At 45.3% G+C, this 72,089-nt stretch overlaps 1 protein-coding gene and 1 pseudogene across 4 annotated transcripts; both read right to left on the reverse strand.

Moving 5' to 3' along the window:
• Window positions 1–36,411: 36,411 nt before the first annotated feature.
• Window positions 36,412–39,153, reverse strand: LOC123114063 (calmodulin-binding receptor-like cytoplasmic kinase 2). Of its 4 annotated transcripts, none has more exons than XM_044535429.1 (5): window positions 38,284–39,150; window positions 37,977–38,140; window positions 37,733–37,898; window positions 37,338–37,427; window positions 36,412–37,193 (listed from the first exon to the last, which is right to left on the reverse strand). In XM_044535429.1, the coding sequence occupies exons 1-5, from the start codon at window positions 38,678–38,680 to the stop codon at window positions 36,616–36,618; spliced, it is 1,395 nt and encodes a 464-aa protein (XP_044391364.1). In that variant the 5' UTR covers window positions 38,681–39,150; the 3' UTR covers window positions 36,412–36,615. The 4 variants fall into 4 exon arrangements, with proteins under 4 accessions (XP_044391364.1, XP_044391363.1, XP_044391361.1 ...); XM_044535428.1 differs by having other exon boundaries at window positions 37,977–38,143; window positions 38,284–39,149; XM_044535426.1 differs by having other exon boundaries at window positions 37,733–38,140; window positions 38,284–39,153.
• Window positions 39,154–39,639: 486 nt separating this feature from the next.
• Window positions 39,640–52,847, reverse strand: LOC123115222 (protein NLP4-like; annotated as a pseudogene).
• Between the last annotated feature and the right edge of the window lie 19,242 nt (window positions 52,848–72,089).

A 72,089-nucleotide genomic window follows, 5' to 3' on the forward strand; every position in this document is an offset into this window, starting at 1 on the left:
TGGAGAAAAGTAGCCATGGATAGCGGGGAGGAAGAGGAGGAGAGAGACTAGTGTAGACAGGAGTATGAATACATGCCAGATTTCTGCTACACATGTGAGCTATCGGCCATGGGGAGAAGGACTGCGCCATCAAGCTGAAAAAGGGCGATCACTCGCAGTTTGGGAGGTGGCTGCGGGCTGACGTAGGTCAACGCAAAGGGTGGATGCAGGATCGACCATGGAGGAGTGGGAGAGGCTCGAGCGGCCCCCGTAACTATGGCTTTAGCCGGTCGAGCGGGAGGTCTAGTGGTGGAAGCGATAGTCTGTCGTGGAGGAAGAGCGACTCCCGATCTAGTGGAGGAGGGGTTGGGAAGACGGGGGGAGAGGAGAAAGTCACTAGTCCGATCAAAAAGGACTCCGTTCAGAGAGCTAAAGGGAACGCTAGAAAGTCGGAGCTCGGGGAGGGGCAACTGGTGCTACAGGCGAGCTCATCTGAACAGAAGAAGGCGCCCCCCGTCAAGGTTCTAAAGCAACTAGAGGGAGGGATGGGGCCCGTGATCAATAGCAAGTTGCCGGTGGTGGTTAGCAATCCAGGGGAGAAAGACAAAACTTCTGGGGGGGGAGATACAAAAAGAAGGGCATGGATAAAGCATTGGGAGTAGGCGGACAAGAGGTGGTGACAAGTCTAGGAGGAAAGAGGGAGAGGACAAAGGAGGATGTAGAGAAGGAAGGAAAGAGGGGGAAGGCTGATGCAGTGCCTCAGGACGTGGGGCGAGTGATCGAGGCCACGCCTATGGCGACAAAGGACAATACATCGGCTGGAATGCAGGAGCAGCCCCACCGGGAGCAATGAAACTCATCGGTTGGAACTGCCGGGGGCTCGGGAATGGCCCGGCAGTTCGTAGCCTTCTCGATTTGGGGAAGGCGGAGGAGCCTGATGTTCTGTTCTTGGCAGAGACAAAACTGACTGAGAAGGAGTTGGATAGGTTTAGATGGTCATTGGGCCTGGCCAATATGATTGCTTGGAATCCAGTCGGTCGAAGCCGAGGCATGGCGCTGTTCTGGAGGAGGGGGGGTGAATGTATCCCTGAGGTCGTATGGCCGAAGACATGTGGATGTGGATGTGATGGAGGAAGACAGTCGTGTCTGGAGAGTTACAGTGATCTATGGCGAGTCTTAAGTGGATCGGAAAGTGGAGAGACTTGGAAACTATTGCGCATTCTTGGCCAGCAACATCAGAACGGACGCCCGTGGCTATGCTTGTGAGACTTCAACGAGATACTAACTTATGATGAGAAGATTGGTGGTGCAGTCTGACACCAGAGGTACATGGACAATTTCAGGAGTGCCCTGGAGGCGTGTGACTTGTGTGACTTAGGTTTTCAAGGGGACAAGTTCACTTGGAGAAAACACAGCAAGCTAATTGACACATATATTTGTGAGTGTCTTGACAGAGCAACTACGAATGCCAAATGGTGTGAGTGGTTACCTGAATTCACTATTACTAACGGTGCCCCACGACACTCCGACCACCGGCCTATCATTGTCAACACCCAGGGTGTCAGCAGAAGGAAGAGTGGAGGCGATCGAGGTTTTAGGTTCGAGGCATGGTGGCTTAAGGAGGAAGGGTGCAGTGAGGAGGTGCAAGGAGCGTGGGAGGAAGGGTGTATGAAGGATAGTGGAGATGTTGGAGCTGCTTTGAAGTGTGCAGCGGGAAGGATGAGGAGATGGGGTAAAGAGGTGGCGGGAGAGTTGGAGGAAAGATTGAAGTTCACACGGAGGAAGTTGGAGAACTGTATGAGGGCGCCGGTTTCGGAAGAGAAAGTAAGGGAAGAAGCGATGCTAAGGTGTTTGCTTGAAGAGTTGGAGGACAAAAAGAACACCAAAGCGAAACAATACTCACATGTTACTTGGTTGCGAGATGGGAACAGAAGCACGAAATACTTTATGGCTGTAGCTTCATCAAGGAGGAAGGTGAATAGGATAAAAAAGTTGAAGAAGGAGGACGGAACGGAGGTGGAAGAAAGAGAGGAGCTTAATAACTATGTCTGTTCTTTTTTTCAGGATCTCTTCACCACCACCGGTGTCAACCGCCTACCTGAGCTATTCAACAAAGTCCAACCTCGGGTCACTAGTGCTATGAGGGCCATCCTGGAAGCGGAGGTCACCCGGGAGGAGGTCAAGGTGGCGCTCGGTCACATTGGGGATCTAAAGGCTCCTGACCCAGATGGCATGCCCTCGATTGTCTACAAGAGGCACTGATATTTCATGGGAGATAAAGTGATCGATGTGGTCCTTACGGTACTAAATGGAGGAGCCATGCCGGAAGGGTGGAATGACACCACTGTTGTCCTCATCCATAAAGTAAAAAACCCTCAAAGGATCAAGAATCTGTGGCCGATAAGTCTTTGCAACGTGATTTACAAACTGGTCTCCAAAGTTATTGCTAACCACTTGAAGCTAGTGCTCCCAGACATCATTTCTTCGAATCAGAGCACCTTTGTTCCTGGTAGGATGATCACTGATAACGTTCTTGTGGCGTATGAGGTGTCACATTACCTTCAGAATAAGGAGAGAGGGAAGGAAGGGATTGCAACAGTCAAAGCAGATATGAGTAAAGCTTACGATAGGGTCGAATGGGACTTCCTAAGAGCTATGTTGAGCAAGCTGGGCTTCGGGACAAGATGGATCGATTTGGTCATGACCTGTGTGTCCTCAGTACGGTACTAGATCAAGGTGAACGGCGAGCTGACGCAACAGTTTTCCCCATTCCGCGGTCTCTGGCAGGGTGATCCGGCCTCACCTTATCTTTTCGTCATCTGCGTGAAGGGTTTATCGGCCCTACTGCATGACGTGGAAGCGATGGGCAAGATTACAGGCGTCAGGATTTGCCAAAGGGCACCGGTGCTGTCACATTTTCTTTTTGCGGATGACTCAATGCTGTTACTGAAAGCGAAGCAGGAGGAAGCCCTAGAGCACCGGCTTGTCCTGGATCTGTATGAGGATTGTTCGGGTCAGTGCATCAACTTAGAGAAGTCTTCTCTTATGTTTAGCCCTAACACAGAGACCACGGCCAAAACTGCTGTCAAGGACGCTTTGCAAATTCACAGCGAGAATTGGAATGAAAGGTACTTGGGCCTCGTAGTTCATGTTGGAAAATCAAGAAGGAAAGCATTTGGGTTTGTCAAGGGAGCCATGGCGGGCTAGGTATACGGCTGGAAAGAGAGATCGATTGCCAAAGCCGGGAAGGAGACCTTGGTCACGACCGTAGCCCAAGCCATCCCCACTTTCGCCATGTCTTGTTTCGATCTGACCAAAACCTTCTGTGAGGAGCTTAGTTCACTGGTTGGTAATTACTGGTGGAGCCAACAAGACAAGGAGAACACCATCCATTGGATTGGTTGGAAAACTCTTATAAAGCCAAAAGTTGAGGGAGGGCTCGGGTTTAGTGATATGCATGGTTTCAATATAGCGATGCTGTCAAGACAAATTTGGAGACTCATCCACTACCTGGACTCGTTATGTGCTCAAATCTTATGAGCCCATTATTTTCCTAATGGGCAGATCCTGGAGGCGGTACCTAGAGACGACATCTCTTATTCCTGGCACAACTTACTGCATGGGTTACAACTGTTCCGCGAAGGATATATCTGGAGAATCGGTGATGGCACACAAGTTAAGATTTGGACTGATCCGTGGATTCCGAGGCCATGGTCACATCAAGTCCTAACTGCCCAAGGGTAGAGCCTACTGGAACATGTTAGCGATCTCATTGATCCTTTCACAGGCAAGTGGGATGAGCTGCTGGTGAGAGACGTTCTGGGCGGACGATGTCAAGTATATCCTCCAAATTCCATTGAGAGAGGGGGTCCAGGATTTCATAGCATGGCAGTATGATAGCAAGGGGGTTCATTCTATCAAGTCTGCTTACAAGCTCTTCGAACAACTCGAAAAAACCAAGAGTGACGGTGATGTGGGCGGTAGCGGCTCCAACCCGAGGATCCTGGACAAGGCCAAGGACGACTCATGGAAGCGTATCTGGAAGTTGCCCTGCCCAAAAACCATCCAGATGTTTACGTGGAGGATCAAGCATGAATCCCTTGCGCTCCACACCAACCTGGCCCGGCGAGGCATCCCCATTGATGATACCAAATGTCTGTTTTGTGGCAAGGCCGATGAGGATGGGGCGCATCTATTCATCAAGTGCAAATCCGCTAAGGAGGTTTGGAGAGAGAACTTGCTATGGAGAAAGAGAGGACTGCCTTAGAGCGCATCACGTCCATGCATGCAATGCTTGATTTAAAAAGCGACTGCTAGTGCTGACCTTTTGGTGGATGTGGTGATCCAACAGAAACAGAATGAGAGAAGGGGAGCTGCCTACTACGGCCGAAGAAGTGGCTCGACGAGCAAGAAGCAGTGTCCTCGAGTTCATGCAGATTTTCGGGAAGCCAGAAGCCAAGCTATTGCCAGACAAATGGCGCCCGCCCAAAGATTCGGTCTACAAAGTAAACATCGACGGATCGTTCGTTCCTGGTCAGCAACATGCAGGATGGGGCGTCGCTATCAGATCAAAGGATGGTCATCTGCTCTGTGCACGGGCGGGTTGAGGCGAGAATATAAGCGATGCTTTCGTGGCGGAAGCCATAGCTATGTCACAAGCGATCAACACTGCTGCAGACCTGGGCATGACCCGCGTGGAGTTCAAAACTGACTCACAACTCCTGGCTGAGGCTCTTGACCTGGGGAAGGTGGATTCCTCGGTGTACGTTGCAACTAATGAGTTAGTTTCAGGATGATGTATTACGGAACGAGTAAAGAGACTTGTCGGTAACGAGATTGAACTAGGTATTGAGATACCGACGATCGAATCTCGGGCAAGTGATATACCGATGACAAAGGGAACAACGTATGTTGTTATGCGGTTTGACCTATAAAGATCACCGTAGAATATGTGGGAGCCAATATGAGAATCCAGGTTCCGCTATTGGTTATTGACCGGAGACGTGTCTCGGTCATGTCTACATAGTTCTCGAACTCGTAGGGTCCACACGCTTAAAGTTCGATGACGGTTATATTATGAGTTTATGAGTTTGATGTACCGAAGGTAGTTCAGAGTCCTGGATGAGATCGGGGATATGACGAGGAGTCTCGAAATGGTCAAGACGTAAAGATCGATATATTGGACGACTATATTTGGACATCGGAAAGGTTCCGAGTGATTCGGGTATTTTTTGGGGTACCGGGGAGTTACGGGAATACGAGGAAGAAGTAATGGGCCTCATGGGCCAAGTGGTGGAAGAGAGGAGGCAGGGCGCGCGGCCCCCCTAGCCCAAACCGAATTGGACTAGGGGCCAGCCCCCTTTCCTCCTTTTCCTCCCTCCCCTTCCTTCCCCTCTCCTACTTGGACTAGGAAAGGAGGGAGTCCTACTCCCGGTGGGAGTAGGACTCCTCCCTGCTGCGCCTCCTCCTGGTCGGTCGCCCCCTCCCCCTTGATCCTTTATATACGGAGGAGGGGGGCACCCCATAGACACAACAATTGATCCCTTGGATCTCTTAGCCATGTGCGGTGCCCCCCTCCATCATAGTCCACCTCGATAATATCATAGCAGTGCTTAGACGAAGCCCTGCGTCGGTATAACATCATCAGCGTCACCACGTCGTCGTGCTGACAGAACTCTCCCTCAAAGCTCGACTGGATCTTAGTTTGAAGGACGTCATCGAGTTGAACGTGTGCCGAACTCGGAGGTACCGTACGTTCGGTACTTGATCGGTCGGATCGTGAAGACGTACGACTACATCAACCACGTTGTGCTAACGCTTCCGCTTTCGGTCTACGAGGGTATGTGGACACACTCTCCCTTCTCATTGCTATGCATGACCATGATCCTGTGTGTGTGTAGATTTTTTTTGAAATTACTACATTCCCCAACAGTGGTATCAGAGCCTGGTTTTATGCGTAGATGTTATATGCACGAGTAGAACACAAGTGAGTTGTGGGCGATACAAGTCATACTGCTTACCAGCATGTCATACTTTGGTTCAGGGGTATTGTTGGATGAAGCGGCCGGGACCGACATTACACGTATGCTTACGCGAGACTGGTTCTACCGACGTGCTTTGCACATAGGTGGCTGGCGGGTGTCAGTTTCTCCAAGTTTAGTTGAACTGAGTGTGGCTATGCCCGGTCCTTGAGAAGGTTAAAACAACACTAACTTGACAAACTATCGTTGTGGTTTTGATGCGTAGGTAAGAACAGTTCTTGCTCAGCCCGTAGCAGCCACGTAAAACTTGCAACAACAAAGTAGAGGACGTCTAACTTGTTTTTGCAGGGCATGTTGTGATGTGATATGGTCAAGACGTGATGCAATATTTTATTGTATGAGATGATCATGTTTTGTAACCAAGTTATCGGCAACTGGCAGGAGCCATATGGTTGTCGCTTTATTGTATGCAATGCAATCGCCCTGTAATTGCTTTATTTATCACTAAGCGGTAGCGATAGTCGTAGAAGCAATAGTTGGCGAGACGACAACGATGCTACGATGGATATCAAGGTGTCGCGCCGGTGACTATGGTGATCATGACGGTGCTTCGGAGATAGAGATCACAAGCACAAGATGATGATGGCCATATCATATCACTTATATTGATTGCATGTGATGTTTATCCTTTATGCATCTTATCTTGCTTTGATTGACGGTAGCATTATAAGATGATCTCTCACTAAATTTCAAGATAAAAGTGTTCTCCCTGAGTATGCACCGTTGCCAAAGTTCGTCGTGCCCAGAAACCACGTGATGATCGGGTGTGATAAGCTCTACGTCCATCTACAATGGGTGCAAGCCAGTTTTGCACATGCAGAATACTCAGGTTAAACTTGACGAGCCTAGCATATGCAGATATGGCCTCGGAACACTGAGACCGAAAGGTCGAGCGTGAATCATATATTAGATATGATCAACATAGTGATATTCACCATTGAAAACTACTCCATTTCACGTGATGATCGGTTATGGTTTAGTTGATTTGGATCACGTGATCGCTTAGATGATTAGAGGGATGTCTATCTAAGTGGGAGTTCTTAAGTAATATGATTAATTGAACTTAGTCCTGGTAGTATTTTGCAAATTATGTTGTAGATCAATAGCTCGCGTTATAGCTTCCCTATGTTTTTATATGTTCCTAGAGAAAAACTATGTTGAAAGATGTTAGTAGCAATGATGCGGACTTGGTCCGTGATCTGAGGTTTATCCTCATTGCTGCACCGAAGAATTATGTCCTTGATGCACCGCTAGGTGACAGACCTATTACAGGAGCAGGTGTAGACGTTATGATCGTTTGGCTAGCTCAATATGATGATTACTTGATAGTTTTGTGCACCATGCTTTATGGCTTAGAACCGGGACTACAAAAACGTTTTTGAAACGTCACTGAACATATGAGATGTTCCATGAGATGAAATTGGTATTTCAGACTCATGCCCGTGTCAAGAGGTATGAGACCTCTGACAAATACTTCGCCTAAAAGATGGAGGAGAATTGCTCAACTAGTGAGCAAGTGCTTAGATTGTCTGAGTACTACAGTTGCTTGAATCAAGTGGGAGTTAATCTTCCAGATAAGATACTGATTGATAGAGTTCTCTAGTCACCATCACCAAGTTACTGGAACTTCGTGATGAACTATAGTATGCAAGGGATGACGAAAACGATTCCCGAGCTCTTCGTGATGCTGAAATCGACGAAGGTAGAAATCAAGAAAGAGCATCAAGTGTTAATGGTTGACAAGACCACTACTTTCAAGAAAAGGGCAAAGGGAAAGAAAGGGAACTTCAAGCAGAATGGCAAGCAAGTTGTCACTCCCGTGAAGGAGCCCAAAGCTGGACCAAAACCTGAAACTGAGTGCTTCTACTGCACAGGAAATTGTCACTGGAAGCGAAAATGCCTTGAATATTTGGTGGATAAGAAGAATGGCAAAGTGAACAAGGGTATATTTGATATACAGGTTATTGATGTGTACCTTACTAGTGTTTATAGTAGCCCCTGGGTATTTGATACTTGTTCGGTTGCTAATATTAGTAACTCGAAACAGGAGTTACAGTATAAATAGAGACTAGTTGAGGGTGAAGTAACGATGTGTGTTGGAAGTGATTCTGAGGGAGTCCTGGATAAGGGGGTATCCGGACAGCCGGACTATATACTTTGGCCGGACTGTTGGACTATGAAGATCCAAGATAGAAGACTTCGTCCCGTGTCTGGATGGGACTCTCCTTGATGTGGAAGGCAAGCTTGGCGATTCGGATGTAGATCTCCTCCTCTGTAAACCGACTCTGTGTAACCCTATCCCCCTCCGGTGTCTATATAAACCAGAGGGTTTAGTCCGTAGGACACAACAACAACAATCATACCATAGGCTAGCTTCTAGGGTTTAGCCTCTCTGATCTCGTGGTAGATCAACTCTTTTAATACTCATATCATCAAGATCAATCAAGCAGGAAGTAGGGTATTACCTCCATCAAGAGGGCCCGAACCTGGGTAAACATCGTGTCCCCACCCTCCTGTTACCATTAGCCTTAGACGCATAGTTCGAGACTCCCTACCCGAGATCCGCCGGTTTTGACACCGACATTGGTGCTTTCATTGAGAGTTCCTATGCGTCATCGCTGCAAGGCTAGATGGTTTCTCCAACCTTCAACCACGCTGTCCTGGGTGGGATTTTTCTCCCCGGACAGATCTTCGTGTTCGGCGGCTTCGCACTGCGGGCCAACTCGCTTGGCCATCTAGAGCAGATCAATAGCTATGACCCTGGCCATCAGGTCAGGTTTGGAAACCTAAACTACACCGCCGACATCTGCGAAGACTTGACCTTCGAAGGATTTGGGCCCGTGTCGGGAGCGCCGAACAATCACGACGTGCATGACCTAGATCGGCAGTCGGATAGTATTCGGAACATCGCACCTGCTACAGCTCCGGACTTCATTCCAGAGCAGGTCGTGCCTTCCAAGGATGGGTGGATGGACCACGCCCCGAAGGCCGCACACTCCTCGGCGTTGGAGCTGAACACAGACTCCTATCCTAAAGGGATCTATGTCTCTGGACCCCCAGACTCATCTCCGGCTGTGTATTCCAGACCGCGCGCATCCTTGCCCATTGAATCTAACTGGGCTCCAGTCATGGAGTTCACCGCCATGGATATCTTTCAGCATTCGCCCTTCGGAGACGTGCTGGATTCTTTAAGGTCTCTCTCTTTGTCAGGAGACTCCTGGCCAAACTATGTCCGGCTCGAGTGGGAAGCTGGCGACGAAGAAATTCGTTTCCCACCCACCACCCACTTAATAGCCACGGTCGATGACTTGACCGACGTGCTTAACTTTGACTCCGACCACAGGAACCACCGCCCACAGGGTGCTGGACTGCCACCTCTTTATATGATATATATATATATATATATATATGGTGGATACTCCCAAAGAAACAAATGGCGATGAAGCAACGGAAGATAACCCCTTGGGGAAGAAAGCAAAACACGGGCGTCATCGGCGCCGCTCCAAGCCTTGCCACAACAATACCGGCACTGGAGAAGAAAATACATATGGTGCCTAAGAGGAAAACAATCCTGACCAACCCACCTTCGAGCAAGTCAAACAGGAACACGGGCAGGCTAGCCAAGACAAACAGGCGACAGATGGATACTTGGAGGATGATAACTATATGCCTCCCTCTGAAGACGAGGTGAGCCTCGGTAACGACAATTTCGGCGTACCAGAGGATCCAATAAAGCAGGAGCGCTTCAAGCACCGACTTATAGCCACTGCAAGAAGCCTGGAAAAGAAACATCAGCAGCCTTAAGCTGATAAAAATCTGCCCACAGACAGACGGACTAAGGCCCGGGCAGCCGTAGAATATGTTATTTGGTGTTTGCGTTGAGCATAAATATGATTAGATCATGTTTATTGCGATACGATTATTCATCTAAGACAGAGAATAAATTGTTATTCTGTTTAGATGAATAAAACCTTCTATGGTCATACACCCAATATTGATGGTTTATTGAATCTTGATCGTAGTGATACACATATGCATAATATTGATGCCAAAAGATGCAAAGTTGATAATGATAGTGCAACATATTTGTGGCACTGCCGTTTGAGTCATATCCGTGTAAAGCGCATGAAGAAACTCCATGCTGATGGACTTTTGGAATCACTTGATTATGAATCATTTTATGCTTGCGAACCATGCCTTATGGGCAAGATGACTAAAACTCCGTTCTCCGGAACAATGGAACGAGCTAGTGACTTATTGGAAATAATACATACCGATGTATGCGGTCCAATGAGTGTTGATGCTCGTGGCGGGTATTGTTATTTTCTAACCTCACAAGATGATTTGAGCAGATATGAGTATATCTACTTAATGAAACACAAGTCTAAAACATTTGAAAAGTTCAAAGAATTTCAGAGTAGTGGAAAATCATCGTAACAAGAAAATAAAGTTTCTACGATCTGATCGTAGAAGAGAATATTTGAGTTACGAGTTTGGCCTTCATATAAAACAATGTGGAATAGTTTCACAGTTCACACCACCTGGAACATCACAACGTTATGGTGTGTCCGAACGTCGTAACCGCACTTTATTGGATATTGTGCAATCTATGATGTCTCTTATCGGTTTACCACTATCGTTTTGGGGTTATGCATTAGAGACAGTTGCATTCACTTTAAAAAGGGCACCATCAAAATCCGTTGAGACGATGCCTTATGAACTATGGTTTGGCAAGAAACCAAAGTTGTCATTTCTTAAAGTTTGGGGCTGCGATGCTTATGTGAAAAAGTTTCAACCTGATAAGCTCCAACCCAAATCAGAGAAATGCTTCATAGAATACCCAAAGGAAACTGTTGGGTACACCTTCTATCACAGATCGGAAAGGTAAGACATTCACTTGCTAAGAATGGATCCTTTCTAGAAAGGAGTTTCTCTCGAAAGAAGTGAGTGGGAGGAAAGTAGAGCTTGATAAGGTAATTATACCTTCTCTCGAATTGGAAAGTAGTTCATCACAGAAATCAGTTCCAGTGATTCCTACACCAATTAGTGAGGAAGCTAATGATGATGATCATGAAACTTCAGATTAAGTTACTATAGAACCTCGTAGGTCTTCCAAAGTACAGTCCGCACCAGAGTGGTACGGTAATCCTGTTCTGGAAGTCATGTTACTAGACCATGATGAACCTACAAACTATGAGGAAGCGATGATGAGCCCAGATTCCGCGAAATGGCTTGAGGCCATGAAATCTGAGATGGGATCCATGTATGAGAAGAAAGTGTGGACTTTGGTGGAGTTTCCCGATGATCAACAAGCCATATTGTATAAATGGATCTTCAAGAGGAAGACAAACGCTGATAGTAGTGTTACTATCTACAAAGCTTGACTTGTCGCAAAAAGGTTTTTCGACAAGTTCAAGGTGTTGAATACGATGAGATTTTCTCACTCGTATTGATGCTTAAGTCTGTCTGAATCATGTTAGCAATTGCCACATTTTATGAAATTTGGTAAATGGATGTCAAAACTACATTCCTTAATGGATTTTTTAAAGAAGAGTTGTATATGATGCAACCAGAAGGTTTTGCAAATCCGAAAGGTGCTAACAAAGTATGCAAGCTCCAGTGATCCATCTATGGACTGGTGCAAGCATCTCGGAGTTGGAATATACGCTTTGATGAGTTGATCAAAGCATATAGTTTTATACAGACTTGCGGTGAAGCCTGTATTTACAGAAAAGTGAGTGGGAGCACTACAGCCTTTCTAATAAGTATATGTGAAAGACATATTGTTGATCAGGAATAATGTAGAATTTTTTGGAAAGCATAAAAGAGTGTTTGAAAGGAGTTCTTCAAAAGAAAGACCTCAGCAAAGCTACTTACATATTGAGCATCAAGATCTATTGAGATAGATTAAGACGCTTGATAACATTTTTCAATGAGTACATACCTTGATAAGATTTTGAAGTAGTTCAAAATGGAACAGCCAAAGAAGGAGTTCTTGTGTGTGTTGCAAGGTGTGAAGTTGAGTAAGACTCAAAACCCGACCATGGCAGAAAATAGAAAGAGAATGAAAAGTCATTCCCTATGCCTCAGTCATAGGTTCTATAAAGTATGATATGCTATATACCAGACCTATTGTATGCCTTGCTCTGAGTTTGGCAAGGGAGTACAATTTTGATCTAGGAGTAGATCACTAGATAGCGGTCAAGAATAACTTTAGTGAGGACTAAGGAGATGTTTCTCGATTATGGAGGTGATAAAAGAGTTCGTCGTAGAGAATTACATCGATGCAAGCTTTTACAATAATCCAGATGACTCTAAGTCTCAATCTGGATACATATTGAAAGTGGGAGCAATTAGCTAGAGTAGCTCCGCGCAGAGCATTGTAGACATAGAATATTTGCAAGATACATACGGCTCTGAATGTGACAGACATGTTGACTAAACTTCTCTCACGAGCAAAACATGATCGTACCTTAGTACTCTTTGGATGTTAATCACATAGCGATGTGAACTAGATTATTGACTCTAGTAAACCCTTCAGATGTTGGTCACATGATGATGTGAACTATGTGTGTTAACCACATACAGATGTGGATATTGATGTTAAATCACATGGTGACGTGAACTAGATTATTGACTCTAGTGCAAGTGGGAGACTGAAGGAAATATGCCCTAGAGGCAATACTAAAGTTATTATTTATTTCCTTATATCAAGATAAATGTTTATTATTCATGCTAGAATTGTATTAACCGGAAACATGATACATGTGTGAATACATAGACAAACTGAGTGTCACTAGTATGCCTCTATTTGACTAGCTCGTTAATCAAAGATGGTTATGTTTCCTAGCCATGGACAAAGAGTTGTCATTTGATTAACGGGATCACATCATTAGGAGAATGATGTGATTGACTTGACGCATTCCGTTAGCTTAGCACTTGATCGTTTAGTATGTTGCTATTGCTTTCTTCATGACTTATACATGTTCCTATGACTATGAGATTATGCAACTCCCATTTACCGGAGGAACACTTTGTGTGCTACCAAACGTCACAAGTAACTGGGTGATTATAAAGGTGCTCTACAGGTGTCTCCAAAGGTACTTGTTGGGTTGGCGTATTTCGAGATTAGGATTTGTCACTCCGATTGTCAGAGAGGTATCTCTGGGCCCACTCGGTAATGCACACTATAAGCCTTGCAAGCATTGAAACTAATGAGTTAGTTGCAGATGATGTATTACAGAATGAGTAAAGAGACTTGTCGGTAACGATATTGAACTAGGTATTGAGATACCGACGATCGAATCTTGGGCAAGTAACATACCGATGACAAAGGGAACAACGTATGTTGTTATGCGGTTTGACCGATAAAGATCATCGTAGAATATGTGGGAGCCAATATGAGCATCCAGGTTCCGCTATTGGTTATTGACCGGAGACGTGTCTCAGTCATGTCTACATAGTTCTCGAACCCGTAGGGTCCGCACGCTTAAAGTTCGATGACGGTTATATTATGAGTTTATGAGTTTTGATGTACCGAAGGTAGTTCAGAGTCCCGGATGAGACCGGGGATATGACGAGGAGTCTCGAAATAGTCGAGACGTAAAGATCGATATATTGGACGACTATATTCGGACATCGGAAAGGTTCCGAGTGATTTGGGTATTTTTTGGGGTACCGGGGAGTTACGGGAATACGAGGAAGAAGTAATGGGCCTCATGGGCCAAGTGGTGGAAGAGAGGAGGCAGGGCGCGCACCCCCTAGCCCAAACCGAATTGGACTAGGGGGGCGGCCCCCCTTTCCTCCTTTTCCTCCCTCTCCTTCCTTCTCCTTATCCTCCCCTTCCTTCCCCTCTCCTACTTGGACTAGGAAAGGAGGGAGTCCTACTCCCGGTGGGAGTAGGACTCCTCCCTGCCGCGCCTCCTCCTGGCCGGCCGCCCCCTCCCCCTTGATCCTTTATATACGGAGGAGGGGATTACCCCATAGACACAACAATTGATCCCCTGGATCTCTTAGCCGTGTGCAGTGCCCCCTCCACCATAGTCCACCTCGATAATATCGTAGAGGTGCTTAGGCGAAGCCCTGCGTCGGTATAACATCATCAGCGTCACCACGCCGTCGTGCTGACGGAACTCTCCCTCAAAGCTCGGCTGGATCGGAGTTCGAGGGACGTCATCAAGTTGAACGTATGCTGAACTCGGAGGTGCCGTACGTTCGGTACTTGATCGGTCTGATCGTGAAGACGTACGACTACATCAACCACGTTGTGCTAACGCTTCCGCTTTCAGTCTACGAGGGTACGTGGACACACTCTCCCCTCTCGTTGCTATGCATGACCATGATCCTATGTGTGCGTAGAATTTTTTTGAAATTACTACGTTCCCCTATAATTCGGTAGCTCATGAATTTGCCAACCTAGGCCGTATGTATGATCCAAACCACTGTATGCAGTCGGAATTTGATGTACCTGCCCCTGTGGGTGATCGTGTTTTGGGAGATATGCCCAACCACAGTTAAGTAATAAAGCTAAGTTTCTTTAAAAAATGCACCTCTTGTTTCATTGGAGAATATGGACTCATGTGCTATTTATAGGGACCATTTTATGCGAAGCAGGCCAATTGCATACCACCCTCAGAATTTCACTAGAGCCGTTGATAGGTCAAGTGGATATTTTTTCTTTTTTGAAAAGGGGGTTTGCCTCGGCCTCTGCATCAGGGCGATGCATACAGCCATATTATTGATAATCAAAAGTTCCAACATAAGTCTTGGGGTCTCAAACAAAAAAAAATGCTCACAAAGAGCATGAAGGCAAAAACAGGATAGCTACAACCGACTGGCAAAACATAAGATAGGAAACTAAACACCTATCCTATTACATGACCGCCATTCAAACCGGTTGGAGATAGCCTGTGCTACCATCTCCCATCGGATAGATCCAGTAACCAAATGCTCCCTGACCTTCGTCGAAGTGAGTAGTGACCACATACGGATGAGTTTAGTGGCCCGGAAAATAACCTGCAAGAAATGAATATTTGTTGTTCTATTAAAAACCAAGTCGTTTCTGCAGTTCCAAACTGCCCATAATAAAGCACATACTCCTACACGGATATGTCTCTCTATTTCTGCATCAATCCCATCTAGCCACGTCTCAAATAACGTGTTGATAGAATTCGGAGGAGTAGTATTAAAACTACATCTTTTAGATCCAATCCAGTTGCATTTCGACAAATTGTCTTTAGTTAGAATGACTTGTTTGTGGACAAACCACATAAACACTTTGATTTTTAAAGGTACTTTGACTTTCCAAACATGTTTCGAATGAGGAATAGCGCTAGTGTTGATAATATCCAAATACATGGATTTAACCGAAAACCCACCATTCTTAGCTAGTTTCCAGCGCAACTGATCGGGCTGTTGAGAATTGTGACATCCATCAATCTTCTCACAAGATGGAGCCATGCTTCCCAACGGTTTCTCGCTAGCGTCCTCCTGAATTGAATATTAAGAGGATTGGACTGTAATAGTGTTGCAACATAAGCGTCTCTTCACTGAACAATATTATAGAGAGAAGGATATTGGAGTTCAAGGGGCGTCTCCCCTAGCCATGTATCCTCCCAGAATCTTGTGGAAGTACCATTTCCAACTACAAATTTTGTCCTATTAAAAAAGACTGATTTCACTATCATCAGTCCCTGGCGAATCAGTCAGTCTTACCGTCACCTGGGACAAGGTTTTGGACTGAAGGTACTTATTGTGCAGAATCTGGGCCCATGTGGCATCTATATCTACAGATAACTTATACAACCACTTGCTGAGAAGACATCTGTTCTTCACCTCTAAATTTTCAATGCCTAGACTGTTGGGGAACGTTGCAGAAAATTAAAATTTTTCCTACGGTTTCACCAAGATCCATCTATGAGTTCATCTAAGCAACGAGTCAAGGGAGAGAGTTTGCATCTACATACCACTTGTAGATCACGAGCGGAAGCTTGCCAAGGGGATGGTGATGATGGAGTCGTACTCGAACGTGATTCGGATCACCGATGTCCTAGTGCTGAACGGACAGCACCTCTGCGTTCAACACACGTATGGGACGGGGACGTCTCCTCCTTCTTGATCCAGCAAGGGGGAAGGAGAGGTTGAGGAAGATTGCTCCAACGGCAGCACGACGGCGTGGTGTAGTTGGTGCAGCAGTACTCCGACAGGGCTTCGCCAAGCACGTACGGAGGAGGAGAGGTGTTGGGGAGGGGAGGGGCTGCGCCTTGGCTTGTGGTGTATTGCAGCCCTCCCCTCACCCCTCTATATATAGGGGAAAGGGCAAGGGGGGCCGGCCCTCTAGGGAAAACCCTAGGGGGGGCGGCGGCCAAGGGGTGGGGGCTTGCCCCCCAAGCAAGGGGGGTGCGCCCCCTTTAGGGTTTCCCCCCCAACCCTAGGCGCATGGGCCCAAGGGGGGGGGGGCGCCAAGCCCACTAGGGCTGGCTGCTATCCCCACGCAGCCCAAGTGGCCCCCCGGGAGGGGTGGCCCCTCCCGGTGGACCCCCGGAACCCTTCCGGTGGTCCCGGTACAATACCGGTATGACCCGAAACTTTCCGGTGCCCGTTTAACAACTTCCCATATATAAAACTTTACCTCCGGACCATTCCGGAACTCCTCGTGACGTCCGGGATCTCATCCGGGACTCCGAACAACATTCGGTAGTCACATACTAGTCTTCCTAACAACCCTAGCGTCACCGAACCTTAAGTGTGTAGACCCTACGGGCTCGGGAGACATGCAGACATGACCGAGACCACTCTCGGGCAATAACCAACAGCGGGGTCTGGATACCCATGTTGGCTCCCACATGCTCCTCGATGATTTCATCGGTTGAACCACGATGTCGAGGATTCGATCAAACCCTGTATACAATTCCCTTTGTCAATCGGTACGTTACTTGCCCGAGACTCGATCGTCGGTATCCCAATACCTTGTTCAGTCTCGTTACCGGCAAGTCACTTTACTCGTACCGTAATGCATGATCCCGTGGCCAACACCTTGGTCACCTTGAGCTCATTATGATGATGCATTACCGAGTGGGCCCAGAGATACCTCTCCGTCATACGGAGTGACAAATCCCAGTCTCGATCCGCATAAAACAATAGATACTTTCGGAGATACCTGTAGTGCACCTTTATAGTCACCCAGTTACGTTGTGACGTTTGATACACCCAAAGCACTCCTACGGTATCCAGGAGTTACACGCTCTCATGGTCGAAGGAAGAGATACTTGACATTGGCAAAGCTCTAGCAAACGAACTACACGATCTTTGTACTAGGCTTAGGATTGGGTCTTGTCCATCACATCATTCTCCTAATGATGTGATCCCGTTATCAACGACATCTAATGTCCATAGCCAGGAAACCATGACTATCTGTTGATCACAACGAGCTAGTCAACTAGAGGCTCACTAGGGACATATTGTGGTCTATGTATTCACACGTGTATTACGATTTCCGGATAATACAGTTATAGCATGAATAAAAGACTATTATCATGAACAAAGAAATATAATAATAACACTTTTATTATTGCCTCTAGGGCATATTTCCAACAGTCTCCCACTTGCACTAGAGTCACTAATCTAGTTACATTGTGATGAATCGAACACCCATAGAGTTCTGGTGTTGATCATGTTTTGCTCGCGAGAGAGGTTTAGTCAACGGATCTGCGACATTCAGATCCGTATGTACTTTGCAAATTTCTATGTCTCCATCTTGAACATTTTCACGGATGGAGTTGAAACGACGCTTGATGTGCCTGGTCTTCTTGTGAAACCTGGGCTCCTTGGCAAGGGCAATAGCTCCAGTGTTGTCACAGAAGAGTTTGATTGGCCCCGACGCATTGGGTATGACTCCTAGGTCGGTGATGAACTCCTTCACCCAAATCGCTTCATGCGCTGCCTCCGAGGCTGCCATGTACTCCGCTTCACATGTAGATCCCGCCACGACGCTCTGTTTGCAGCTGCACCAGCTTACTGCTCCACCATTCAACATATACACGTATCCGGTTTGTGACTTAGAGTCATCCGGATCTGAGTCGAAGCTAGCGTCGACGTAACCCTTTACGACGAGCTCTTCGTCTCCTCCATAAACGAGAAACATGTCCTTTGTCCTTTTCAGGTACTTCAGGATATTCTTGACCGCTGTCCAGTGTTCCTTGCCGGGATTACTCTGGTATCTTGCTACCAAACTTACGGCAAGGTTTACATCAGGTCTGGTACACAGCATGGCATACATAATAGATCCTATGGCTGAAGCATAGGGGATGACACTCATCTCTTCTTTATCTTTTGCCGTGGTCGGTGACTGAGCCGAGCTCAATCTCACACCTTGTAACATAGGCAAGAACCCTTTCTTGGACTCATCCATTTTGAACTTTTTCAAAATCTTATCAAGGTATGTGCTTTGTGAAAGACCTATGAGGCGTCTCGATCTATCTCTATAGATCTTGATGCCTAATATATAAGCAGCTTCTCCAAGGTCCTTCATTGAAAAACATTTGTTCAAGTAGGCCTTAATGCTGTCCAGAAATTCTATATTATTTCCCATCAAGAGTATGTCATCTACATATAATATGAGAAATGCTACAGAGCTCCCACTCACTTTCTTGTAAACGCAGGCTTCTCCATAAGTCTGCATAAACCCAAACGCTTTGATCATCTCATCAAAGCGAATATTCCAACTCCGAGATGCTTGCACCAGCCCATAAATGGATCGCTGGAGCTTGCATACTTTGTTAGCATTCTTAGGATCGACAAAACCTTCCGGCTGCATCATATACAGCTCTTCCTTAAGATGCCCGTTAAGGAATGCCGTTTTGACGTCCATCTGCCATATCTCATAATCATAGTATGCGGCAATTGCTAACATGATTCGGACGGACTTAAGCTTCGCTACGGGAGAGAATGTCTCGTCGTAGTCAATCCCTTGAACTTGTCGATAACCCTTAGCGACAAGTCGAGCTTTATAGATGGTGACATTCCATCCGCGTCCGTCTTCTTCTTAAAGATCCATTTGTTTTCTATCGCTCGCCGATCATCGGGCAAGTCAGTCAAAGTCCATACTTTGTTTTCATACATGGATTCTATCTCGGATTTCATGGCTTCTAGCCATTTGTTGGAATCTGGGCCCGCCATCGCTTCTTCATAGTTCGAAGGTTCACCGTTGTCTAACAACATGATTTCCAGGACAGGGTTGCCGTACCACTCTGGTGCGGAACGTGTCCTTGTGGACCTACGAAGTTCAGTAGCAACTTGATCCGAAGTACCTTGATCATCATCATTGGTTTCCTCTTCAGTTGGTGTGGGCATCACAGGAACATTTTCCTGAGCTGCACCACTTTCCCGTTCGAGAGGTAGTACTTCATCGAGTTCTACTTTCCTCCCACTTACTTCTTTCGAGAGAAACTCTTTTTCCAGAAAGCATCCGTTCTTGGCAACAAAGATCTTGCCCTCGGATCTTAAGTAGAAGGTATACCCTACAGTTTCCTTAGGGTATCCTATGAAGACGCATTTTTCCGACTTGGGTTCGAGCTTTTCAGGTTGAAGTTTCTTGACATAAGCATCGCATCCCCAAACTTTTAGAAACGACAGCTTAGGTTTCTTCCCAAACCATAATTCATACGGTGTCGTCTCAACGGATTTAGACGGTGCCCTATTTAAAGTGAATGTAGCTGTCTCTAGAGCGTATCCCCAAAATGATAGCGGTAAATCGGTAAGAGACATCATAGACCGCACCATATCCAATAGAGTGCGATTACGACGTTCGGACACACCGTTTCGCTGAGGTGTTCCAGGCGGCGTGAGTTGTGAAACGATTCCACATTTCCTTAAGTGTGTGCCAAATTCGTGACTTAAATATTCTCCTCCACGATCTGATCGTAGGAACTTTATCTTTCGGTCACGTTGATTCTCCACCTCATTCTGAAATTCCTTGAACTTTTCAAAGGTCTCAGACTTGTGTTTCATTAAGTAGACATACCCATATCTACTTAAGTCATCAGTGAGAGTGAGAACATAACGATATCCTCCGCGAGCCTCAACGCTCATTGGACCGCACACATCGGTATGTATGATTTCCAACAAGTTGGTTGCTCGCTCCATTGTTCCGGAGAACGGAGTCTTGGTCATTTTGCCCATGAGGCATGGTTCGCATGTGTCAAACGATTCATAATCAAGAGACTCCAAAAGTCCATCAGCATGGAGCTTCTTCATGCGCTTGACACCAATGTGACCAAGGCGGCAGTGCCACAAGTATGTGGGACTATCGTTATCAACTTTACATCTTTTGGCATCTACACTATGAACATGTGTAATATTACGCTCGAGATTCATTAAGAATAAACCATTGACCATCGGAGCATGACCATAAAACATATCTCTCATATAAATCGAACAACCATTATTCTCAGACTTAAATGAGTAGCCATCTCGTATTAAACGAGATCCAGATACAATGTTCATGCTCAAACTTGGCACTAAATAACAATTATTAAGGTTCAAAACTAATCCCGTAGGTAAATGTAGAGGCAGCGTGCCGACGGCGATCACATCGACTCTGGAACCATTCCCGACGCGCATCGTCACCTCGTCCTTCGCCAGTCTCCGTTTATTCCGCAGCTCCTGCTGTGAGTTACAAATATGAGCAACGGCACCGGTATCAAATACCCAGGAGTTACTACGAGTACTGGTAAGGTACACATCAATTACATGTATATCAAATATACCTTTGGTGTTGCCGGCCTTCTTATCCGCTAAGTATTTGGGGCAGTTCCGCTTCCAGTGACCCTTCCCCTTGCAATAAAAGCACTCAGTCTCAGGCTTGGGTCCATTCTTTGACTTCTTCCCGGCAACTGGCTTACCGGGCGCGGCAACCTCCTTGCCGTCCTTCTTGAAGTTCTTCTTACCCTTGCCCTTCTTGAACTTAGTGGTCTTATTGACCATCAACACTTGATGTTCTTTCTTGATTTCAGCCTCTGCTGACTTCAGCATTGAGAACACTTCAGGAATGGTCTTTTCCATCCCCTGCATGTTGTAGTTCATCACAAAGCTCTTGTAGCTTGGTGGGAGCGACTGGAGGATTCTGTCAATGACCGCCTCATCTGGGAGGTTAATGTTCAGCTGGGTCATACGGTTGTGCAACCCAGACATCTTCAGGATGTGCTCACTGACAGAACTGTTTTCCTCCATCTTACAACTGTAGAACTTGTCGGAGACATCATATCTCTCGACCCGGGCGTGAGCTTGGAAAACTAGTTTCAGCTCTTCGAACATCTCATATGCTCCGTGATGCTCAAAACGCTTTTGGAGCCCCGGTTCTAAGCTGTAAAGCATGCCGCACTGAACGAGGGAGTAATCATCAGCGCGAGTTTGCCAAGCATTCATAATGTCTTGGTTCTCTGGGACGGGAGCGTCACCTAGCGGTCCTTCTAGGACATATTGTTTCCTGGCAGCTATGAGGATGATCCTCAGGTTCCGGACCCAGTCCGTATAGTTGCTGCCATCATCTTTCAGCTTGGTTTTCTCTAGGAACGCGTTGAAGTTCATGTTGACATGAGCGTTGGCCATTTGATCTACAAGACATATTTGCAAAGGTTTTAGACTAAGTTCATGATAATTAAGTTCTAATCAAATTATGAACTCCCACTCAGATTAGACATCCCTTTGGTCATCTAAGTGTTACACGATCCGAGTCGACTAGCCCGTGTCCGATCATCACGTGAGACGGACTAGTCATCGTCGGTGAACATCTTCATGTTGATCGTATCTTCCATACGACTCGTGTTCGACCTTTCGGTCTCCGTGTTCCGAGGCCATGTCTGCACATGCTAGGCTCGTCAAGTTAACCCTAAGTGTTTTCGCTGTGTAAAACTGTCTTACACCCGTTGTATGTGAACGTAAGAATCCATCACACCCGATCATCACGTGGTGCTTAGAAGCGACGAACTGTAGCAACGGTGCACAGTTAGGGGAGAACACTTCTTGAAATTTTTGTAAGGGATCATCTTATTTACTACCGTCGTCCTAAGTAAACAAGATGCATAAACATAATAAACATCACATGCAATTATATAGTTGTGACATGATATGGCCAATATCATATAGCTCCATTGATCTCCATCTTCGGGGCTCCATGATCATCTTGTCACCGGCTTGACACCATGATCTCCATCATCATGATCTCCATCATCGTGTCTTCATGAAGTTGTCACGCCAACGACTACTTCTACTTCTATGACTAACGCGTTTAGCAATAAAGTAAAGTAAGTTACATGGCGTTCTTCAATGACACGCAGGTCATACAAAAATAAAGACAACTCCTATGGCTCCTGCCGGTTGTCATACTCATCGACATGCAAGTCGTGAATCCTATTACAAGAACATGATCTCATACATCACAATTCATCATTCATCACAACTTCTGGCCATATCACATCACATGATCAATCGCTGCAAAAACAAGTTAGACGTCCTCTAATTGTTGTTGCATCTTTTACGTGGCTGCAATTGGGTTCTAGCAAGAACGTTTTCTTACCTACGAATAACCACAACGTGATTTTGTCAACTTCTATTTACCCTTCATAAGGGCCCTTTTCATCGAATCCGCTCCAACTAAAGTGGGAGAGACAGACACCCGCCAGCCACCTTATGCAACTAGTGCATGTTAATCGGTGGAACCGGTCTCACGTAAGCGTACGTGTAAGGTTGGTCCGGGCCGCTTCATCCCACAATACCGCTGAAGCAAGAAAAGACTAGTAGAGGCAAGTAAGTTGACAAGATCCACGCCCACAACAAAATTGTGTTCTACTCGTGCAAAGAGAACTACGCATAGACCTAGCTCATGATGCCACTGTTGGGGAACGTTGCAGAAAATTAAAATTTTTCCTACGGTTTCACCAAGATCCATCTATGAGTTCATCTAAGCAACGAGTCAAGGGAGAGAGTTTGCATCTACATACCACTTGTAGATCACGAGCGGAAGCTTGCCAAGGGGATGGTGATGATGGAGTCGTACTCGAACGTGATTCGGATCACCGATGTCCTAGTGCTGAACGGACAGCACCTCCGCGTTCAACACACGTACGGGACGGGAGACGTCTCCTCCTTCTTGATCCAGCAAGGGGGAAGGAGAGGTTGAGGAAGATTGCTCCAACGGCAGCACGACGGCGTGGTGTAGTTGGTGCAGCAGTACTCCGACAGGGCTTCGCCGAGCACGTACGGAGGAGGAGAGGTGTTGGGGAGGGGAGGGGCTGCGCCTTGACTTGTGTTGTATTGCAGCCCTCCCCTCACCCCTCTATATATAGGGGAAAGGGCAAGGGGGGCCGGCCATCTAGGGAAAACCCTAGGGGGGCGGCGGCCAAGGGGTGGGGGCTTGCCCCCCAAGCAAGGGGGGTGCGCCCCCTTTAGGGTTTCCCCCCGAACCCTAGGCGCATGGGCCCAAGGGGGGGGGCGCCAAGCCCACTAGGGGCTGGCTGCTATCCCCACGCAGCCCAAGTGCCCCCCCGGGAGGGGTGGCCCCTCCCGGTGGACCCCCGGAACCCTTCCGGTGGTCCCGGTACAATACCGGTATGACTCCGAAACTTTCCGGTGCCCGTTTAACAACTTCCCATATATAAAACTTTACCTCCGGACCATTTCGAAACTCCTCGTGATGTCCGGGATCTCATCTGGGACTCCGAACAACATTCGGTAGTCACATACTAGTCTTCCTAACAACCCTAGCGTCACCGAACCTTAAGTGTGTAGACCCTACGGGCTCGGGAGACATGCAGACATGACCGAGACCACTCTCGGGCAATAACCAACAGCGGGGTCTGGATACCCATGTTGGCTCCCACATGCTCCTCGATGATTTCATCGGTTGAACCACGATGTCGAGGATTCGATCAAACCCTGTATACAATTCCCTTTGTCAATCGGTACGTTACTTGCCCGAGACTCGATCGTCGGTATCCCAATACCTTGTTCAGTCTCATTACCGGCAAGTCACTTTACTCGTACCATAATGCATGATCCCGTGGCCAACACCTTGGTCACCTTGAGCTCATTATGATGATGCATTACCGAGTGGGCCCAGAGATACCTCTCCGTCATACGGAGTGACAAATCCCAGTCTCGATCCGCATAAAACAATAGATACTTTCGGAGATACCTGTAGTGCACCTTTATAGTCACCCAGTTACGTTGTGACGTTTGATACACCCAAAGCATTCCTACGGTATCCAGGAGTTACACGCTCTCATGGTCGAAGGAAGAGATACTTGACATTGGCAAAGCTCTAGCAAACGAACTACACGATCTTTGTAGTAGGCTTAGGATTGGGTCTTGTCCATCACATCATTCTCCTAATGATGTGATCCCGTTATCAACGACATCTAATGTCCATAGCCAGGAAACCATGACTATCTGTTGATCACAACGAGCTAGTCAACTAGAGGCTCACTAGGGACATATGTGGTCTATGTATTCACACGTGTATTACGATTTCCGGATAATACAGTTATAGCATGAATAAAAGACTATTATCATGAACAAAGAAATATAATAATAACACTTTTATTATTGCCTCTAGGGCATATTTCCAACATAGACCCCCTTGATCTTTCGGCCTACAGATGATATCCCACTTAGTGAGTCTGTATTTTTGTTTTAATTCATCGCTCTGCTAGAAGAAGCGCGATCGATAGAAATCTAACCTTTTTCGTACTCCAACTGGTACTTCAAAAAAAGGACAAGAGAAACATAGGCATACTTGTGAGAACCAAATTAGTCAGAATTAGGCGTCCTCCATATGACATAAGCCTACCCTTCCAGTAGCTCAGTTTTTTTTCAAATCGATCTTCAATGCACTTCCATTCCTTGTTGGAAAGCTTGAGATGGTGGATTGGTATACCCAAATACATGAAGGGTAAAGACCCCAATTTGCACCCGAACAATTCCTTGTACGCTTCTTGTTCTTCTTTAGCTCTTCCAAAGCAGAACAATTAACTTTTATGGAAGTTAATCTTTAACCTCGATAATTGTTTGAACAAGCACAACACCAACTTCATGTTTCTAGCATTAGCCAAATCATGCTCCATGAAGATGATAGTATCATCAGCGTACTATAGGATAGACACTCCTCCGTCAACTAAATGCGGAACGAGGCCACCTACCTGGCCATCATCCTTAGCCCTTCCTATTAGGATTGTCAACATGTCAATGACTATGTTGAACAGAATCGGTGACATCAGATCTCCTTGTCTCAGACCCTTGTGTTTATGGAAGTAATGACCTATGTCATCATTCACCTTGATTCCAACATTCCCTTTTTGCGTGAAACAATCTACCTGGTCCCTCCAGGCCTAATCGAATCCTTTCAATGCAAGGCCTGCTAAAGAAATGGCCATTTTACTTTGTCGTATGCTTTCTCAAAATCCACTTTGAAAACCACCCCATCTAGTTATTTCGTGTGGATTTCATGGAGCATTTCATGTGGGACCACAACCCCTTCTAGGATGTTTCTGTCCGACATGAAAGCAGTTTGAGACAGCTGCACCACAAAATATGCAATCTGCGTAAGCCTATTAATCCCAACTTTGGTGAAAATTTTAAAGCTGACATTAAGAAGACAGGTCGGCATAAACTGCTCAATCCTCACGGCCTCTATTTTCTTAGGAAGCAAAGTAATTGTTCTGAAGTTCAAGTGAAACAACTCCAACTGTCTCGAGAATAGATCCTGGAACTTCAGGAGCAAGTCCCCCTTAATTATGTGCCAGCACTTTTTATAAAACTCCGCTAGAAAACCACCTGGTCCTAGAGCTTTATTATTCTTCATTTGTGAAATTGCTTCAAACACCTCTTTCTCCGAAAATGGGGCTGTTAAAATATCATTCTCATCCGCTGCTAGTTGAGGAACATCCTCAACCCTCGACTCATCCAAGGATACGAAATTATCCTTAGGAGGACCAAACAACTGCGAGGGAGTCCTGGATTAGGGGGTGTCCGGATGGCCGGACTATGACCTTTGGCCGGACTCTCGGACTATGAAGATACAAGATTGAAGACCCCGTCCCGTGTCTGGATGGGACTTTCCTTGGCGTGGAAGGAAAGCTTGGCGATACGATATGAAGATCTCCTCCCATTGTAACCGACTCTGTGTAACCCTAGCCCTCTCCGGTGTCTATATAAACCAGAGAGTTTTAGTCCGTAGGACGAACAACAATCATACCATAGGCTAGCTTCTAAGGTTTAGCCTCTCTAATCTCGTGGTAGATCCACTCTTGTACTACCCATATCATAAATATTAATCAAGCAGGAGTAGGGTTTTACCTCCATCGAGAGGGCCCGAACCTAGGTAAAAACATCGTGTCCCTTGTCTCCTGTTACCATCTGCCTAGATGCATAGTTCGAGACCCCCTACCCGAGATCTGCCGGTTTTGACATCGACATTGGTGCTTTCATTGAGAGCTCCCCTGTGTCGTCACCTTTAGGCCCGATGGCTTCTTCAATCATCAACCACGACGCGGTCCAGGGTGAGATCTTTCTCCCCGGACAAATCTTCGTATTCGGAGACTTCGCACTGTGGGCCAACTCTCTTGGCCATCTGGAGCAGATCGAAACTATGCCCTGGCCATCAAGTCAGGTTTGGAAGCTTAAATTACACGACCGACATCCGCGGGGACTTGATCTTCGATGGATTCGAGCCACGGCCGAGCGTGCCGCTCTGTCCCGATGGGCATGATCTAACTCTACCGCCGGACAGCGCCCAGAGTGCCGCTCAGGTGTCCGTTCCGATCATTAGCTCGGAGCCGGCTGCGCTAGTCGGGGATGGACGGTTGGACGCCACCCCAGGAGCCGCAATCTCTACGGCGATAGAGCCGAATACTAGCCTGGTCCTTTGCAGGGCCCGTGACTCCAAGGTGCCGGACTCCGCTCCGGACTCCGTATATTCCGCACCTCTTTCGATCGAACCCGATTGGGCTCCGATCATGAAGTTCACCGCCACGGACGTCTTTCAGCACTCGCCCTTTGGCGATATCCTGAATTCACTAAAGTCTCTCTCTTTGTCAGGAGAACCCTGGCCGGATTACGGTCAGCATGGTTGGGATGCGGACGACGAAGAAATTTGAAACCCACCCACCACCCACTTGGTAGCCACTGTCGACGATCTAACCGACATGCTCGACTCCGACTCTGAAGACATCGACAGAACGGACGTCGATAAAGGAGACGAAAAAGAACCAGCACCTATAGGGCACTGGAAAGCCACCTCATCATACGATGTATACATGGTGGACACACCTAACAGAAATAACAACGAGGATCAAAAGGGCGCGACCAGGGATTGCTCCCTCGAAAAACAATCAAAGCGGCGGCATAAGCGCAAGGCCAAGCCCCACCTCGACAAAGACCCAGCCATAGAGTAGGGCGAGTCAACGGAAGACGAACATGCCATCGAGCAACCGTCCAAACAGGGCGGACAATCCGAACAACCCATCCCCGGGAAAGATAATAGTCCAGACGACCTCACGCCAGACAAATTGCTGGAACATCAGAACCTCCACCAAAGGCTCGTTGCCACTGCACGTAGCCTAAAAAAGCAGAAGCGGAGGCTCAAAACAGCGGAGGATGCACTCAGGATCAGATGGGGCAAAGTACTCAATACCGCACACAAGTACGGCAACAGTCGTCACACAAAGAGCTATCCGAAGTGGAAACTACTACCGGAATTTGACGAAGAGGCCATAAAGCCCCCACAGTCAAAAAATAAGGAAGCCACAAGGTCGGATAGACGACCCCACGATCGATCTCAAGCAACAAAGGGCGCCGCACTCAATACGGCGCGCGATCCGCCCAAGAATTCGCATCAAAAAACTGGCCCAACCAGATCCATCTATGGGCCAAGAAAGCAAGCTCGTAATGCAATGCAAAAAATATCCGAACATCGCGGCATACCTCAATACAGGGGCGCCGCACATCCCCTATGTTTTACCGATGAGGTGCTGGATCACGAATTTCCAGCGGATTTCAAGCCCATGAACATAGAGGCATACGACGGAACAACAGACCCTGGAGTCTGGATCGAGGATTATATCCTCCACATACACATGGCCAGAGGAGATGACCTCCACACCATAAAATACTTACCCCTTAAGCTCAAAGGGCCAGCCCGGCATTGGCTTAAAAGCCTTCCCGAAAACACCATGGGAAGCTGGGAAGCGCTTGAGGACGCTTTCTGGGAAAATTTTCAAGGGACCTATGTCCGACCTCCGGATGTAGATGACCTGAGTCATATAACTCAGCAGCCCGGAGAGTCAGCCCGGAAACTCTGGAATATATTCCTTACTAAAAAGAATCAGATAGTCGACTGTCCGGACGCCGAGGCCCTAACAGCTTTCAAACATAGCGTCCGAGACGAATGGCTCGCCAGACACCTTGGCCAGGAAAAGCCAAGAATAATGGCCGCATTAACAAGCCTCATGACCCGCTTTTGTGCAGGAGAGGATAGCTGGTTGGCACGAAGCAGCACCAGCGACCCGAATACGTCTGAACCCAGAGATGGGAACGGGAAACCGCGCCGTAACAAAGAACCGCGCTGGATCAAGGATAACAGCCCGATGAGCACGACAGTAAATGCCGGATTCAAAAGCTCTCGGCAAAATCAGAAAAAGCAGCCCCCCAAAGATGACAGGGACGAGCTATCCAACCTCAACAAAATCTTGGACAAAATATGTCAAATCCACAGTACCCCCGGGAGACCTGCAAACCATACCCACAGAGATTGTTGGGTCTTCAAGCAGTCCGGCAAACTCAACGCCGAACACAAGGGGCTCGACACACCAAGCGAGGATGACGACGCACCCCACAAGCAGAACACTGGAGAACAAAAGAAGTTCCCACAAGAATTCAAGACAGTAAATTCACTTCAGATGACAAAAAGGAAAAACAGAACGGCGCTTACGAAGACACGCGCTATACGGCCAGCCCCAGAGGAGCACCGCCACTGGTTGTTACAACCAATCACCTTTGACCATCAGGATTACTCCAGAGGAGCCCGGAACGCAGGCTGGACTGCCTTGGTCTTGAATCCGATTATTGACGGACTCCAACTTACAAAAGTCCTTATGGATGGTGGCAGTGACTTGAACCTGTTATATCAGGACACAATCCGCAAACTAGGGGTAAACCCAGCTATAATCCACCATGGAAACACTTCCTTTCAAGGAGTCACGCCAGGTCCAGATACCCAGAGTATGGGTTCCCTTTCGTTAGAAGTCACGTTCGGCTCACCCGACAACTTCCGAAGCGAAAAGATAACATTCCACATCGCCCCATTCATAAGTCGCTATCAAGCGCTACTGGGACGTGAAGCTTTCGCCCGCTTTAACGCAATACCGCATTATGCATTCCTTACACTTAAAATGCCCGGCCCACGAGGCATCATTTCATTACAGGGGAATATAAATTGACCCCCAAAGTATGGGCAAAGGTGCGGCCGCCTGGACAGCCGCCCACTAATCCAGCCCTACTACCCCGGACACGGCTAGACGAGTCCGGCGTAAATGTACATATGCTTAATAGCCGCATAACCCTGTACAAGGGGCTTCGTGTGTTCATGCCAGGAGACAATACAGCTCAATTCTTGCTCCAACTATATTTTGTTTATTTTAATATAGATTTCTTGCACGCTTATTTTTTACTAAGTTCCTCTCTTTCGCAGACGAACATCGTGCTACGCCCGTCCAGGATACGACACAACGGAGACACAGGCGCAGACGTGCAGCAGGGACCCGTTTCAAGGATTCTTTTCAGATTAAGACCCTGCGTAAACCTTTTTTACTGTCTCTTGTTGACAACATCCCCCGATTTTCGCTATAACCGAGGAGGAGGCTGGAGTCTTGGCATGTGGCCACGCTAGAGTTTTTGCGCGTACCTGGACACCAGGGGCTTTTTTTTACCAAGGGATCTATTTCGGCCCGTCTTCATAAAGACCGAATGCCTTAGGGAGTGTTCGGTGTCGCGAGTTTGGCCTTATATGCATCAGCTCCGAATCATGTCTTTGGTCAAATGTTGGGTTTGCCCGGCTCCTGTGTTTTGCTGCCTTACATTCCGTTATATCGGCTAACGCGGCACCAGGAGAACTACTACGATTGTGCCCCGGTTCGGCCAGGCGAGCACCTCAGTAGAGAAAGCCGAAAACTGACTGTCATGATATAGCGAGAGACTGGTCAACCACTGGATGACTTACGGAATCTTTAGGATTCCTCCGCATTAACGAAGGACCGCTTCCCAGTCAGGCACACTCGCGCCCCGAATTCGGGTGAGCGCGGTGCCCCTAGGGGCTATTTAGTAGCCCCATTGTCAAACTCCTATGGCTAAGTGAAAGTGATAAAGCATTATAGTCCGGTTGCCTAGTTCGCCGCGCCACCACCTCCTTTATAGGACCAAGACGTTGGATTAAGTGTGAAAAAGCGCCTTTTTGCGAACACCCCCGCATTCTATGCGTGGGGCCTGAAGCCAACGACTGCCATCTTTCAGGTTATATACACATATATACATTAAACGGCCGCACAGGAGGCATCATAATTCTTGCAAGCACAAGTATAAAAAGCCTTTATATTCCATCAAAATATTCGTTTTACAATAGTGCACGCTATTCGAACATAACATCCTTTGAGCACCGCGACTCTATCAAACGAGCGCCATGAAGAACTTCCTCAAAGTAGTGCTTGGCAGGTACTCGGCTTTCGTCCAAATCCCGGGATGCAACAACACTGGCCTTCATATCCGCCCTGTATGTTTTGACACGGGCAAGAGCCATCTGTGCGCCCTCTATGCACGCCGACCTCTTCATTGCATCAGCATGCGGCACCAAACCAAGAAATTGCTGCACCAAGCCAAAATAACTCTTTGGCTCCGGCTTCTCCGGCCACAGACGACTCGCAACATACCTCATGGCGAGTCCGGATAACCTGTTCAGCTGCGCCCAGGCGGCCAAACGGTCGGATACCGAAAGTGGGCGTTCTGGATTCTGGAACTGTGACCAAAAAATCTCTTCCAATCCATGGTCACCTCGGCCCCGGAAGTGTTCGGTCGCGTCCACCACACTAGCTGCCAAATCCAGATAAGTGTTTTCCGCACTCCACTACCGGTCTAACGGAGCATACTTGGGGTCTCCGAACTTCATCCGCAGCATACATGGCTTTCCAGCCATGATATCGGCCTGACGCAACTCCTCCTTCATAGCTCTCATTGCAGAGCGAGTATCCTTGGCTTCGGCAGTGATCTTTTCAAGGTCCTTTTGAGCCGCCCCATCTTCTTGTTCAAGAAATTTACAGCGGTCGGTAGCATCCTTCAATTTTATGGCCATCTCGGCTATTACCTTCTTGCTCTGGCAGTGAGCAGCCTGTTCGGCTTTTAGTTCTTCAGCCGCTTTAACGGCAGCCGCATCACTTCTCCTTGCTTGCTCCTTGGCTCGGGCAAGTTCCGCCCGAAGGTGCTCCACGGCAGCAGCACCATCTATATTGAGCACATATATATAAGGCCCGAGCATCGAGCTCCTATTACCAGGAGTCTTTGGAATATACCTTGTGCCTCGTCTAGCCGCTTATTTACAAGCACGATGTCGGCATCTGCTACATCAAGTTGCCTCTTTAACTCGGCAGATTCATCAATCCGGCTAGCCACCGAACGCCTCGCCACATTCATAGAAAAGGCGACATATTATACCTGGGGTTATGATCCTCTATGCGCCGTCACTCTTGACGACACACAGAGTCTCAGGGGCTACTATTTATATAGGGCACATTTAATATGCGGCTCTACCAAAAGGTACACCTTTTTACGTACCTCAAAGCCTGTTAGTAAACTCCTGGCAGCCTCGTACAATCCGCTTTCCACGGATGAAATCCTTCCAATCACCGTATTCATCAACATACGGTGTTCTTCTGAGATGGACGCCCTCCCAAGCAGATCCTCCAGTCCCTCCGACTGCGCACCAGAGGGTGCCGGACTAGCCTGATGACCTTTTCCAGAGTCCGTACTTGGAAAAACCCTCCGAGATGACACTTCGGGGTCGCCTGCCTCACGAGACGGTGCAACAAGGGGAGGCGTTTCGCTCTCTATCATCTCCGGACGTAGATCCCCTGAAGATGAGCTCTGCTGAGAAGGGTTGAGATCCGAACTGCAAGGTAACGTTTCGGTTATCTTCCTCAGAAATAAAACAGGAGTGTCATTCATTATGGAACCCCTTCCTTCACTTACGTCTCGGGGGAGAGCGGGTCCCCTTTAGGGGGCGATTCGGCCAGGGCATTCTCCGGTGCCGAACCCTCTCACGAAGATTTCTTCCCCCGTTTTGAGGCCATCACCTCCGGGTCTTCAGAGGCAGTCCTTTTCTTTCCCTGGTCGGGAGAATTTTTGATTCTTCCCTTCCTAACAGCCTCCTTCGCGGAGGCGGTAGCTCCTTGGTTCCCCCCTTCGCCTTCCGCCAAAAGCACGACCTCCAGCATCCTGGTAAGCATGGGATTCGGCGCGGTCTCGGGCAGGGGGGCTGGACACCTGATAAGCTTCACCTTCACCATCCACTCCTGTTCAAAGGACAGCTCTGTTAAGGGTAATTTTGTGACGAGAAATACGGATGGTGTGTCCAAATACAGGGCTACTTACCTTAGCATCCGGGCGATTGCAGCTCAGACCTGCGTCCTCGGACAAATCTGGACACCTTGCTTGTGATCCGAAGAACAATTTGTACATCTCCACGGGTGTCACACCCATGAAATGTTGGAGGACTCACGGTCCCTCCGGATTAAATTCCCACAGGTGGAGAGGGCGACGTTTGCAGGGCAATGTGCGGTGAATCAGCATGACTTGCGCCACTACGGTCAAACTGATATCTCTTTCTAGAAGATCTCGAATGCGGTCCTGCAGCAAGGGCACGTCTTTGGGCGGCCCCCAGATAAGTCCTTCATTAACCCATGACGCTAGCCGTGGTGGGGGACTCGAGCGAAAAGTAGGTGGCGCCACCCTTGTGGTGCCCCTGGGGGCTGTGATGTAAAACCAGTCCCGTTGCCATAAGCCGAACTCCTCTTGAAAAGAGCCCTCGGGCCATGGAGCGTCAGCCATCTTGCTTATTATAGCTCCTCCGCACTCAATGTGCTGCCCCTCGATCATCTTCGGTTCCACCTTGAAGGTTCTTAACCACAATCCGAAGTGAGGAGTGATATGGAGGAAGGCCTCACACACGACAATGAACGATGAGATTTGGAGGATGGACTCCGGAGCTAAGTCGTGGAACTCCAGCCCGTAATAAAACATAAGCCCCCTCACGAAGGGATCAATCGGGAAGCCTAGCCCCCGAAGGAAGTGAGATGCGAACACCACGCTCTCACCAGGCTAGGGAGTGGGAATGGCCTGCCCTTGAGCAGGCAGCCTATGCAAGATTTCGCCGGTTAGATACCTGGCATCTCTCAGCTTTAGCACATCTTCTTTCGTAACGGAGGAAGGCATCCACCGGCCTTGAAGGTCGGAGCCGGACATCATCGAAGGTCCGAAGCGCCTAAAAACTAGAGCTTTGGGTGTTGGAACTCGAGGCGAGGGGTGGATTCGATTGGATTGAGAAGAAAGGAGTCGAGCCTTGGTCTCTTTATAAAGGAGTTGAATATCAAGAGCCCTCCCTGTAACCGTTTGGGACTCGCCTTCAATTAGGGAGTCATACCAAAGGCATGGTTGGGTTACCCACGCCCGTATTGATGAGAATCCCGGAATAAGGGGACACGATCTCTGCTTTGACAAGACGTGCCAAGGAAACCGCCTCGCTAAACGCACTAAGGTGGAACAGTAAAACGATTCGAATAAAGGCCTGGCCGTGTCGTGACGTCACGCTGTGGAATACGTCAGCAGATTAGGTTGGTGCAAATATTATTCTCTCTACGGTGGCATGTGGAACTTATTTTGCAGAGCCGAACACTATCCTTGTGTTCAATATCTTCTATGAAGTATTCGGAGGAAGAACCCGCCTTGCAATGCCGAAGGCAACTTGCGCGCCGGACTCGTCGTCATTGAAGCCTGGTTCACGGGCTACTGAGGGAGTCCTGGATTAGGGGGTGTCCGGATGGCCGGACTATGACCTTTGGCCGGACTCCCGGACTATGAAGATACAAGATTGAAGACCCCGTCCCGTGTCCGGATGGGACTTTCCTTGGCGTGGAAGGCAAGCTTGGCGATACGATATGAAGATCTCCTCCCATTGTAACCGACTCTGTGTAACCCTAGCCCTCTCCGGTGTCTATATAAACCGGAGAGTTTTAGTCCGTAGGACGAACAACAATCATACCATAGGCTACCTTCTGGGGTTTAGCCTCTCTGATCTCGTAGTAGATCCACTCTTGTACTACCCATATCATCAATATTAATCAAGCAGGAGTAGGGTTTTACCTCCATCGGGAGGGCCCGAACCTGGGTAAAAACATCGTGTCCCTTGTCTCCTGTTATCATCCGCCTAGACGCACAGTTCGGGACCCCCTACCCGAGATCCGCCGGTTTTGACACCGACAAACTGCTTATAGTAATTGGTGATATATACTTTTAGGTTCTCCTGTCCTAAAATCATCCCCTCATCTTGCTCAAGCTAAAAGATTCTCTTCTTTTGATGCTTGCCATTGGCAATCATATGGAAGAATTATGTGTTATCATCCCCTTGGAAGATTTTGCGAACTTTAGCTCGAAGTGCCCACTTCAATTCCTCCTCACGAAGCAGATCTTTCAATCTTATTTCCGCCCCCACTTTAGTTTTCAGCTCTCTGGTATCTAGAATGGAGGACTCGGCTTTTAAATCTAGGGATTGAACAAGTAAAAGGAGACTTTCCTTCTCAGCCTTATATATCCCACTCAGGTGTTTGGGCCAACCACGTAAGAACTGCCTTAAATGTCTAATCTTATTCTGCCATCTCTTAACATTCGATCTCCCTCCTGAATCTTTAGCCCATTCTATTGCTATTAGATTCAGGAACCCTTCTTTTTCAAACCACGCTAATTCGAAAGAAAACGTATTCTTGTTCCCCACATGCGTTGCCTCTCCCGAGTCAACCAATAATGGGGTATGGTCGGAGATCGCGCGAGAGAGCGCTTGGACCGTCACGAGGGGAAACTTCTGCTCCCATTCAGCGCTAGCTAGGACCCGGTCTAGCTTCTCAAACGCCGGGATTGGTAACATATTGGCCCAAGTGAATTTTCTACCAGAAAGCTCAACCTCTCGAAGATCCAAGCTTTCAATGATTGTATTAAACATAAACGACCATCTGCCGTCAAAGTTATCATTGTTTTTTTCCTCCCGTCTACGGGTAATGTTAAAATCACCCCAACCAGAATTGGGAGCTGCTCGCTACCGCAAATACGAACTAAATCCGCCAAAAAGTATGGTTTGAGTTCAGGCTGCGCGGTGCCATACACCGCCAACAATTCCCAATTAAACCCATTGACCTTCGACCGGACCTGAAACTTAACCGCAAAATCTTCCATGACAACATTCCGAACTTCCAACAAATCACATTTAACTCCAAATAAAATCCCACCGGAAGCATGAACTCGGTTGCTAGGCGAAATGGAGATTGCTAAATAATTGAATAAGCTTGTTGATATAATATCATCCTGTTGTCTTGCTTTAGATTTTCTTGTAAAAACTGTGTTATTTTCTGGCATAGCTGAAGTTGACATCTAAAATCCATTTATGAAATCTTTTACACTAAGAACAAGTAATGCCGCAATGAGTTATAAATTCTCGAGTTGGTCATGAGTTTTGTGCTTGGTATCTTTACAGATCGTGGCAGACTGTTGTCGCTGGCGAGGGCTAACTCATCTCCGGTGTGCCGCGCAGCAGTGGTACGTTGCATAATGGACAAATCCATCATCAAGCTGGTCTGTTTTTGTCAAGCAGTTTAAGCATGGCGGTTGCAAGTCAACTGTTGTTGTTCTTGTACAAGGGTCCAGATTCTGAAGTGCTTGGTTTCTGTTTTCTCTCTGAAAGCACAGGCTGGGGATTGAGAATGATAATCGAAAATATTTCCTGACCTTTGCAGTTTTATTAGTGAGATGACGAGCTGATCTCTGCTTGTACTAAAATCCCACCTAGGTTCGTAGAGTTTCCAACAAAGATTTAATCAGCAACACCTTCTTCAGTTAGGAGTGACTGTTTCATAGCTGTTGGATACATATCTTCTAGTCCATTTATACTTACATAAGTCTCAGTGTTTATTCAAATGGTTATTAGTTGCTTGAGAAATAGCAGAACCCAGTTTCAGTCGTATTTTAAAAGCAAATTCCTACTTTACCATGTGCTTGAGAAGTTGAGATGCTGCCGGAGGATATTTCGAGCAGATTTCTCCGGATCCTTTTGCTTTATTTGTTCAAAATTTAAAAGTATTTGCAAAACACGAGTTCATAAACTTGTTTCGCTTTACAAGTGTAGTAACCTTTTTTTTTCCTACTAAAAAGAACTGAAAATCTTCGTAGTACAAACATTGGTCGTGGCCGGAATTTTCCAAAGCACGGCAACTTTGGCTATACACGTGTGGAGTGGACATCATCGGCTAACCCACTCGGAGCCCCTGTCCCCGGCGGCGGCGGCGGCGGCGGCGCCGGCAGTCCCGTCCTGCCGCGGCTCCTGCCTCCGGTGGAAGTCCCTTCGAACGGTCCACAGCGCCTCGTTGCACCGGCGCATGGACGGCCGGTCCTGCCTCGCCGGCATGACGCACTGCTCGGCCAGCCGGAGCATCCCCTCCACCGCGGCCACCGAGGCCGGGCTCCGCCGCACCCTCGGGTCCATGGCCACCACCGCGTCGCCTCCCCGGAACTTCTGCAGCGCCCACTTGGTGGTGGCGCGGGGCTCGAGGCCGCGGCGGCGCTCGATGGGCGGGCGGCCGGTGACGAGCTCCACGAGGAGCACGCCGAAGGAGTAGACGTCGCTCTTGTCCGTGAGCTGGAGCGTGCCCAGGTACTCCGGGTCCACGTACCCGGCCGTGCCCACCACCTGCGTCGTCACGTGCGTCGCCTCGCCGTCGCCCGCCACCCGAGCCAGCCCGAACCCGGCCACCTTCGCCGCCAGCGCGCCCGTCAGCAGCACGTTCGACGACCGGATGTCCCGGTGGATCACCGCCCGTTCTGCCATGCCATGCCATGCGTTTCCAAGTTCAGATAAACACCATCATGCACACGCTGCTAGCTATTAATACTACTGATACTGCCTTTCATCGTTCACTTCCTCTGTTTCTTACTACTATGAACAATGAGTTTTGATTGGGTTACCTGCGTATTCGTGCAGGTAGGTGACGGCGTGAGCAACGTCGATCGCGATGTTGAGCCGCTGCGCAAGTTCTAGCCCGGTTCCGCGCGACTCTGAATTTTGCAAAAATCTTGGTCAGTACATCTTTCCAGTGTTGTAATTACTTCTGTACAATATATTTATCACTAGTTGAGTACTATTTCAACTCCCTCCGACAAAGTTGTACTACTAAGTGAGCGACAAGTAATATGGAGTAATGAAATTGCATGAAATATTTATTTTCTGGCAAATGTAGCCAACTGAATTAGAAATGTGAATGCAAATTTCAGCACTATCAATGATCAGTTGATAAGTTGGACACTGCTAGTGACCAGTAGGAATGTGACTGCAAAGTTCAACACTGCTTGTGAATGCATACCATCCAAGTGTTCCCTTAGGGAGCCATTGTCGACATACTCGACGACGACCAGAGTTTCATCTCTCTGCTCGAAGAACCCGAGGAACCTCACCAAATTCTGGTGCTCGATCTTCTGAAGCGTCTCGAGCTCCCTGCTAAGTTCAGCAGATAGATACTGACAGTTTAACTGCAGCAACAAAATATTCAGACATATTAGTTGCTCCTGACAGTTGCCAAATATTAGTATGATGTTGTTTCCCCAGACCTTTCTGGCACGTTTGACGGCAACCTGGGAGCCGTCCCTGAGCTTCCCTTTAAAGACGCTGCAAGAAGCTCCCTCCCTGACCATGTTCTTCTTGCTGAAGTTCGATGTCGCCCTGAATATGTCTGCAACGGTGAGCCCTGCACCCTCCTTGCCTTTGCCTGTCCCTGCTGCAATCAAATTTGTCCATGAATACTCCGATCTTCTAAAGAATTTTCACGCTGATTAATTCGATGCTTAACCCAGAGGAGGATCATGATTAACAAAAATTGTACTGGCAACAAAACAGAGGATGAAGTCTTAATGGTACCTGAATCCGTGGAGACATGGAAGCCCGCACTCCTGCTCCCCTGAGAGTACCCTCCACTCCTGCTCCCACGAGAGACCTGAGAGACCTCCGGTTCTTGCTCTGACTGGGCCTTCCTGACCCGGGGCACGAAGCAGGTGCCGAACACGCCGGCGACGCCCCGCGCCGCCGCCTTGAACGAGCTGCTGCTGCTGCGGGTTGAGCTCCGGCTCAGCTGGGAAGAAAACGGGGCGCTGTACGACGACGCCTGCCGCCGGTGCCGGTATGTGTCCGGGGAGCCAGAAGGGTATGGATACCCGTCGGAGGCCGCCCTGCTGTAATTGCTGAAGCCCGAGACCTGCTGGCTGCTCATGCTGCTGCTGCTCGTGCTGGGCTGCCTCCTCGCCGCAGACGACTCCATGGCGGAGACCTTGATGATCTGCTTCTTACTGCTGATGGTGATGGTGTTTCATGGATCGTCACATGGGGATGAGACGGGATTGATGGATGATATCGGATGTTATGGAGCAATGATTCGATCGATGGTGGCCAGACTGCGTCGGAGGTTGGAGGGTCAACCCGCGTGCTGGCTGCTTGTGGCTCAATTCCAGCAGCAATTGGTGATTTGTTTGACCCGAGCCGTGGCAATATTTTGTTTTGAGGAATGTTATCATGGTTGAAACTTTTATTTTTCGTTGCTTTTTCATGGAATGTTTGCACACACACCTGTCATTGCTTGGTTGGCACAAGGACTAAGGACCTAGTCTTGGGACTTGGTCACTAGTGGTGCTAATCATCTAGCGTGCGGTTGCGGGGAAATTAGTTGGAATGCAATGGGAATTTAATGACCGGTTTAAGGATATGAACATGTATGATGGTGAACTTTCTCTTATGAACACATGTGTTTGTACAAGATTGCATATATGGTGGTTGGAATAAGGATTCAGGAATTTGACTTTTCATGAGGCAAATGAGAAACCTCAGTTGGATCTTGACGCAGGTTGCATATGCAAGTAGCAGCCGTGGATGACAAGCCTTCAGGCTTCGAAAAACCCAAAATACATGTTTATCTATTTCGGCAATGCAAAAATGAAAATAAGATTGACAAAGTGTTCACCAAATCATATCCATACATTTCTCTTTGAAAGAAAAAAAAAGCAGCTATCTAATAAATCATGACCTCCGACAATGCACATATACCAAAACTCATGGTAGAATTAACATTCTTTTTGTGTGCGGGAGAATTAACATTCAATTCAAAAGATCATAAGACAAAACATGAGTTGACATTATTATGGAAATAGGCTTTGGCCCCTCTTTATATATAAAGCAACCTCCACAATGTCTCACGGAAACAAACAGGAGGGGGGGGGGGGGGGTTCTGCTGAGGGCACCAGCTCAACAAACCCAATAAAAAACAAAAGAGGACACAACTTCAAGCATTACGTCGACATTATTCTCTGACCCTGCTTCGGTAGCTACTATCCCCCTTGTTGCAGATGCAAAGTACCTAGTACGTACTTTGCTTACAAGGGGCCCATGATCCTATTATCGGGGTTAAGTTTGCACCTTTTCAAGTGAGATCTCAATGAGGATGTACCGTGGGTTTTTGAGTCACAGCAAAGCTCAAGACCACAATGGTTGCACTTAGCCTTAGCAGTATCTCCAACCGCGACCTCTGTAAAGCTTTTCCACACAAGCGACCTCCGCGCCATTGGTTTTCTTTTCATAGCCTTCTTCTTCTGAAGATCAACCGAGTTGATCTCATTCATTCCCGACATTGCGTCGTCCTCCATCTCCTTGTCTGTAACCACGCGTAGTGTTTTGGAAAGACTTCGCATGGTTCCCCACAAGGAGTCCAGCACTGCCTTCTGCTCCTCCAGTACTCCACAGTCCCTCGGCAGAAAGAACTCCAGCACGAAGTCCGCCACCCCAGCGCGTGTGCACCTTAACCGGATTGCCACTGCACCTTTCAACTTGAAGATCTTAGCATGGTGACATAATGGGTACTCCTGTTCACTTGAAGATCCAATGTCTGGTAGGAAGCACGGCTGGTTTGTGGTGACGGCTTTCCCTGCAACCCCTTGCCCGGGCAGAAGGTGGTGCTCAGAGCAGGCCTCATGAAAAATCTGCATCCGAGGGTCATTTACATAGCATGCTGCATCAATGGTGGAGATGCAGTATCAGTAGTTCTCATCTGAGTGGTGTCCTCCACGTTTCCCTTGTTGAGCATAGGTGGCCCATGTTTGTGCTAATGGTAGCTTGTGAATGATGCAGGCTGCTTTTAGGTTAGCTTCTTCATATGAAACAATATTCAACTGCATGATGATCAACAAGAGTAAACACGCAATGATGATCAACTGCATGGCTTAGATTGAAGTGAAGGCAACATGTGGTGCATGTCGAAAGTAATACTAATCCTAACTTGATCAAATTTGGATTGTACTACTTTTGACATGCACCACATGCATGTTGCCTTCACTTCAATCCAATCCATGTTCATTTCACCCACTGATATATAATAACTCTTCATGCTCGCATCATGCATCATCATAATAACGAGTCCTACTAATCATCATCATACAACTTCTACTCGTTATTAATAACAAGTCATATGATCATCATCCTCATACTCATCGAACCAACCCTACTTAATTGTTGTTAGCACATGATCATCAGTATTACACTAGTAGAAAAGGGGGCAAAGGTCCAGGCCGGGTCAGCCCATCAGTCCCGGTTCAGTCAAGAACCGGGACCCATGGGGGCATTCGACCCGGTTCGTGAGCCCCGGGGGCCGGCTGGGCCACGTGGGCCATTGGTCCCGGTTCGTCTGGACCTTTTGGTCCCGGTTGGTGGGATGAACCGGGACCAATGGTCCTCGCTCCTGGCCCACCACCATTGGTCCCAGTTGGTGGCTCGAACCGGGACCAATGGCTAAATAATGCAGAAAACAAAACAAAAAAACTGAAAAAAAAAATTAAAAATAGCAACAATAAGTACTTATTTATTTTCTTTTACGATAATTCTTTTTGCTATTGAAGTTTGTAACAAAATTCTAATTACTTATTTATTTTCTTTTATGATAATTCCTTTTGCTTTTAATGTTTTGAACAAAATCCTAATTACTTATTTATTTTCTTTTACGATAATTCTTTTTGCTATTAAAGTTTGTAACAAAATTCTAATTACTTATTTATTTTGTTTTATGATAATTCTTTTTGCTTTTAATGTTTTGAACAAAATTCTAATTACTTATTTATTTTCTTTTATGATAATCCTTTTTGCTATTAAAGTTTGTAACAAAATTCTAATTACTTATTTATTTTCTTTTATGATAATTCTTTTTGCTTTTAATGTTTTGAACAAAATTCTAATTACTTATTTATTTTCTTTTATGATAATTCTTTTTGCTATTAAAGTTTGTAACAAAATTCTAATTACTTATTTATTTTCTTTTATGATAATTATTTTTGCTTTTAATGTTTTGAACTAAATCCTAATTACTTATTTATTTTCTTTTCTGATAATTCTTTTTGCTATTAAAGTTTGTAACAAAATTCTATATAAATTTAGTTTCAATAATACTAGAGGTTTATAAAAGCTTTTTAGTTGATTCCTTTAGTACCAATTCTAAGGCCGTTACAAAGGCATTTTATTTGGTACAGGTTTTAAGGCTGGGGCCCCATGAGCACCTTTTAGTACCGGTTCGTGACATGAACCGGTAAAAGAGTTTTTTAGTTGATTCTTTCTGCAGCTATTCTTTAGTCCCACCTCGCCAAGTGAGAGGCACTCGCAGCGGTTTATAAGCCCTGAGTGTAGAGATGATGAAGGGAGAAGCACAGTGCTCACCTGCACATTGGCCTGAAGCTAAGCAACGTGCAGGTGAGCTTTGCGCCTCTCTTTTATTTTGGCATGGTATCATCATTTCATCCAAATAGCATATGCAAGAAAGTTGAGAGGGTTACGGAAAAAACTGGATGCACTTCGTGTACAAAACGGACAATCTCTTTCGAAGTATCAGGATTTCATACGGAAACTTGTCTGTTACAACATGCATTTCAAATGAACTAGAAAAAGGTTGAAAGTTGGCATGGTATCATCACAATAGTTGTGGAGTAAGTCTTCACTTTTTCTTCGCTTGTGTCCTTTCCTTATTCCGCCGTAACCATGGATAATCTTCATGAGACTTTTGGTTCTGAAACTTTTTGTTGTAAGTAGAAACAAAATAAAATAAATAAAGCAAGAAAGAAAACAAAAAAAAGTGTTTTCAAATTTGAAAACTAATGGCACTAACAGAAAGTTTATAATTTTTCTAAAACTAAAAGCAAAAAGAATTAAAAAATAAAGCAAAAAACAAAAGAAAATAAATAATGCATAAAACAAAACAAAAAATTGGAAAAAAATAAAAATAGCAACAATAAGTATTTTGTTGTAAGTAGAAACAAAATAAAATAAATAAAGCAAGAAAGAAAACAAAAAAACAAAAAAAAGTGTTTTCAAATTTTAAAACTAATGGCACTAACAAAAAGTTTATAATTTTTCTAAAACTAAAAGCAAAAAGAATTAAAAAAATAAAGCAAAAAACAAAAGAAAATAAATAATGCAGAAAACAAAACAAAAAAGCTGGAAAAAAATAGCAACAATAAGTAAAGAAAACAAAAAAACAAAAAAGTGCCACCTACTGAGCCTCCACGGCCTGAATACGACTAGAAACCCAACAATGGGCCAGGATGCAGGCCCGTAGTAAGCCTAGTAGGCCCACATGCACATAGAGACAGATTAGGCCCGAAAGCCTGCTTTAGAGAGGAGCTCGAGAGGGTTGGCGCATCGCACCTTATAAACAGGTGCGGTTCTCTCTCAGCTAGCGAGGTGGGACTAAACTGCCACCACCACGCCGTTGTGCAAGGCTCATTGGTCCCGGTTGGTGGCAACAACCGGGACTAAAGGGGTGCATTAGTCCCGGTTCGTGAGACCAACGGGGACCAATGCCGCCTTTAGTCCCGGTTGGTGCCACCAACCGGGACTAAAGGCGGCATTGGTCCTGGCTTGGTCCCGGTTGGTGGCACCAACTGGGACTAAAGGCGGCATTGGTCCCGGTTGGCCTCACGAATCGGGACCAATGCTTTGCCTATATAAGCAGCACTCGTGAAAATTTGGTTCAGTTCCTTCTTCCCCGCGCCCGGCGCCGCCAGGCTGCCCGTCTTTGCCTCGCTGTCGCCGTCGTCGCCCCGCGCCGCCCCGACGCTGTCGCCGCCCCGCGCCATCGTCGCCGCCCCGTGCCGTCGTCGCCCCGCGCCGTCGCCGCCCCGCGCCATCGTCGCCTCGCGCCGTCGCCGCCCCGTCGCCGTCGCCCTCTCCGCGCCCCTCACGCCATGGCCATCCCGTGAGCAATTTTTTTGCTAATTTAATTTGATGTAGTAGTTAATTTAGATGTGTAGTTAATTGAGTTAGATTTTGTTAGATTTTTTTGTAGTTCATAGATTTTTTTGTTAGATGTGTAGTTCATAGATTTTTTTTCATATTGTGTAATTTGTTCATATTTTATTAGATTTTTTTCCGTTAATAGATTTTTTGGTGATATTATTGTTGAATATGCATGTTTGTATGTTCGTATATATGCAAAGATCGAATATGTCAATTTTTTATGATTTTTTTTCTATTCATAGAATTTTTATGATTTTTTTCTGTTGTAATTTTGTTCATAGAATTTTAATGATTTTTTTGTTCATAGAATTTTCTTTCTCAATTTATGTATATGTTCATATTGTGTATGTATAGGAAAATTGTGCATGATCAAAGTCATTTATGAATATGTTCATATTTAGAATAGAGGAAAAAGGAAAATAAGAAGAGAAAGTGTTTAATGTAATTAGTTAGAAAAATAATAGAACTATAGTTAAACTAGTTTATTTTTAGTAAGTACTACTTTATTTTATTTATAGTAAGTGCTTCATATATAGTTGAACTAGCTAGTTGATTTAATAAACCAATTTATTTTACTATATATAGAAGTAGTTTATTTTTAATAAGTACTACTTTATTTATTTATAGTAAGTGCTTAGTAGTTGAACTAGTTGATTTAATTAATAAAACTACTTTATTTAACTATATATAGAAGTAGTTCCCGCATCGACGTCGATGATGCCTATCTCGCATCCTCGTCGTCATCGACTCGGCGGTGGAGGCCTGCTTGATCAGGGCCATGTTCGGCACTGGGCTCCGCCGGGCTGGTATTGGGAGGTGCTACCTTCTGGGGGACGTAGGTTGGTGAGGAGGTAGCCCGTTGTTGACCCGATCCTTGTTTGGTGGCGGTCGTGTGGGCCAGTGACGGTGCCGAGGCTTCCGGACACCGCGGAGGTGGTATGTCACCGTGTCAGCGAGGAGGACGAGCACGTCCGTCGCTACATGGTTGCGTTGGAGGGCAGGTTCGACAATACCTGGCAGGTTCTTCAGGGATCTCACTGGAGCTATGATCCTGTGATCGTTCCTTATCTTTGGGTGTCCACCGCCCGCGAAGATATCCGTCAGGCGCTACGATTCTAGCTGTATTAATTAGCGATGCTATATGTATGATAGTATTCGAGGAGTATTCGACGATGTACAGACACAAGAGATGATGTACTTTTGGTTATAATTGAATGCATGCTAATTTGAATACTACTTTATTTTACGAGTTGGTTTTGCTTATTGAATGCTCATATCTGAAAAGTACTCCTACTTTGAATGCTAAAATTGAAGAGCACTCTATGCAGAAATCTAGGAGCCCCCTCCATCATCCATGCCGTCGTGGGGGTAGCTTCTCCTTCATTCCCGTGTGCTAGACAATTTGGTGTAATAATGCACTCGAGAATGAAAAGAGGAGCTACGTACCATCACCGATAGTCAATTCGTTAATAATAATAATGATCTAATTTAGGTTTTTTAGTACATATATTTAATTGTACAAGTTTAATATTTGAATTATGAACTTAGGCCGGAAATGTCGTACTCGGACGACGAAAACCGCCCGGGGGAGTGCGACTGGTTCCATGCCGACCGAGGTATGTGCGACAGGTTCATTGAGCTGGACGAAGATCGGGGTTTCAGCATTAAGCTCGAGGAGACCTTTGATTTTCATACGGTACGCAACGACGACAATAGTTTTTTTCGTAATTAAGCACGACTTCAACTATTTTAACGTGTATTTTTCATCTTTTCTAATTCGACTAGCTTATCCCATGTTATGCAAGACGCTATGTCTTGGAGAGGATGGGTTTTGAAGACCATGAAAGTATGGAAAGCAAAAAATATCTCCTAAGGACCCATCATGGTGTGGATTTTAAAGTAAAGATGTACAATGCTGAGAGTGTAACCCATTTTGGTTGCAAAAATTGGGAAGCACTTTGCAAGATGTATGGTTTTGATGAGGGTATGCTTGTCACCATGGATCTTGGTGATCCTACAATCCAGCAAGACAATATGGGCATTTGGGTCCTTGTGGATACACCTCCAATTCTTCCCCCATGTGAGCTTAACATAGTTATTAAGTAATTTATATTGTTTATTTCAAAATAGTTGATAGCTTATTTCCATTGACAGCTTATTTTCATTCTTCAAAGAATGTGCGGAAGATGGTAGACAAAACCCACTACACCGATGGCTCCGAATTAACTTATAAGGAGAAAAATCATCTGATCGCATTTTGTACTGATCTTGAGAATTACAATGTCTACAATCGAACTCCTCAATATTATGGTCAATACATGCCACTAGTGCACGTGTTGAACTACGGTAACTACCATGGAGATACCCTGGTAAGATTTTTTACTATTATGACATCCCTGCATCTTTTTAAATACTTCTAAAACTAGTACATCATTGCTAACTACGAAGTTATTACTATGTTTTTCAACAGATAATCCCGAATGATTGTGTGCCTCATCTGATGTATACGCACGGTCGCCTTGATGTTGTGAACATACAACCATGTCATCCTAGGAATCTCAACTGTCCATACCGGATTTCTAAAAGAAGTGGAGACATGACAATCAAAGAATGGAAAAAATGTATGGACAGTCGTAAGGAGCTTCTTGGAAGCAAAAGGAGGCGAAGCGCAAGAATTGGAGACAGGATGATCTCCATTCTTCATAATGGAGAGTCAGGGTCTATATTGTTTTATGCTATTTTACCTTAAGGGTGTTTAGGTCCTACCTGATACTGATGATCATGTGCTAAGAACAATTATGTAGGGTTGGGTTCGATGACTATGAGGATGATGATCGTATGACTTGTTATTAATAACGAGTAGAAGTTGTATGATGATGCATGATTAGTAGGACTTGTTATTATATATGATGATGTATGATGCGAGCATGCATGAGTTATTATATATCAGCGGATGAAATGAACATAGCAGTAGCGTTGGTAAACCAATGACGAAGATATAAGAGAGGACATTTCTGTCTATTAGCTAGCTAATAAAAACCTAAAATTAACCCCCAGAACCCCTAAACCAGCCACTTTTTTAAAAAAAAAGATAAACCTCAGCTCCAGCCAGCTGCTGACACGTGGAAGCCTTTTGGTCCCGGTTCATGTCACCAACCGGGACCAAAGGCCCCCTTGCCTGGGCTGCTCGCAGTGGCCACGTGGAGGCCCATCTGTCCCGGTTCGTCTTAGAACCGAGACTAAAGGGGGGAGGCATTAGTAACGACCCCTTAGTCCCGGTTCAAGAACCAGGACAAAAGGCCCTCACCAACCGGGACAAATGCCATGTTTTCTACTAGTGCTAGGTAGGACCTAAATACCCTCTTTAAGGTAAGATAGCATAAAATAATATAGACCCTGACTCTCCATTATGGAGAATGGAGATCATCCTATCTCCAATTCTTGCGTTTCTCTTCCTTTTGCTTCCAAGAACCTCCTTATGACTGTCCATACATTTTTTCATTCTTTGATTGTCATGTCTCCACTTCTTTTAGAAATCCGGTATGGACAGTTGAGATTAGTAGGATGACCTGGTTGTATGTTCAAAACATCAAGGCGACCATGCTGATACATCAGATGAGGCACACAATCATTCGAGATTATCTATTGAAAAACATAGTAATAACTTCGTAGTTAACAATGATGTACTAGTTTTAGAAGTATGCAAAAGATGCACGGATGTCGTAATAGTAAAAAATCTTACCAGGGTATCTCCATGTTAGTTACCGTAGTTCAAAACATAGCGTCTTGCATAGCATGGGATAAGCTAGTCGAATTGGAAAAGACAAAAAGTACACATTGAAATAGTTGAAGTCGTGCTTAATTACGAAAAAAAATTGTCGTTGTTGCGTACCGTTTCAACATTGAAGGTCTCCGCAAGCTTAATGCTGAAGCGATGATCTTCGTCCAACTCAAGGAACCTGTCACACATACCTCGGTCGTCGTGGCACCAGTCGCACTCCCCCGGGCGGTTTTCGTCGTCCGAATACGACATTTCCTATGTTCATAATTCAAATATTAAACTTGTACAATTAAATATATGTACTAAAAAAATCTAAATTAGATCATTGTTATTCATCATGGGTTGACTATCGATCTGTCGAGCCTTTTCTTGAAAACTCTCAGCTCACGTGGTGTACATATTCGACCGTCGGTGATGGTAGCTCCTACTTTCATTCCCGAGTGCATTACACCAAATTGTCTAGCACACGGGAATGAAGGAGAAGCTACCCCCACGACAACAGTCGGGATTCTTCGTCCTCTCATATATATGGTGGAGACTCTCCCTCACTAATTCCTCTCTGACATTTGCGACCGTCGGTGATGGTAGCTCCTCCTTTCGTTCCTGAGTGCATTACACAAAATTGTTTAGCACACGGGAACGAAAGAGAAGCTACCCCCACAATAACAGTCGGGATTCTTCGTCCTCTCATATATGATGGAGACTCAACAGACTTAAAGTCAACCCGAAATATCGTTTAATTATCTTTCTAAAAAAAGGACATATCGAGCGCCTGAAATTTGCCGGCAAGGAAATATACATGTTTATCTACTTCATATGAGCATTCAAACTTGACGACCATTTCAATGGTTGAAAATATGAGCAAAAACATTTCAAAATATCTTATAGGACTCATATTGACATGGAGATTTGGCTAGTCTCAACTCGAGGTCGGAGGGGGGGGGGGGGGTCGGTGACGGGGACGGCGACGGGGATGATGGAGGGGGCTCCTAGATTTATGCAAAAACAAAAACCCTATAAGCTATCAACTGATCAAATGCATACACCTTGCATAGTGCTCTCCAATTTTAGCAAAACCAAATCGTACAATAAAGTAGTATTCAAATTAGCATGCATTCAATTATAAGCAAAACTACATCATATCTTGCGTCCGTACATCGTCGAATATTATCACTAATACACCTCGAATACTATCATACATATAGCATCGCTAATACAGCTAGAACCGTTGCGCTCGACGGGTATCGGCGCGGGCGGTGGACACCAAAGAGAAGGAACCATCACAGGATCATAGCTCCAGTGAAGTCCCTGAAGAACCTGCCAGGTATTGTCGAACCTGCCCTCCAATACAACCATGTAGCGACGGACGTGCTCGTCCTCCTTGCTAACACGGTGACGTACCACCTCCGCGATGTCCGGAAGCCTCGTCACCGTCACGGGCCCACGTGACCGCCACCAAACAAGGATCGGGTCAACGACGGACTGGCTCCTCACCAACCTACGCCCCCCGGAAGGTAGCACCTCCCAATACCAGCCCGGCGGAGTCCAGTCCCGGACATGGCCCCTCTGATCAAGCAGGCCTCCTCCGCCGAGTCGACGACGAGGATGCGGGATAGGCATCGTCGACGTCAATGCGAGAATAAGAACTAAAAAAATAAACTAGTTCTATTAGTTTTCTTGCTAAGAATGAACTACTTCTATAGTAAAATAAAGTAGTTTTATTAAATCAACTAGTTCAACTACTAAGCACTTACTATAAATAAAATAAAGTAGTACTTACTAAAAATAAACTACTTCTATAATAAAATAAAGTAGTTTTTATTAAATCAACTAGTTCAACTACTAAGTCCTTACTATAAATAAAATAAAGTAGTACTTACTAAAAATAAACTATGTCTATAATAAAATAAAGTAGTTTTATTAAATCAACTAGTTCAACTATATACTAAGCACTTACTAATAACCTAAAATGCACTATATATATATATATATATATATATATATATATATATATATATGAACATATACATAAATTTGACAAAAAAAATTCTATGAACAAAAAAAATCATACATTAATGCATACATATCCATGAATCATACATACATCTGCATATATATACATATACATACAACATCCATATATACATACATCAATGAACAAAAAAAATCATACATCAATGCAGAGAGCAGGCCGGTCGGGGCGGCGGCGGCGGCGCGTGGCAGAGGGCGGCAAGCAGAGGGCGGTGACGTGCGGCAGAGGGCGGCAGAGGGAAGGCTCACTGGGCGGCAGAGGGCGGCGACGGCGAGGTCAGAGCAGAGGGCGGCGACGGCGAGGTCAGAGCAGAGGGCGGCGTCGGCGACGGGTGCGGGCGACGGGGTCAGGGCGGCGCGGGACGGCGTCGGAGGCAGGGGTGAAGACGACGACGGGCGCGGGCGACGGGACAGAGGACGACGGCGACGGGCGCAGCGGGAGAATGAGGAACTGAAACGAAAATTTCACAAGCGCTGTTTATATAGACGAACCATTGGTCCCGGTTGGTGGCACCAACCGGGACCAATGCTCCCCTTTAGTCCCGGTTGGCGGCACCAACCAGGACCAAAACACGTGCTGCCCGTGGCCAAAAAGTTTAGTCCCACCTCGCTAGTTGAGAGGGGCGCGCAGTGGTTTAAGCCCCACTGCCGCACCCCTCTCGAGCTCCTCTCGATTGCAGGCTTACGAGCCTAATTGTCACTGCTATGCCTATTGGGCCTACTGGGCCCTCTGCGGGCCTGAATCCTGGCCCATGGTAGGGTTTCTAGTCGTATTCAAGCCGTACTGGCCCAGTAGGTGGCATTTTTTTAATCTTTTCTAGTTTTTTTCTTCTGCTTTTTGCATTATTTATTTTCTTTAATATTTTCCTTTATTTTTTAGTTCCTTTTGCTTTTAGGTAATAAAAATTATAAACTTTCTGTTAGTGCTATTTGTTTTCCAATTTGAATAGTTTAAATTTGAATTTTCTGAAATTTGTGTGAATCACTAGTTTTTGAAATTTATGTGAATCACTAGTTTCTGTTAGTGCTATTAAAGTTTCTAAAAAGAATTTTCTTTATAAAAATTCTTTTTTCTTTTACTGTTGATAATTTTAGTTTCATAAATTTTATATAATTTTAGTTGCATAAATTCTTGAACAGAAAATACTTTGATAATTTTAGTTGCATAAATTTTATATAGTTTTAGTTTCAATAATACTACAGGTTTTATAAAAATTTATTTTGTTTTTACTTATTTATTAAAGTTTATTTTGTTTCTACTTACTTATTTTCTTTTATTTTTTGCTTTCTTTTATTTATTTTATGAAAATTCTTTCTTTTTTGCTTTATTTATTTTATTTTGTTTCTACCTACTGTTGCTATTTTTATTTATTTTATTATAGTTTATTTATTTTACATTATTAAAGTTTATTTTGTTTCTACTAATTTATTAAGGTTTTTTTGTTTCTAATTATTTATTTTATTTTGTTTCTACTTATTTATTTTCTTGTCTTTTTTTGCTTTTTTTATTTATTTTATGAATTTTTTTTGCTTTTTGCTTTTACACAAAGGCCCTCTCCCCTGGTTGGATTGGTACCAGTTTGTGGCCTGACCCGGCTCGAAAGACAACGCTTTGGTACAGGTTCAGGCCACAAACCGGTACCGGTGGTGGTGGGCCAGGAGCAGGGCCCATTGGTCCCGGTTTGTGCCGCCAACCGGGACCAAAGGGGCCAGACGAACCAGGACCAATGGTCCCATGAGGCCCGGCAGGCCCCTGGCCTCACGAACCGGGACAAATGGGCACATGAGTACCGGTTCGTGACTGAACCGGTACTAATGGGCTTACCTGGCCCAAACGTATGCCTTGTTTTCTACTAGTGTTAGCATATTACGTTACATGCAAATTGTGTGCAACTCCTTTTATGTTTTTATATTTTCTTTCTTCTGTAAGGGTAATACGAATGTCACTCATTCTTTCTTTCTCGAAAACTTCATTTTTGTTTTGGTTTAGATTTTTTTTGTTTTTTAGTATAGGGAGAAGAAGAAAGGTGGAGCAAGAAAAGCCGCCAAAAGAAAACGAGGCGCCTATCAGATAGCGCCCCCCCCCCCCTCCCCAATTTGTTTAGTTCTCTTCTCTTTTTGTGTACCCAGTTTGTGTTGCTTCCTTCAGAGGCCCATTTTCTCTCTCCCTCTATGTGTGTATGTGAGTGAGAGGGAGACGACACTATCGACATGAGATTCAACATTCGTGTTTTGTTATTTGGATGCTAAGCATAACATAGACATATAATTACAAGTTCTATGTAATGCATGTACAAATTATGCCGTTATCTAAAATTTACAGTACATATGCTTATTCTTGAATATTGTGAAATAATGCAAGTTCTAAGCAATCTATGCACAAATTTTTGTCATGATATACTTCAAGTTTTCTTTCTTCTTTAGCGTAATACCAATGCAACTAATCCATTCTTCTCTACAATAATATTTGTTGTAATTTTTAATTTTTCTTTTGTTTTAATATCATGGCTTTATTTTCCCTCTTTCTTTTAGGATAATGTTACCATCCTTAATTTACTCTTCATTAGAAAAACTTATGTTTTGGTATTTTTTAGTTTTGTATTGCTTTTACTTTTTTCTTCTGCTTATTAAGTGTTAAAGTGGTATAATTCAGAGGATAGTTTTTTGCTCTCGGGCTCCATGAAGCAAGAAATTTTGAATAATAATAATAATAAATTAACCTTTTAAGTTTCAAAACAATCTGGAAATAAATGCACAAGTACTTATAGATGTATACTAGATGTGTGTGAAATACACTATGAAATACATTTTGATGTGAGCTGTACAAAAAAGAACTCATGTACTTTTATACTAGCGAATAGTACATGTGATGGAAATACGTGATTTTGTCATTTTTGTGTAGCTCGCATAAAAAGGCATTTCACCATGAAACTTTGCAGACAAATAGTATAAATTCATATGTATATGTGTGAGTTTTATTTTCAGAAAATTTAAAACCAAAGGGTTTGATTTTGAAAATTTTCAAATTAAGGGCTCCATGCTCGAGCTCCATTAGCAATCTTCGTATAATTTGCCGCTTCTACTACTCATTGATGTTATTACAGTTTACGGAGGCACAGGCTAGTTGGCTACACGCCTGTTTTTATGACGATCTAACGGTCAAGAATAAAAGTGACTTATGCAACAATTTTTTTTCAGGTAACCGAGGTAGAGGCGCTCCCTTTATTTTTAAAATAAAAAATTACTCAAAGGTATGCTAGTTGGGATTTCTTATGCTGCTTACCTTTGTGCGTGGAATGCTTAAAACATGTGTGATCGTCTGCTCCTTTTCTTGCCCGTCGGTCAACTTCATTGCCTATAAGAAATAATACTAAACATGAGTTAAAAAAAGAAATAATACTAAAATTTAGTAAAAGACAATAGTTCACACTCTGGTTAATATATTTGTTACTCCCTCCATTTCAAAATAAATGACTCAACTTTATACTCCCTTCGTCTGAAAATACTTGTTCGAGGAATGGATGTATCTAGATGTATTTTAGTTCTAAATACATCCATTTGCATTCATTTCTACGACAAGTATTTTCGGACGGAGGAAGTACTAACTTTATACTAAAGTTAGTACAAAGTTGAGTCATCTATTTTAAAACGGAGGGAGTACGTATTACGGGTCGATTAGTGAGGCATGGTTACCTGCCCCGCCAAAAAAAAAAGAGTGAGGTATCATTACTTGACAGAACTACAGAGCTGTAATCTCTACTCCTAATGGAGCAGTTAGTGAATCGTCTCCGTGGTTTATTTTCGCTGGTTTTTTTGTCTCTCCTCCCACCACCCCCTCCCATCGCTGGTTTTTTTTGTTTCTCCTCACACCACCCCCTCCCATCGCTAGTTTTTTGGTCTCTCCTCCCACCACCCCCTCCCATCCTGGTCCATCGGTTTATTTTTCTCTCCTCTCTTTATTACAACCAGGACTTTCCTAACGTATAACAAATCACGGATCTAACTTCCTTAAATTATTCATATCAATCGATTCCTTTTATTGGTTCAATTTGTCTTAGGAAACAAATAACAATTTTTTAAGAAACAAATAATAGATTTGAATCTAACTTTCCTAACTTATCTAAATCAATCGATTTCTCTCATTAGTGATTTTTTTTAAGAAACAAATAAAAGACACGTCACAAACTTTCCTCCCAATAAATAGTTTCTTAACATTTGCAAACTTTCCTAATCAGACACGTCACAAACGGGCAGGTACTGATATCATGTTACCAAACAATAAAAACTCCATTTGCATAGAAATCAGTTCAAAATCCTAACTTTCCTAATTTTTTACCTTTCCTTAATAACATCAAATATTTCCTATGTTTTCCACCTATTGAAGGAAATCACCCCTCCATCGATATTAGCATTTTTTTGGAATTAGATCTCCGGGCTATGATTTTTTTGTGATTCTCTCCAATTGTGACCTCTCCTTCCGCTTCGGCTCCTTCTCGCATAATCACCTCCACCACAGCCAGCTGACGCCACCCTAGACCTCTTGCCTCTCCACACCTTCTCCACCACCTCCTCCTCGTACTCCATTGACAATCCCTCCGCCACGTTTGTCCACGGCGGTGTCGAGGGCATGGCGCAACAGCGTACCAGTGGTAGAGCAGCGCATAGCAGTAGGAAGAAGCACGCAACAGGCGAGGCGAGCGGCCGGCGGTGGAGGGCAGAGATGCGGCCGGCGTGGCTGAGGGGGCGGCCGGCAGAAGATGGCCGCGACAGGAGGCGGCGCGACAGCGGGGCGAGTGAAGGGATAGGCGGCAGCAGACGGGGCGAGCGCAACCAGCAAGAGTGTGACGCGCGGCCAGGGTGTGCGTCGCGCGGGGCATATTGGTGCGGTGGCTGTGGCGAGCGTGATGGCAGTGGCGGGCGCGGTGTGGCACGTGCGTGGGCATGGAGAGCCAGAGAGGGAGTGGCCCTGCGGGCGCGGAAGAAGAGTTGAAGGCTCGGGCATGGGCGCACATAGGAGCGGGCATGTGACACGGGGTCAATCCGAGGAGCTCAGTGGCTACCCCTGCAATGGCCATGGCGGACGGCGGTTCTCGGCCACGGCGAAATACCTAACGAGAGCAAACGAGAGGGGAAACTGGGGAAAAGCAAGAGGAGATCATGGAGGTGTCAATGGCACCCTAGGGGAAGACAGGGGAGCTCGGGGCGGCGCGGATCGAACGACAATGTCGCGGTGGCCGAAGGTTGAGGAATACGGCAATGACGTCGATCTGGGGTTGCTGGACTTGATCTCGTTGGTGCAGATGAAGTAGCAGAGGCATTCAGAGCTCCTCGACAAGCTCCTAGCCAGCAGGGAGGGCAGTGGCCGTGTGGACGGGGTCAGTCATGGTGGCCGTGGCATCTGATTTCGTCCAGATCACCGGGATCGAGCGAGCGAGGAGGAGAAGTGGATCTGGGAGGGGGCGTCGAGGAGGAGTGAGGCCATGGGGGCAGGGGAGGCAGGGCGTCACCCGTATCCATTCCCCTTCGATGCCGGCGAGGTGGTCGAGCGGGAGCTCGGCTCTGTAGCGATGGGCTCAGGGAACAGGAGAAGACGACCGTGCGGGGACTGGACCACTGGGCCGTTTCGGTGGCAAGGCCCAGGGATAGGGGGAATCCCCTTTTTCATCGTCCTTTTGGTTTTTAATGTATTCTAATCCGTTTCTCCTTTTTAACACCGTTTTCTATTTATTCTCATATCAACTAAATGGATTTTGTTAATTGTGGAACTATGCACACAATTTGAGCACAATATTTTTAGGTGGCACAAAAAGTTTGGGGCCAAAAGGAAATACATAAAATCAGGTTTATATTTAATTGGTTATTTTAACTACTGTTGGACCTCTTATTAATTTGACAAGATTTAATTTTTGGTTCAAATAGTGTTGGGCTCAACATGTCAAAGATCAGTGGAATTTATAAAATATGGTGAACATTTTAGTTTTACTGTTTGACGAAGTAATTTATTTGACTTTATTTTAAATTTGAATTGGGCTTTGAGTTTTATCAAGTGGCAGTTTGGCTTAGCAAGCCTGATGACATGGCATCATTAGGGGGAGGTCACTGTAGCTAACGACTTGAGGTGTTACATAATTTTCCCATTTCTGAAATTTCATTGTTAAATAATTGGGGAATATATATCACTATCCATTAGTTCAGTCAAGCTCACCACAAATCCACACATTATTGCCAATTGAGTAAGTCTTATTGGCGGGGAAAATAGGCTACGTGTGTGTGTTAGAGAGAGAGGGAGAGAGAGTGAGGAAGAGGGAGGGGGAGAGAGTGTGTGTGAGGATTTGATGGTAAAAAAGGTCGCCAATGTCGTAATATTAAACTCTTAAAGTTAATGTGGCCCCGTTGCAATGCACGGGCGTTCTTCTAGTTGAATAAATAATGCAATGGCTCTCGTCATGATGCGAACGTAGAGGTCGGGGGTCATCATGCTTTTTTTTTTTAAAAGAAAACACCAGAGGTCATCAGTCACGGAGGAAAGAATTAAACTCCAGTTCACAGTATGGAGTCCGTACCTTGGGGCGGCGTGTAGTAAATAAAGAGTGATCGTCAGGTCAGTTATACAACGCCTGGCGTGGTGCTTGTACTTCCTCCGTTCGGAATTACACCCTCCGTTTTGATTTATTCATCGTGGTTTTAGTTCAAATTTAAACTAAAACCACGACAAGTAAATCGGAACAGAGGGAGTACTTGTCTTGAAAATGAATGTATCTGAAACTAAAATACGTCTAGATACATTCATTTTCGCGACAAGTAATTCCGAACAGAAGGAGTACTTGGCAGGCGCTCCGCTGCTGGTTGTGACATCTGAGGTGAAGGTCGGGGGAGAAGCATAGGGGCTCATCGCACCTTGGGCCGCCAACGCCATGGTGGTTTCGACATCTGAGGGGGGATGGAGGAAGAACTTGGAGGGATGGTTGCCACTTCAAGGCACGGGTCGATATCCAGGTTGGCCCAGTCGATGTTGGGAGAGCTTGACCCGGCGATCGCTGCCAATTCAGCCGTGCTGGGGAGAAGCAGCGAATTCAGGCGTGCTGGGAAGAAGTAGTCCCTCCGTCCGTAAATACTTGTAATCAAAATAGATAAAAAAAAGATGTATCTAGAACTAATATACATCTAGATACATTCCTTTTAATTTATTTTGATCATAAGTATTTCCGAGAATAGTAATTAAGAAAGTGCTGGACCAAGTCGATCGCCAATTCAGGCGACGCACTGTCGCCGGGGGCAAGAAGCGGCTGCTGGACCGTGTTCAGGTCGTCCAAGTAGATTTCTTCGCCCTCCGCCGACGTTGTGCGCCTTGCAGGTTCCATTCTGGCCAACAAGTTCCCGTGAGAATCCAAGGAGATGATTTTGTTACTGCACGCACGGCGTCAGTTTTAGAGCCTCGATTATTAGAGACAGATTGTAAATGATAGAAATAGCAATCTAGGTATTCCTCTCAATTTTGGAAACTAGGGACCAAGTTTACAGGAGAGAACGCATATCAAATACTACTGCAGAAACGGGCTTATAGCTCCTGTGCGACACATTTGAGGTGAATTGGCAAGGGTGCGACGTTGTTCGAGCGAATGGCTGTGGTGCGACAATTTTGAGCAAGTAAATAGCCCACGCACGACATGACTGTTAAACTTAACTGATGCCCTCGTTAGCTGTTGGGGGCTGGACCCACCACTTATCCACGTAAGCGCAGGACCCACCACTTGTCTACTCGCGGGACCCACCTCCTCGCAGCTAGAAGAGACGAGCGCCCGTGCCCGTCCGCCCGCCGCCGCCCATTCACCCCCTTTCCCTAATCTTTCTCTTCTCCGGCGACCTAGCGCAAATGTCTACCTCCTCCGCCACGCACTTAAAATGGCGACAGTATGGACCAGTGCTGCTCACAAGGTGCCCTGACTGCCCACGCCCAGACCCTCTTAAACGGTTGGTCACTAAGAGGGATGACAATGGCAATCTTGGGCGGGAATTTGTGAAATGCTTGAGCAAACCAATGGCAGGAAGGGATGGCAAGGTTAGACCTCAGTTCTAAGCCCGTTCTTTCGCTGTCTTTTGCTCTGATTTCTCCATATTTTGTTTTTTCTCCTCGAATTTGGGATTAGAGTTCATGTTGTTGTTTTCAGATCCTGAAGAGTTATCATTTCGAGTGGATTGATGAATATGTTGATAGGATTCAGTTTGAGGGCTACGTTAATTCGAGCGTGGCCGCAACCTGGGAGCTCAATTTGGGCAGGGTGCCGCCGATTGTTGTGGAGAATATGGGGAGCTCGGGCGGAGGGGCGGGCAGAGTCGTGCCGACGGCGATGTATGCGCGCAATACTGAACTGCATGCGAAGTCCGAACTGACCGAGGAACTGAAGAAGATCAAGAAATATCTAATGCAGATGATCGATTTGCAGAAGTAAGCAAATATCATGGCAGGGGGGTTCTATTGTTGTATCATTGCTCTGTTTTTGTTTTATTTGTTGTTCATCTGTCATTAGAATGGGCATTTAGGCCTGTCAGGGTAGAGGATGTGATCTGTGCGCCATTCCAAGTTATGTATCTGAATTGAAGCAACAATTTGGAACACAAATTATTCAGTGTTCATGCTCTGTTTCCTCTGTTTTTGTTCTTCAGATAACAGAGTACACACCTAAATTCAGTTTCTAGTAAAAAACAAAACTGGGCTGCCGAATAGATGTTGGGCCGTAAGAAAATAACCATGCCCAAATAGAGACCAGCCCACCCGCGTAGGGGCACCAGCCCACTCGCGCAGGGGCACCAGCCCACCTCTAACTTCGGCAAATAAAATGTTACTTGTTTTTACTTTGGCCTTTTTCTTGCACTAAATTTTGTGATGGATCATTTTTTGATGCACTAAAACTAAATGTTACTTGTTTTTATGCATGTCTACGGTTCCATAAACTAAAAGAGTTGCATGCTTGCATGAAGTAAATTAGTTTGCATTTCCTAGTTTCATGTCCATAGTGGGTTTGCATGGGGCTCCTAGTTGCATGTCTATGGTTTGGGTCATGACCCATTATTTGGCCAATATTTTGAAGATGGTGTGTGTGGTGATTGGGGTGTAGCAACCCAGGCCCGTAGCAACCCATAGCAATACACAAATAATAGCAAGAACAACCCATAGCAATCTACAAATAATAGCACGAAACACACAATATATATAGTAGCATAACGATTATATAGAAGCATAACGATTGCAACCCATAGTTCCACGATAGCCTTACAACTCCACGATAGCCTTACAACTTAAAATACTAATACAACTTAATAATAGTAGCATAATGATTACAACTTAAAATACTAATACGATAGATATATAGCAAGCTAGATAGATCGGGGGGCACCAAACGCGGGTTCTTCTTCTCCTCCACCTTCGGGTGAACGCCACCTCGCTCCTCCAGGTGCCCTTCGCTCCTCCCCGTTGTTGATGGGGTATGGGAGCGTGTGCATAACGCCGTTGTTGGGGAAGACGTTGTTGAAGTCAGTGAAGATGTTATGGGTGGTGAAAGCTATGACCTCACAACCAACCCAATACACTCGCCCAAGGAGGTGGAAAGCATCGAAGGGGTTAGTGAATGTAGCGAGGAGCCCAACCACAACACCATTGTGGTTGACCTCCTCAAGATGGTACATCCTTGAAGAGCCGCGGGGGAGGTGGCAGAAGCCGGCCGCAAGGAAGAACTCCGTTAACTCCCTTGCGCCCCTCCACCTTGAGATCGCCCACACCCTAAGGGTTCTCTCTACGTAGACTCTGGCCGGGTAGAGCCTTTCCGGCACGGTTGGGGGGAAGCGGTAGGTGGGGGCGTTGTACTGCATGGTGGCTCGAGGGCTCGATCGGGTTTGATGGAGAAGAAGGAAGAAGGAGGGCAGAGGAGGCAGAGGATGGGGTATGGATGAGGAGGGAGAGGAAGACGATAGTACCCGGCTTAAATAGCCCAAGTGCAACGTGGTTTTTGATTTCTTCGAGTGGTTTCACCGGGTACAATTAATGGGCGGGCGGCGTTTGGTGCCGCCCCATTGATATCTACTACACAAGCTTCTTCTTGTAGACGTTGTTGGGCCTGCAAGTGCACAGGTTTGTAGGACAGTAGCAAATTTCCCTCAAGTGGATGACCTAAGGTTTATCAATCCGTAGGAGGCGTAGGATGAAGATGGTCTCTCTCAAACAACCCTGCAACCAAATAACAAAGAGTCTCTTGTGTCCCCAACACATCCAATACAATGGTAAATTGTATAGGTACACTAGTTCGGCGAAGAGATGGTGATACAAGTGCAATATGGAAGGTAGATAAAGGTATTTGTAATCTGAAATTGTAAAAACAGCAAGGTAACATGTGGTAAAAGTGAGTGTAAACGGTATTGCAATGATAGGAAACAAGGCCTAGGGTTCATACTTTCACTAGTGCAAGTTCTCTCAACAATAATAACATAGATAGATCATATAACAAGCCCTCAACATGCAACAAAGAGTCACTCCAAAGCCACTAATAGCGGAGAACAAATGTAGAGATTATGGTAGGGTACGAAACCACCTCAAAGTTATTCTTTTGGATCGATCTATAAAAGAGTTCATGCTAGAATAACACATTAAGACACAAATCAACCAAAACCCTAATGTCACCTAGATACTCCATTGTCACCTCAAGTATCCGTGGGCATGATTATACGATATGCATCACACAATCTCAGATTCATCCAACCAACACAAAGTACTTCAAAGAGTGCCCCAAAGCTACTACCGGAGAGTCAAGAACGTGTGCCACCCCCTATGCATAGGTTCCCAATGTCACGAAACCCGCAAGTTGATCACCAAAACATACATCAAGTGGATTAATAGAATAACCCATTGTCACCACGGTTATCCCACGCAAGACATACATCAAGTGTTCTCATAAAAGACTCAATCCGATAAGATAACTTCAAAGGGGAAAACTCAATTCATCACAAGAGAGTAGAGGGGGAGAAACATCATAAGATCCAACTACAATAGCAAAGCTCGGGATACATCAAGATTGTGCCATAGAGGGAACACGAGAGAGAAACGAGAGAGAGAGATCAAACACATAGCTACTGGTACATACCCTCAGCCTCGAGGGTGAACTACTCCCTCCTTGTCATGGAGAGCGCCGGGATGATGAAGATGGCCACCGGTGAAGGATCCCGCCTCCGGCAGGGTGCCGGGAAGGGCTCCCGAGAGGTTTTTGGTGGCTACACAGGCTTGCGGCGGCAGAACTCCCGATCTATCTTCTGTTCTGGAAGTTTTAGGGTACGTGGAGTTATATAGGCTGAAGAAGCACGTCAGGGGAGCCACGAGGGCCCCACGAGGCAGGGGGCGCGCCCTAGGGGGGTGGGCGCACCCCCCACCCTCGTGGCTTCCTCGTTCCTTCCTTGACGTGGGGTCCAAGTCCATCGGGTAGCTTTCGTTCCAAAAATAACTTCTCTAGTTGATTTCGTTCCGTTTCGACTCCGTCTGATATTCCTTTTCTTCGAAATACTAAAACAGGCAATAAAACAGCAATATGGGCTGGGCCTCCGGTTATAGGTTAGTCCGAAAAGTGATATAAAAGTGTATAATAAAGCCCATAATCATTCGAAAGAGATAGTAATATAGCATGAATGCTTCATAAATTATAGATATGTTGGAGACGTATCAGCATCCCCAAGCTTAATTCCTACTCGTCCTCGAGTAGGTAAATGATAAAGAAAGAATTTATGAAGTGTGAATGCTAGAGGTGCACAAGTTTGATCAATGATAATCTCAATCACCCTTACTAGCATCATTATGTTGGGGAACGTAGTAATTTCAAAAAAATTCCTACGTACACGCAAGATCATGGTGATGGCATAGCAACGAGAGGGGAGAGTGTTGTCCACGTACCCTCGTAGACCGTAAGCGGAAGCGTTATAACAACGCGGTTGATGTAGTCGTACGTCTTCACGATCCGACCGATCCAAGTACCGAACGTACGACACCTCCGAGTTCAGCACACGTTCAGCTCGATGACGATCCCCGGGCTCCGATCCAGCAAAGCTTCGGGGATGAGTTCCGTCAGCACGACGGCGTGGTGACGATGATGATGCTCTACCGGTGCAGGGCTTCGCCTAAACTCCGTGACGATATGACCAAGGTGGAATATGGTGGAGGGGGGCACCGCACACGGCTAAGGAACGATCCGTAGATCAACTTGTGTTGTCCATGGGGTGCCCCCTGCCCCCGTATATAAAGGAGTGGAGGAGGGGAGGGCTGGCCCTCGCTATGGCGCACCCTAGGGGAGTCTTACTCCCACCGGGAGTAGGATTCCCCCTTTCCTAGTCCAACTAGGTGTCCTTCCAAGTAGTAGGAGTAGGAGACAAGGAAGGGGAAGAGGGAAGAGAAGGAAGGAGGGGGCGCCGCCCCTCCCCTTAGTCCAATTCGGACTAGTCAATGGGGGGGGCGTGGCCTGCCTCTCCCTCTCCCCTAAAGCCCAATAAGGCCCATATACTTCTTCCCCCGTATTCCCGTAACTCCCCGGTACTCCGAAAAATACCCGAATCACTCGGAACCTTTCCGAACTCCCAATATAGTCGTCCAATATATTGATATTTATGTCTCGACCATTTCGAGACTCCTCGTCATGTTCCCGATCTCATCCGGGACTCCGAACTCCTTCGGTACATCAAAACTTATAAACTCATAATAAAACTGTCATCGTAACGTTAAGCGTGCGGACCCTACGGGTTCGAGAACTATGTAGACATGACCTAGAACTATTCTCGGTCAATAACCAATAGCGGAACCTGGATGCTCATATTGGCTCCTACATATTCTACGAAGATCTTTATCGGTCAAACCGCATAACAACATACGTTGTTCCCTTTGTCATCGGTATGTTACTTGCCCGAGATTCGATCGTCGGTATCCAATACCTAGTTCAATCTCGTTACTGGCAAGTCTCTTTACTCGTTACGTAATGCATCATTCCGTAACTAACTCATTAGCTACATTGCTTGCAAGGCTTATAGTGATGTGCATTACCGAGAGGGCCCAGAGATACCTCTCCGACAATCGGAGTGACAAAACCTAATCTCGAAATACGCAAACCCAACATGTACCTTTGGAGACACCTGTAGTACTCCTTTATAATCACCCAGTTACGTTGTGACGTTTGGTAGCACCCAAAGTGTTCCTCCGGTAAACGTGAGTTGCATAATCTCATAGTTACAGGAACATGTATAAGTCATGAAGAAAGCAATATCAACATACTAAACGATCAAGTGCTAGGCTAACGGAATGGGTCATGTAAATCACATCATTCTCCTAATGCTATGATCCCATTAATCAAATGACAACACATGTCTATGGTTAGAAAACTTAACCATCTTTGATTAACGAGCTAGTCAAGTAGAGGCATACTAGTGACACTATGTTTGTCTATGTATTCACACATGTATTATGTTTCCGGTTAATACAATTCTAGCATGAATAATAAACATTTATCATGATATAAGCAAAATAAATAATAACTTTATTATTGCCTCTAGGGCATATTTCCTTCAGTCTCCCACTTGCACTAGAGTCAATAATCTAGTTCACATCACCATGTGATTTAACACCAATAATCATATCTGTATATGATTAACACCCATAGTTCACATCGTCATGTGACCAACACCCAAAGGGTTTACCAGAGTTAATAATCTAGTTCACATCGCTATGTGATTAACACCCAAAGAGTACTAAGGTGTGATCATGTTTTGCTCGTGAGAGAAGCTTAGTCAACGGGTCTGTCACATTCAGAGCCGTATGTATTTTGCAAATATTCTATGTCCACAATGCTCTGCACGGAGCTACTCTAGCTAATTGCGCCCACTTTCAATATGTATCCAGATTGAGACTTAGAGTCATCTGGATTGGTGTAAAAGTTTGCATTGTTGTAACTTTTTACGACGGGCTCTTTTATCACCTCCATAATCGAGAAACATCTCCTTGTCCTCACTAAGGATATTCTTGACTCATGTCCAGTGATCTACTTATTAGATCAAAATTGTATTCCTTTGCCAAACACAAAGCAAGGTATACAATAGGTCTGGTTCACAGTATAGCATACTTTATAGAACCTATGACTGAGGCATAGAGAATGACTTTTCATTCTCTTTCTATTTTCTGCAATGGTCGGGTCTTGAGTCTTACTCAACTTCACACCTTGTAACACATGCAAGAACTCCTTCTTTGACTGTTCCATTTTGAACTATTTCAAAAATTTATCAAGGTATGTACTCATTGAAAAATCTTATCAAGCGTCTTGATCTATCTATATAGATCTTGATGCTCAATGTGTAAGAAGCTTCACCGAGGTCTTGCTTTGAAAAACTCTTATTCAAGTATCCTTTCATGCTATCCAGAATTTCCATATCATTTCCAATTAACAATATGTCATCCACATATAATATTAGAAATGCTACAGAGCTCCCACTCACTTTCTTGTAAATACAGGCTTCACCGCAAGTCTGTATAAAACTATATGCTTTGATCAACTTATCAAAGCGTATATTTCAACTCTGAGATGCTTGCACCAGTCCATAGATGGATCACTGGAGCTTGCACATTTTGTTAGCACCTTTAGGATTGACAAAACCTTCTGGTTGCATCATATACAACTCTTCGTTAAGAAAACCATTAAGGAATGCAGTTTTTGACATCCATTTGCCAGATTTCATAAAATGTGGCAATTGCTAACATGATTCGGACAGACTTTTAAGCATCGATATGAGTGAGAAAATCTCATTGTATTCAACATCTTGAACTTTGTCAAAAACCTTTTTCGACAAGTCTAGCTTTGTAGATAGTAACACTACTATCAACGTCCGTCTTCCTCTTGAAGATCCATTTAATCTCAATGTCTCGCCGATCATTGGGCAAGTCAATCAAAGTCCATACTTTGTTTTCATACATGGATCTTATCTCAGATCTCATGGCCTCAAGCCATTTTACGGAATCTGGGCTCACCATCGCTTCTTCATAGTTCGTAGGTTCGTCATGGTCTAGTAACATAACTTCCAGAACAGGATTACCGTACCACTCTGGTGCGGATCTTACTCTGTAAGACCTACGAGGTTCTGTAGTAACTTAATCTGAAGTTTCATGATCATCATCATTAACTTCCTCACTAATTGGTGTAGTAGTCACAGGAACATATTTCTGTGATGAACTACTTTCAAATGAGGGAGCAGGTACAGTTACCTCATAAAGTTCTACTTTCCTCCCACTCACTTCTTTCGAGAGAAACTCCTTCTCTAGAAAGGATCCATTCTTAGCAACGAATGTTTTGCCTTTGGATTTGTGATAGAAGGAGTACCCAACAGTTTCCTTTGGGTATTCTATGAAGACACACTTCTCTGATTTGGGTTCGAGCTTATCAGGTTGAAAACCTTTTTCATATAAGCATCGCAACTCCAAACTTTAAGAAACGACAGCTTAGGTTTACTTCTAAACCATAGTTCATACGATGTCGTCTCAACGGATTTAGATGGTGCCCTTTTAACGTGAATGCAGCTGTCTCTAATGCATAACCCCAAAACAATAATGGTAAATCAGTAAGAGACATCATAGATCACACCATATCCAATAAAGTGCAGTTACGACGTTCGGACACACCATAACGTTGTGGTGTTCCAGGTGGCGTGAGCTGTGAAACTATTCCACATTGTTTTAATTGAAGACCAAACTCGTAACTCAAATATTCGTCTCCGCGATCAGATCGCAGAAACTTTATTTTCTTGTTACGATGATTTTTCCACTTCACTTTGAAATTCTTTGAACCTTTCAACTATTTCAGACTTATGTTTCATCAAGTAGATATACCCATATCTGCTCAAACCATCTTGTGAAGGTCAGAAAATAACGATACTTGCCACGAGCATCAACACTCATTGGATCGCATACATCGGTATGTATTATTTCCAATAAATCAGTAGCTTGTTCCATTGTTCCGGAGAACGGAGTTTTTAGTCATCTTGCCCAAAAGGCACGGTTCGCAAGCATCAAATGATTCATAACCAAGTGATTCCGAAAATCCATCTTTATGGAGTTTCTTCATGCGCTTTACACCGATATGACCCAAACGGCAGTGCCACAAATAAGTTGCACTATCATTATGAACTTTGCATCTTTTGGCATCAATATTATGAATATATGTATCACTACGATCGAGATCCAACAAACTATTTTCATTGGGTGTATGACCATCAAAGGCTTTATTCATTTAAACAGAACAACAATTATTCTCTGATTTTAAATGAATAACCGTATTGCAATAAACATGATCAAATCATATTCATGCTCAACGCAAACACCAAATAACATTTATTTAGGTTCAACACTAATCTCGAAAGTATAGGGAGTGTGCGATGATGATCATATCAATCTTGGAACCACTTCCAACACTCATCGTCACTTCCCCTTCAACCAGTCTCTGTTTATATAACTCCTGTTTCGAGTTACTAATCTTAGCAACTGAACAAGTATCAAATACTCAGGGGCTACTATAAACACTAGTAAGGCACACATCAATAACCTGTATATCAAATATACCCTTGTTCACTTTGCCATCCTTCTTATCCACCAAATATTCAGGGCATTTCCGCTTCCAGTGACCATTTTCTTTGCAGTGTAAGCACTCAGTTTCAGGCTTTGGTCCAGCTGTGAGCTTCTTCGCGGGAGTGACAACTTGTTTGCCATTCTACTTGAAGTTTCCCTTTCTTTCCCTTTGCCCTTTTCTTGAAACCAGTGGTCTTGTCAATCATCAACACTTCATGCTCTTTCTTGATTTCTACCTTCATCGATTTCAACATCAGGAAGAGCTCGGGAATCGTTTTCGTCATCCCTTGCATACTATAGTTCATCACGAAGTTCTACTAACTTAGTGATGGTGACTAGAGAATTCTGTCAATCACTATCTTATCTGGAAGATTAACTCCCACTTGATTCAAGCGATTGAAGTACTCAGACTATCTGAGCATATGCTCACTAGTTGAGCGATTCTCCTCCATCTTTTAGCTATAGAACTTGTTGAAGACTTCATATCTCTCAACTCGGGTATTTGCTTGAAATATTAACTTCAATTCCTGGAACATCTTATATGGCCCATGACGTTCAAAACATCTTTGAAGTCCCGATTCTAAGTCGTTAAGCATGGTGCACTAAACTATCAAGTAGTCATCATATTGAGCTAGCCAAACGTTCATAACGTCTGCATCTGCTCCTGCAATAGGTTTGTCACCTAGCGGTGCATCAAGGACATAATTCTTCTGCACAGCAATGAGGATAAACCTCAGATCACGGATCCAATCCGCATCATTGCTACTAACATTTTTCAACACAATTTTCTCTAAGAACATATAAACATATGAAAGCAACAACGCAAGCTATTGATCTACAACAAAATTTTAAAAATACTACCAGGACTAAGTTCATGATAAATTAAAGTTCAATTAATCATATTACTTAAGAACTCCCACTTAGAAAGACATCCCTCTAATCCTCTAAGTGATCACGTGATCCAAATCAACTAAACCATAACCGATCATCACGTGAAATGGAGTAGCTTTCAATGGTGAACATCATTATGTTGATCATGTCTACTATATGATTCACGCTCGACCTTTCGGTCTCCGTGTTCCGAGGCCATATCTGCATATGCTAGGCTTGTCAAGTTTAACCTGAGTATTCCGCGTGTGCAAAACTGGCTTGCACCCGTTGTAGATGGACGTAGAGCTTATCACACCCGATCATCACGTGGTGTCTGGGCACGACGAACTTTGGCAACGGTGCATACTCAGGGAGAACACTTCTTGATAATTAGTGAGAGATCATCTTATAATGCTACTGTCAAACAAAACAGAATAAGATGTATAACAGATAAACATCATATGCAATCAAAATATGTGTCATGATATGACCATGATCATCTTGCGCCTTTGATCTCCATCTCCAAAGTACTATCATGATCTCTATCATCACCGGCACGACACCATGATCTTCATCATCTTGATCTATATCAATGTGTCGTCACATGGTCGTCTCGCCAACTATTGCTCTTGCAACTATTGCTATCGCATAGCGATAAAGTAAAGCAATTATTTGGCACTTGCATCTTATGCAACAAAGAGACAACCATAGAGCTTCTGCCAGTTGCCGATAACTTCAACAAAACATGATCATCTCATACAACAACTTATATCTCATCACGTCTTGACCATATCACATCACAACATGCCCTGCAAAAACAAGTTAGACGTCCTCTACTTTGTTGTTGCAAGTTTTACGTGGCTGCTACGGGCTGAGGAAGAACCGTTCTTACCTACGCATCAAAACCACAACGATAGTTCGTCAAGTTGGTGCTGTTTTAACCTTCTTAAGGACCGGGCGTAGCCACACTCGGTTCAACTAAAGTTGGAGAAACTGACACCCGCTAGTCACCTGTGTGCAAAGCACGGCGGTAAAACCAGTCTCGCGTAAGCGTACCCGTAATGTCGGTCCGGGCCGCTTCATCCAACAATACCGTTGAACCAAAGTATGACATGCTGGTAAGCAGTATGACTTGTATCGCCCACAACTCACTTGTGTTCTACTCGTGTATATAACATCAACGCATAAAACCTAGGCTCGGATGCCACTGTTGGGGAACGTAGTAATTTCAAAAAATTTCCTACGTACACGCAAGATCATGGTGATGGCATAGCAATGAGAGGGGAGAGTGTTGTCCACGTACCCTCGTAGACCATAAGCGGAAGTGTTATAACAACACGGTTGATGTAGTCATACGTCTTCACGATCTGACCGATCCAAGTACCGAACGTACGGCACCTCCGAGTTCAGCACACGTTCAGCTCCATGACGATCCCCGGGCTCCGATCCAGCAAAGCTTCGGGGATGAGTTCCGTCAGCACGACGGCATGGTGACGATGATGATGCTCTACCGGCGCAGGGCTTCGCCTAAACTCCGCGACGATATGACCTAGGTGGAATATGGTGGAGGGGGGCACCGCACACGGCTAAGGAACGATCCGTAGATCAACTTGTGTTGTCCATGGGGTGCCCCCTGCCCCCGTATATAAAGGAGTGGAGGAGGGGAGGGCCGGCCCTCTCTATGGAGCGCCCTAGGGGAGTCCTACTCCCACCGGGAGTAGCATTCCCCCTTTCCTAGTCCAACTAGGTGTCCTTCCAAGTAGTAGGAGTAGGAGACAAGGAAGGGGAAGAGGGAAGAGAAGGAAGGAGGGGGCGCCGCCCCTCCCCTTAGTCCAATTCGGACTAGTCAATGGGGGGGCAGGCGGCCTGCCTCTCCCTCTCCCCTAAAGCCCAATAAGGCCCATATACTTCTTCCCCCGTATTCCCGTAACTCCCCGGTACTCCGAAAAATACCCGAATCACTCGGAACCTTTCCGAACTCCCAATATAGTCTTCCAATATATCGATCTTTACGTCTCGACCATTTCGAGACTCCTCGTCATGTCCCCGATCTCATCCGGGACTCCGAACTCCTTCGGTACATCAAAACTTATAAACTCATAATAAAACTGTCATCATAACGTTAAGCGTGCGGACCCTACGGGTTCGAGAACTATGTAGACATGACCTAGAACTATTCTCGGTCAATAACCAATAGCGGAACCTGGATGCTCATATTGGCTCCTACATATTCTATGAAGATCTTTATCGGTCAAACCGCATAATAACATACGTTGTTCCCTTTGTCATCGGTATGTTACTTGCCCGAGATTCGATCGTCGGTATCCAATACCTAGTTCAATCTCATTACTGGCAAGTCTCTTTACTCGTTATGTAATGCATCATTCTATAACTAAGTCATTAGCTACATTGCTTGCAAGGCTTATAGTGATGTGCATTACCGAGAGGGCCCAGAGATACCTCTCCGACAATCGGAGTGACAAAACCTAATCTCGAAATACGCCAACCCAACATGTACCTTTGGAGACACCTGTAGTACTCCTTTATAATCACACAGTTACGTTGTGACGTTTGGTAGCACCCAAAGTGTTCCTCCGGTAAACGGGAGTTGCATAATCTCATAGTTACAGGAACATGTATAAGTCATGAAGAAAGCAATAGCAACATACTAAACGATCAAGTGCTAGGCTAACGGAATGGGTCATGTCAATCACATCATTCTCCTAATGATATGATCCCGTTAATCAAATGACAACTCATGTCTATGGTTGGGAAACTTAACCATCTTTGATTAACGAGCTAGTCAAGTAGAGGCATACTAGTGACACTATGTTTGTCTATGTATTCACACATGTATTATGTTTCCGGTTAATACAATTCTAGCATGAATAATAAACATTTATCATGATGTAAGGAAAATAAATAATAACTTTATTATTGCCTCTAGGGCATATTTCCTTCACATTATATGTCATAACATTAGTTTATCTCATAAAAATTTTCACGAACTAGTAACAAGCAATTCACATGTTAAAGCATAGACCATAAACTTTCTTGAAAACTAGCAAACTTCATTCTTAGTCATCAAATAATTGCAATTCATCTTACTTTTAGGAAGAGTCTATGTCAGAGCTTTGATTTAGCAAACTTCACATACTCAACTATCATATAGTCTTCTAAAATTGCTAACACTCACGCAATACTTGTGGTTATGAAGTTTTAATCAGACACAGAGAAAGATTGGGGCTTATAATGTTGCCACCAAACGTATTCACCTTTGGGTGATGTCAACAATAATAGTTCATGCTAACGTACATCCAATTGGATATATATATATATCACGATCACCCTAACACAAAGTGCTTGCCAAAGGATAAAATGAAAAAGGGAAAGGTGAAGATCACCTTGACTCTTGCATAAAGTAAAAGATAGGCCCTTCGTAGAGGGAAGCAGGGATTTGCAGAGGTGCCAGAGCTCGATTTTTAAAATAGAGATAAATAATTTTGATAGGTATGATCTCATTGTCAACATAACAACCAAGAGCTCCCAATATCTTCCATACTACATACATTATAGGTGGTTCCCAAATAGAATGGTAAAAGTTTTTACTCCCCCTCCACCAACAATCATCAATCCATGGCTTGCCCGAAACAACGGGTGCCTCCAACTAACATCAAACCTGGGGGAGTTTTGTTTGCAATTATTTTGATTTGATTTTGATCTTCTTAATCATGGGACTGGGCATCCCGGTTACCGCCACTTTCTCATGAATGAGGAGCGGAGTCCACTCCTCTTGAGAATAACCCACCTAGCATGGAAGACACTGACATCCCCTAGTTCCTACATGAGCAATTCGGGCATACAAATCAGATTATAATTTGAAGGTTTAGAGTTTGGCACATGCAAATTTACTTGGAATGGCAGGTAAATACCGCATATAGGTAGGTATGGTGGACACTCATGGCAAAAACTGGGTTTAAGGATAATGGATGCACAAGCAGTATTCCCGCTTAGTACAGATATTTAGGCTAGCAAGGGGAGAAAGGCAAGCTCAACATGTTTGAATGATCCATGACAATATACTTTAACTGAGATGCGAGAAAACATAATGATACATCCATTTTGCATCATGCTTTTATGATAATATTTATTGCATTATGGGCTGTTCTTTCACGTTATCTCACAATACTTATGGCTATTTTCTCTTATCTTACAAGGTTTAAATGAAGAGGGAGAATGCCGACAGCTGGAATTCTGGGCTGGAAAAGGAGCAAATATTGGAGGCCTATTCTACGCAACTCCAAAAGTCCTGAAACTCCACGGAATACCTTATAATAAATAAAGAAAAATCGTCACCAAAGATGAAGGCCAGGGGGCCCACACCCTGCTCACGAGGGAGGGGGCGCCCCCCCCCCCTACCTTGTGGGCCCCCTGGTGGCTCTCCGACGCCCATCTTCTCCTATATGAAGTCTTTCGATGAGAAAAAAAATAGGAGAGAACCTTTCGGGACGAGACTCCGTCGCCACGAGGCGGAACCTTGGCGGAACCAATCTAGGGCTCTGGTGGAGCTGTTCTGCCGGGGACAATTCCCTCCGGGAGGGGGAAATCATCACCATCATCATCACCAACACTCCTCTCATCGAGAGAGGGCAATCTCCATCAACATCTTCACCAGCTCCATCTCATCTCCAAACCCTAGTTCATCTCTTGTATCCAATTCTTGTCTCCAAGTCCGGGATTGGTGCTAGTAGGTTGCTAGTAGTGTTGATTACTCCTTGTAGTTGATGCTAGTTGGTTTATTTGGTGGAAGATCATATGTTCAGATCCTTTATGCACTTTATTACCCCTCTGATTATGAACATGAATATGCTTTGTGAGTAATTACGTTTGTTCCTGAGGACAAGGGAGAAGTCTTGCTATTAGTAGTCATGTGAATTTGGTATTCGTTCGATATTTTGATGAGATGTATGTTGTCTCTCCTCTAGTGGTGTTATGTGAACATCGACTAGATAACACTTCACCATTATTTGGGCCTAGAGGAAGGCATTGGGAAGTAATAAGTAGATGATGGGTTGCTAGAGTGACAGAAGCTTAAAC

The sequence above is a fragment of the Triticum aestivum genome, chromosome 5B (assembly GCF_018294505.1).
Source record: "Triticum aestivum cultivar Chinese Spring chromosome 5B, IWGSC CS RefSeq v2.1, whole genome shotgun sequence".
Taxonomy (NCBI): Eukaryota; Viridiplantae; Streptophyta; class Magnoliopsida; order Poales; family Poaceae; genus Triticum; species Triticum aestivum.

Bases quoted from the DNA above. Each gene is read 5' to 3' on its own strand.
- LOC123114063 (XM_044535425.1), bottom strand. From the start codon at position 38,680: ATGGAGTCGTCTGCGGCGAGGAGGCAGCCCAGCACGAGCAGCAGCAGC. The intron at 38,144-38,283 runs GTACCATTAAGA...ATTTGATTGCAG, and splicing joins CCATGTCTCCACGGATTCAG to CAGGGACAGGCAAAGGCAAG. The intron at 37,194-37,337 runs GTAACCCAATCA...ATGGCATGGCAG, and splicing joins CTACCTGCACGAATACGCAG to AACGGGCGGTGATCCACCGG.